At 46.6% G+C, this 53,704-nt stretch overlaps 2 protein-coding genes and 1 pseudogene across 9 annotated transcripts; 1 reads left to right on the top strand and 2 right to left on the bottom strand.

Annotated features, from left to right (window-relative positions):
- Positions 1-7,278: 7,278 nt before the first annotated feature.
- On the top strand, positions 7,279-8,149 carry LOC113878309 (annotated as a pseudogene).
- Positions 8,150-15,787: 7,638 nt separating this feature from the next.
- Positions 15,788-19,429, bottom strand: FBXO39 (F-box protein 39). Its single transcript, XM_027519383.1, has 3 exons — positions 18,329-19,429; positions 16,462-16,638; positions 15,788-16,127 (listed from the first exon to the last, which is right to left on the bottom strand). The coding sequence occupies exons 1-3, from the start codon at positions 19,352-19,354 to the stop codon at positions 15,999-16,001; spliced, it is 1,332 nt and encodes a 443-aa protein (XP_027375184.1). The 5' UTR covers positions 19,355-19,429; the 3' UTR covers positions 15,788-15,998.
- Positions 19,430-25,078: 5,649 nt separating this feature from the next.
- XAF1 (XIAP associated factor 1) lies at positions 25,079-38,573 on the bottom strand. Of its 8 annotated transcripts, none has more exons than XM_027518445.1 (9): positions 38,253-38,573; positions 37,899-38,012; positions 35,711-35,846; positions 34,908-34,964; positions 34,352-34,547; positions 32,104-32,189; positions 28,533-28,874; positions 25,390-25,457; positions 25,079-25,237 (listed from the first exon to the last, which is right to left on the bottom strand). In XM_027518445.1, exons 2-8 carry the CDS (start codon positions 37,928-37,930, stop codon positions 25,413-25,415), a joined length of 894 nt encoding a protein of 297 aa, XP_027374246.1. In that variant the 5' UTR covers positions 37,931-38,012; positions 38,253-38,573; the 3' UTR covers positions 25,079-25,237; positions 25,390-25,412. The 8 variants fall into 8 exon arrangements, with proteins under 8 accessions (XP_027374246.1, XP_027374244.1, XP_027374240.1 ...); XM_027518443.1 differs by lacking the exon at positions 25,390-25,457 and adding an exon at positions 36,447-36,592 and having other exon boundaries at positions 38,253-38,529; XM_027518439.1 differs by lacking the exon at positions 25,390-25,457.
- Between the last annotated feature and the right edge of the window lie 15,131 nt (positions 38,574-53,704).

Raw genomic sequence — 53,704 nt, forward strand, 5'->3', positions numbered from 1 at the left:
AAAGAACATTCCAGGCAGAAGGAGCAGCACGAGCAAAACAGCGTGAGCCTGGATCCAGCCTGGTGTGTTGAAGAGCTGAGAGGCCAGTGAGGCTGGAGAGAAGCACAGAGATGGGCTCAGGCTTGAGCAGTCAGACCAAGAGGGCGGCGAGGGGGCGGGGCCATATGAGGGGCGGGGCCAGGTGAAGCGTGGCTCCGAGTGCAGTGGTGCAGGTGTGAGAGCTCTGGGAGGTTTCAAGCAGGGGGAGGACCGGGTTTACTTTACTGCTACTTGGAAGGTGGATTTTAACAGGGCCAGCGTGGAGGTGGGGATTACAGTTAGGTGTGTACCTAATTCAGCCCTGAAGCAGGGAACGCCAAAACTGGAAGAACTACAAGGAGAAGTTAAGAAATCTATTAATCACGGCGGGCGGTTTTAAACTCGGAGTGAGGGAGCGTCTCTCAGCCCTGCCCGTGTTGCTCCGTGGCTCCCACTTTCTCCCCAGCCCTCCGCGGCCATCCCTCACACGCCTTACGCCACGTCTTCATGTTACCTCCCTTTTCTTCCCAATTCTCCAGCCCCTCTGTGTCCCCGAATGTCCTTGCTGGTTCTCTCAGGTCCTAACATCGGTCCAATGACTCCCGCTCCCCTCCAGCCTTCCTGGCCTCTCCAGGGCTCTCCTAATTCACCTCTTTCCTCCTACATTCCCCCACCCCCGTTTGGAATCTCAGCCCCTCCCATCCCCCTGGTTTCTTCCACTTTCTGTCTCTCTCTAGCAACTCAAATCCCCAAACCATCCCCAGTTCTGCTTCATAGCTCACCTAGTCCCTACCTCATCTCCCAGACTCTCAGTCGTTTTAGCCCCGGCCCAGAGCCCCACCAACTTCCTCCCATTTCCCAGAGTCCCTCTGGGTCTCCGCTTTGGTCCAGTCTGGTTGGAGACTCATTGTCTAGTTCCTTGTGTGGGGCTAGGTGCATCTTTTTTTATTTCCTGTTATTTCCCATTATTTCCCACTTCCTAGAGGGGCCCTCAAGGCCCCTGCTTATTTAACTTATTTGCAGAGTACATCATGAGAAACGCTGGGGTAGATGAAGCACAAGCTGGAATCAAGATTGCCAGGAGAAATGTCAGTAACCTCAGATACACGGTGACACCATCCTTATGGCAGAAAGCAAAGAAGAACTAAAGAGCCTCTTGATGAAAATGAAAGAGGAGAGTGAAAAAGTTGGTTTAAAACTCAACATTCAGAAAACTAAGATCATGGCATCTGGTCCCATCACTTCATGGCAAATAGATAGGGAAACAGTGACAGACTTTATTTTTGGGGGCTCCAAAATCACTGCAGATGGTGACTGCAGTCATGAAATTAAAAGACGCTTACTCCTTGGAAGTATGTTGTCTAGGTAGACAACATATTAAAAAGCAGAGACATTACTTTGCCAACAAAGGTCCGTCTAGTCAAAGCTATGGTTTTTCCAGTAGTCATGTTTGGATATGAGAGTTAGCTGAGCACCGAAGCATTGATGCTTTAGAACTGTGGTGTTGGAGAAGACTCTTGAGAGTCCCTTGGACTGCAAGGAGATCCAACCAGTTCATCCTAAAGGAAATTGATCCTGAATGAATGAATGAATATTGCAAGGACTGATGCTGAAGCAGAAACTCCAACACTTTGGCCACCTGATTTGAAGAACTGACTCATTTGAAAAGACCCTGGTGCTGGGAAAGATTGAAGGTAGGAGTAGGGGACAACAGAGGATGAGATGGCTGGATGGCATCACCGACTCAATGGACATGAGTTTGAGTAAACTCCGGGAGTTGGTGATGGACAGGGAGGCCTGACGTGCTGCAGTCCATGGGGTGGCAAAGAGTTGGACATAACTGAGTGACTGAACTGAACTGAGAGGGGCCCTTGGGGCTTCCTAGGTGGTTCAGTGGTAAAGAATCAGCCTGCAATGTAGGAGACTCAAGAGGTGCTGGTTTGATCCCTGGGTCGGGAAGATCCCCCCCTCGGAGGAGGAAATGGCAACCCACTCCAGTATTCTTGCCCTGGGAAATCCCATGGACAGAGGAACCTGGCACACTGCAGTCTATGGGGTTGCAAAGAGTCAGACACAACTGAGCGCACACATCACACACACACACACACACACACACACACATACAGAGGCCTTTTCATGGAGATTGTCAGTTGACCAGATATGAGTAAAACACACACATCGTTTCTTGCCACCTTCAGTGACCTCTGGACCCAGAGAGGAGGAAAGGCAAGATCCCCCAGGTTACCTTTCATTTCCCATCACGAGCAGGATGAGAGCCTGCTGACCATGGGGTTGGGGCAGGGCCCACCCTGGCAGTCAGGGAGCTCCCAGTCCAGCCAGGGGTGGGTCCCAGCAGCTGTCATGGCACAGACCCAGCCAGACCTTGGGGCCTGCCGCAGCAGGTGGTAATGGAGGGAGTCCAGCGGGATCTGGTGTTGGTAGGGCTGTGATGTGTGAAGATGACCAGCTCTGGCCATGCCCCTTTCCCATGTCTCTTATCTCTCACCTCCTGCAAACTCCTCCCAGCACCTCCATCTCTTCTCAGACCTCCAGGCTTTCTTAGCCCACCCATCCTCTCAGTTTACCTGCCTCCTGAGAAACCTGTATGCAGGTCAAGAAGCAACAGTTCGAACTGTGGAACAACAGACTTGCAAATCAGGAAAGGAGTACGTAAAAGCTGTATATTGTCACTCACCCTGCTTATTTAACTTATTTGCAGAGTACATCATACAAAATGCTGGGCTGGATGAAGCACAAACTGGAGTCAAGATTGCCAGGAGAAATATCAATAACCTCAGATACACAGATGACACCACCCTTATGGCAGAAAGCAAAAAAGAACTAAAGAGCCTCTTGATGAAAGTGAAAGAGGAGAGTGAACAAGTTGGTTTAAAACTCAACATTCAGAAAACTAAGATCATGGCATCCGGTCCCATCACTTCATGGCAAAGAGATGGGGAAACAGTGGAAACAGTGACAGACTTTATTTTTGGGGGGTCCAAAATCACTGCAGATGGTGACTGCAGCCATGAAATTAAAAGACACTTGCTTTTTGGAGGAAAAGCTATGAGCAACCTAGACAGCATATTAAAAAGTAGAGACATTACTTTGCCAACAAAGGTCCATCTAGTCAAAGCTATGGTTTTTCCAGTAGTCATGTTTGGATGTGAGAGTTGGACCATAAAGAAAACTGAGGACTGAAGAACTGATGCTTTTGAACTGTGGTGTTGGAGAAAACTCTTGAGAGTCCCTTGGACAGCAAGGAGATCCAACCAGTCAATCCTAAAGGAAATGAGTCCTGAATATTCATTGGAAGGACTGATGCTGAAGCTGAAACTCCAATACTTTGGCCACCTGATTTGAAGAACTGACTCATTTGAAAAGATCCTGGGAAAGATTGAAGGTGGGAGGAGAAGGGGACAACAGAGGATGAGATGGTTGGATGGCATCACCAGCTCGATGCACAAGAGTTTGAGTAAGCTCTGGGAGCTGGTGATGGACAGGGAGGCCTGGCCTGCTGCAGTCCGTGGGGTCGCAGAGAGTCGGACACGACTGAGAGACTGAACTGAACCGATCCTCCCAGTCCCTCCAATCTTCCACAGGGTTTCCTAGTCTCTGCTCCGCCCCCACTTCCCCTCCCATCCCTGCCATTTCCCCCAGTGCTCCACATTTGCCTTCTATAAGGCCAGGGGACTGGGATCCCAGAGGACTTTGTTAAGAACTGATGTGCTCATGTGTAACAAGAAACTACTCAAGGCGAGGGAAAGGACCACCATACAGGAGCATGCCAAATGTTTCTGAGGCTCACACAGGAGTAGGAATAGTCCCTGTTTCCACCTGTCAAAATGGATAGAACTCCTAATACACCAAGCATTGGGTAGAATCTTTAGATGGGTCATGCATGTATTGCAACAAAATGAAAGGCAACCCATAGAGTAGGAGAAAATATTTGCAAACCATGTATCTGATAAGGAGTTAATATCCAGAAAAAGATAAGGGATGTATACACCTCAGTAGCAAAAAACCCAAATAACCCAACTGTAAAATGGGCAAAGGACCTGAATAGAATTTTTTCCAAGGAAGACATACAAATGGGCAACATGAAAAGATGCTATGCTATGCTAAGTCAATTCAGTCGTTTCCGACTCTATGCGACCCCATAGACGGCAGCCCACCAGGCTCCCCGGTCCCTGGGATTCTCTAGGCAAGAACACTGGAGTGGGTTGCCATTTCCTTCTCCAATGCATGACAGTGAAAATTGAAAGGGAAGTTGCTCAGTCATGTCTGACTCTTCGCGACCGCATGAACTGCAGCCCCCCAGGCTCCCCTGTCCATGGGATTTTGGAGATCACTAATTATTAGAGAAATGCAGGTCAAAACCACAGTAAGATACCATCTCACACCTGTTAGGATGTCTGTTATCAAAATGACTTGAGACAACCAGTGCTGGTGAGGGTGCTGAAAAAAGTGAATCCTAGCACTCTGTTGGTGGGAATGTAAACTGGTACAGTCACTATGGAAAACAGTACGGAGGTTCCTTTAAAAAATTAAAAATAGAACTACACTATGACCCAGCAATCTCACTTCTGGGAGATTCATATGCAAAGAAATGAAAGCACTATCTTTAAGAAATAACTGTACTCCTATTCATTGCAGCATTATTCATGGTAGCCGAGATATATAGAAAGTAGGTCTCTGTTAACAGATGAATGGATAAAGAAAATTACACACAGGTACACACACACACACACCATGAAATATTATTCAGTCTTAACAAAGAAGGAAATCCTGCCATTTACAGATTCATGGATGAACCTGAAGGGCATTATGTTAAGTGGAATAAGCCAGACAGAGATAGACAAGTACTGTATGATACCACTTATGCGTTAAGAAAAAAAAAAAAAGAAGACTCAGAAAAGAATGGGCTTCCCTGGTGGCTCAGTTGACAAAGAATCCGCCTGCAATGCAGGAGACCTGGGTTTGATTCCTGGGTTGGGAGGATCCCTGGAGAAGGGCATGGCTACCCATTCCAGTATCCTGGCCTGGAGAATTCCATGGACAGAGGAACCTGGCAGGCTACAGTCCATGGGGTGGCAGAGAGTCGGACACACTGAGTGACTTTCACTTTCACAGAATAGAATGGTGGTTGCTAGTGGCTGGAGAGAGGGGGAAATGGGGACAGGCTGGTAAAAGGGTACAGACTTTCAGCTGTAAGATGGTTAAGTTTTGAGGATCCAATGTACAGCATGGTGACTATAGCAGATCACACAGTTTCTATATTTAGTCTCTTAGCAAATCTTAAGCTTTCTCACATACACACCTAAAAGATAATTATGTGAGGTGATGAAAGTGAAAGTAAAAGTCGCTCAGTCGTGTCCAACTCTTTGCGATCCCATGGATTATACAGTCCATGGAATTCTCCAGGCCAGAATACTGGAGTGGGTAGCCTTTCTCTTCTCCGGGGGGGTCTTCCAAACCCAGGGATTGAACCCAGGTCTCCTGCATTGCAGACAGATTCTTCACCAGATGAGCCAGAAGGGAAGCCTATTTGAGATGATGGTATGTTGATTAACTTGACTGGGAGAATCCTTTCACAATGTCCATGTATATCAAATAATGTACCCTTTAAACACATTAATATTTCAGTTTAATTTGTCAATTACACCTCAGTAAAGCTGGTGAGGAAGGGAATAAAGATCATGCATTAGAGGCAGAGCTAATTCGTTGTAAAGTCTGCCTGTCCTAACAAAGCATAAAAAAATCTCTCAAAAGATAAACAGAGTCACAAGTTAGTTAACTGCATGCCAGAACAAAATCCAACACTTTTTCAAGGAATACAATACAACACAGCACATAAAACTCAACAACGTAAAATTCACCATATTTAGCACCCATTGGAGAAGGCAATGACACCCCACTCCAGTACTCTTGCCTGGCAAATCCCATGGACAGAGGAGCCTGGTAGGCTGCAGTCCATGGGGTCTTGAAGAGTTGGACACAACTGAGCGATTTCACTTTAACTTTCATGCATTGGAGAAGGAAATGGCAACCCACTCCAGTGTTCTTGCCTGGAGCCTGGTGGGCTGCCTCTATGGGGTTGCACAGAGTCGGACACGTCTGAAGTGACTTAGCAGCAGCAGCAGCAGCCTTTAGAAAATCACAGGACATGTAACAAAACACAAAAATCGGACACATACTTAGGAGAACAACCAAAAAAGGAACAGACCCAGAAATGACAGAGATGATGGAATTAGTAGTTAAAGACTTTAAAACCATTATTTTAAGTATTAAGACTATAATCAAGGAAAATTTGGACAGATAAGGAGAAAAATAAGATATACAAAAGAGACCAAAATGGAACTTCTAAAGTTTAAATACACACAGTATCCAAAATGAAACATACACGATGGGCTTAAGAGCAGATGAGATACTACAGAAGAAAAGATCATTTGACCTTGATCATTTGAAGAAATTGCAATTATAAGCTACCCAAGATAAAACATTACAGGAAAAGACACTGAAAAAGAAGTGAGCAGAGTCATGGTGGGCTGTAGGACAATATCAAGCAATGTAATATATTCCAATTACAAATTGGAATCCCAGAAGAGGCGAAATTAAACAGAAAAAATATTTGAATAAATTGTGGTTTAAAGTTTTCCAAATTAGATGGAGACTGTAAAAGCTTAGACTATAAATGCATAGAATCTCAATAAAACCCAAGCAAAGAAACAAAACCACACCAAGGCTGATCACAATCAGATTTGTTAATATCAATAATAAAAAGAAAATCTTAAATGTTGCTGAAGAAATTCAACTTCTAACCAAGATAGAATAATAAGGATTGGATTTACCCTTACTGAAATAAGGGTGACTCCCTTGGCATGGACTATTTAGATAGGAAACAAAAGCAAAATGATAAATGGAATTTTGTGAAAAATAAAAAATTCTGATCTACAAAAGATGTCATTAAGAAAAATGAAAAGGCAAGTCATATTTGCAAAACACATTATCCAGTAAAGGACTTATGTGTAGAATGTACAAGGAATTCTTAAAGCTCAATAAAAACAGCTTACTTTTTTTTTCATGGACAAAAGGTTTGACCAGACACTAAAGCAATGAAGATATATGAATGGATAATAAGCAAATAAAATGACATGTCAGCAAAGAAGATACATGAGTGGATAATAAGCAAATAAAATGATGTTCAACAATATTAGACCTCAGGGAAATACAAATTAAAACCACACAGAATAGAAGTGAGTGGTGGGGCCAGCTGACAGTAAAGGCGCTGAGCGGCTGTGTGCAGAGCAAGCTGGACTTGGATCTCAGCTAAAGGACAATATTCCAGTTACTGAACTTTCAGTAAACGGACCTTCTTCAAAAAAAACATTTTTCCCTTGTGTGAAAAATGAACTTTTGCCTAGTCATTCTCTTGAATTACCAGGAACAAAATTTCCAGTTCAACCAAGATAAAATGAATTTTTCCACACCGAGAAACATCTGGGGTCTATTTGCTCCACTAAAACTGCATATGGAATTCAAAGCAATGCAGCAGGTTCTGCACCTTCCATTTCTTCCAAGCTCAAACCTTTCAGTGGATATTTGAGGAATAATGATGAGGCCATTGGATTTGAAGATATTTTTAATGACATGTCACAAAGGGAACTAATGGGAGAACTACACTTGATGATGGAATATAAACTTGATTTCCTGTGATACAGTGTATGCTGTTCATGAGAACAGAGGAGCTGCATCTTACTTACAGTAGTTGTCTATTTACTATAATTTGATGTGCGCAACATTAAAAGTACTGACACATGGGGGAAACCCCACATACACATACCCTAGAGTGGATAAAATTTTAATAACTGACAATACTAAGAGCTGTCAAAAAAGTAGAGCAACTGGAACTTTCATTCATTGCTGTCGGGAATGCAAAATGGTGCAGTCAGTCTGGAAAATAATTTGGTAGTATGTTTATATGTGTATATATGTATCAAGTTAACTGTATACTTATCATAAGACCCAGAAATCCCACCTTAGATATTAACAGGAACAAAAGCATGTATCCACACAAAGACTTGTACACAAATGTTTATAGCTGCTATATTCATAGTGATAAAAATTTGAAAACAAGCCAATTCCATCAATGAATAAATAAATTGTAGTATATGGATGCAATGGAAACTGCTCAACTATAAAAAAAAAACAACTAGCAATACAGGCAACAACATAAGTGCTTGTCCCAGGTTTTATGCTAAGTGAAAGAAACCAAGTATGAGTGATTACTTGTGTGATTCCGTTTATAATCTGTAAATCCTCAAAACATGATTCCTTTGGTGGAGGCAAACGTCCAGGGATAGAAATCAGACCGGTAGTTGCTAAGGGCCAGAAGTAAGGGCTGAGGCAAAGGGCACAACAAACCTTTTCAGTCGTCGGAAATGTTCTTTATCCTCTTCATGGTGTTGCTGCTGCTGCTGCTGCTGCTGCTAAGTCGCTTGAGTCGTGTCCGACTCTGTGCGACCCCATAGACGGCAGCCCACCAGGCTCCGCCATCCCTGGGATTGCTAGATGATGATATATAGTAAAACTGGTGAATTTTACTTTCTGTAAATTTTACCCCAATGAATCAGATTTTTTGAATAACATGCATGACAAACTTGTCTGCCACCACTGATTTTGATGGTGATTTTGATTTTGATGGAAGATTGCTGCACTAGAAACTGGCTCTCCTAAGATCTGCTGAGAGAAAAGGATGTGAGACTTTCCTGCGGATTAGACGTGAGCCATGGGAGAGGATTGATGCTTTTGAACTGTGGTGTTGGAGAAGACTCTTGAGAGTCCCTTGGACAGCAAGAAGATCAAACCAGTAAATCCTAAAGGAAATCAGTCCTGAATGTTCATTGGAAGGACTGTTGCTGAAGCTGAAGCTCCAATACTTTGACCACCTATTGCGAAGAACTAACTCATTGGGAAAGACCCTGATGCTGGGAAAGATTGAAGCCCGGAGGAGAAGGGGACGACAGAGGACGAGATCCAAATGGCATCACCGACTGGATGGATAGGAGTTTGAGCACGCTCCCGGAGTTGGTGATGGACAGGGAAACTTGGCGTGCTGCAGTCCATGGGGTCGCAAAGATTCCGACACGACTGAGCGACTGAACTGAATGGGGAGAGCAGCTGGAGGAAGGCACGGCGACCCATTCCAGTATTCTTGCCTGGAGAATCCCATGGACAGAGGAGACTGGTGGGCTGCAGTCCAGTGGGTCGTAAAGAGTCAGACACGACTGAAGCGACTTAGCACGCAATCGCAGAGGGCACCTCTATGCAGAGGGAAGACCTGCATAGGGCGATAATATTAATAAAAACCTGTCCAAGAGCGCCACCTGGAGGGGAGCTGAGACTTAGCAGCAAGAAGCTGAAGCCTAAGGCTACCTGTGAGCCTAGGGTAAGGGGCCCTGCCGGGGTCCAGCCCCCGCTGATTCAGGGTATTCGAAGGAGAGACGGCATAGGCGACCTATTTATTTAAATATTTATCAAAGATATAAAGAGTAATAGAATGAGGATAGCTCAGTGAGGAAATTCAGTGTAGAAAAGAGGCTGAGTAGCTTGGTTTACGCGGGAGACCAATAAAACTTCAAGACAAGAAGTTTGCACCACTTACGTAGGCCGCAGGCGTCCTTCCGTTCTCCCGAAGGAGAGGAAACACTGAGGCCTCCCCGGTCGGATCTTAGAAGCCCAGGCATAATTAGTAAGCATGGTGGGTTCCGCGCTCCAGGTGGAGACTCAACCAGAGTGAGAGAGAGAGCGATATGGGGAGACCAAGTTTCGGTGAACAAGGCCCGCACTTTATTTTCCAAAGCAGTTTTTATACCTTAAGTTGTGCATAGAGGAAAATGGGGGAAGGGGTAGAGTCATGCAAGAACAGCAGTTCCTGATCCTAAACAAAGCCAGACTTTCAAACTTATCATATGCAAAAGTTCAGGTGAATTACATCATCTTCTGGCCAGGAGGCCTGTTAACATTTTAAGAAACTTATTTTTCTCTAAAGGTGATTATTCCAAAGTCAGGAGCCACCCTCCAAAAGCATTAGATAAAGTTACATTCCTATAGGGCAAAGGTGTGGTGGGCTCAATCAAGAAAAGAATTAACTCAAGGGTCCAAGGTTACAAACATTAAAGCTACTACTTACACCAATTATATTAATCAATACACTGCCAGGGACACAGCAGGTAAGGGATATGGAGACTTAGCAGCAAACATTGGCCCAACAAGTGAAAAACCCTTCACCAATACAATTTCTAATCAATCTTTTAACTGCTCAAAGGACTCTGTATTTAGACAGTTTAGAACATCTCATGCCTCTCACAGTTGGGAGGCTCTGAGCAATCACATGTGGCCGGAAAAACCTATTCAGGCAGGCTAGAGGATTTCCAAAGGAGTTTGTAGGTTGAAACACTGTCACACCCAGGAATTATTAACTGGAGCTGTAAGCTAACTCTTTTTTCAGAGAGAGGTAGTGGGGGACAGCCCCCCGTAAAGTCAGAGGTGTAGGTGAAAGCACAAAGCAGAAAGTAGGCAGACTCTGGTTTTTGGGGGTAGATGCTCGAGAATTTCCAGGGGGACTCCTGAGGCTCGATCCCGCCATTGTGTATGCTGAGCCTCCTTCCTCATGACCTTTGCCATGGGTGGAGCTCGGTCCCAGCAGGGCCCCTCCAGACCAAGGGTGAAACTTGTAGGTGAGAGACCCTGGTAATGATGTGGGCTGCAGGTTAGGAAGAACTTTCAAGAGTTACTAGATGAAGAGTCAGCTTTCTACACATAGCAAGCCTGGGGAGATGTGTGGCAGGCCACCCAGTACTAGTTAGAATTTGATTTTAAAAAATTTTTATTAGTAGTCTTTTTGGCTGTACCACAGGGCATGTGGCATGACCAGGCATGGAGCCCGAGTCAGGGATGGAACCCCACCAGAGTTCCAGAGTTCCCTGACCAGGGATGGAAACTGAGCCCCCGGCCCTGGGAGTCTTAACCACTCGTCTGCCAGGGAGGTCCCAAGAGCTGATTTTTAGAGTAGAACGCTCCTCTCTCTCCCCTATTTCAACCCCGGAGGAAACAAAAACAGCCCAGTGAGTGAGTAAGGAAGAGGATCTCAGGATGTGTGAGCAGAGGGAGAGGGGAAGCAACATTCATCCCCCACACAGAGTCGCTCCCACGTACAGACCCACAGACTCACATGCAGTTTTTCCCCCGCTGTGTGCTATCTACCCATAATAGATCGGGAAGGTGCAGAAGAGATGCTTTTAAACTTAAATAAACTTTTTGTTTGTTTGTTTTTTGGTTTGTACTCTTTGTATATCTTTTTTTAAAATTTTATTTATTTTTTATTGAAGGATAATTGCTTTACAGAACTTTGTTGTTTTCTGTCAAATCTCATCATGAATCAGCCAAAGGTATACATATATCCCCTCCCTTTTGAACTTCCCTCCCATCTCCCTCCCCATCCTACCCCTCTATGTTGATACAGAGCCCCTGTTTGAGTTTCCTTAGCCATACAGCAAATTCCCATTGGGTATCTATTTTACATACGATAGTGTAAGTTTCCATGTTACTCTTTCCATACATCTCGCCCTCTCCTCCCCTTTGTGGTAAGATACACATAACATCCAATTTCTCATTTTAACCGTTTTAAAATGTAAGATTCAGCAGGACCAAATTGTTGCATACCCAATTGGGTATTGTTGTTTACCCATCTCCAGAACTTTCATCAAGCGCAACTGAAACCCCATGTCTGCTAAACAAGAACTCCCCATTACCCCCCCCCCACCCCTACCCCCTTGCCCCTGCCCCCAGGAAGCACATCCTACCCTCCATCTCTGTGCATCTGACCACTCTGTATGGCTCTCAAAACTGCAATTACTGAAATGAGACTTTTATAACTTGAAGTGACCCTGGAAATTTTCCCAGTGCAATGTCCAGAAAAGACATGGGCCTTCCCAGTATTCCATTCAAAGGGGTGATGATGAACCAGCCCCAGAGAACAAGTCCGAATGGGGATTGGCTGTTCTCTGATTTCCTTGACCACCAGGAAAGGAAACTGGTCTTCAGCATCTGGGACCCTGAAGGAAGCAGGCAGACACTGGCTCCTGCCTGCTGGGGTCGCTTATCTGGGTGGCTGGTCTTGATGGGGTTGGGGTCGGGATGGCGGCCAGGAAGCCACCAGGGGACGCAGCAGGGAGGTTGATGAGCCCCAGAATCAGAGGGGCCTCAGGGGCCCAAGTCAGAAGCCTGTCTGGAGAGTCAAGTCCTGCTCCTGCAGGAGAGCCCTGCAGCCTGCTTTTTTCACTTAGCACGTCTTGAAGGGTGTCCATGTCAAGACATGAAGACCCACCTGTCTTTAAAATGATGCAGAATTACCAGCACTTAGGTTTCCCAGGTGGCTTACACAGTAAAGAATCTGCTCGTAACGCAGGAGACCTGAGTTCAGCCCCTGGGTGAGGCAGATCCCCTGGAGAAGGGCATGGCTACCCACTCCAGAGAATCCCATGGACAGAGGAGCTTCGTGGGCTACAGTCCACCGGGTCACAAAGAGTCCGGCACGACTGAGCAAGCATCACTTTCACTTTCAGGTCACCGATTCCCAAGCTGGTGGACGCTATGGTTGATTATACTTTTCTGCTATTAGCTGTTACTTCAGTAAACATCTGTCTCTCTTCGTGATCCTGCGTTTCTCTAAAGTTGCTTAATTATTCAGTCACAGACAGGTCATACTATCCCTCATTACATCACTCATTACATGGGCGAGTGAGTGACAAGGTTAGATTGTGACTTAGAAGAGTTGAAAAAGTCATACGAGAGAAATATCTTTTGGAAATGACCTTTTGAAATGGAACAGTCAGACCACCTCTAGAGCTGTCATCAAGGGTGGCCCAGGTCACATTCGTTCAGGGGGTTGGACAACATGGAGTGGAAGATCTTGGGGAGGAAGAAAAGCAGCTTCTATGCTGGACGACATGGTCACCCTTAGATCATAATAACGTGCGTGTTGTTAATATAGCCATTGTTCTGTGTGTCTGTATTGTATTCCTCACTACTGTATAATTAGTTGACAATGCTATTTACTTAAAAAAAAATATCCAGGTGGTGCAGTGGTAAAGAATCCACCTTCCAGTGGAGGGGATGTGGGTTTGATCTCTGGTTGGGGAACTAAGATCACACAGGCCATGGAGCAACTAAGCCTGTGCGCCACAACCACTGAACCAGTGCCTCAGCTCGAGAGCCCGTTAGCTGCAGACTACAGAGCTCGTGTACCACAACTAGAGAGAAGTCTGCGTGCCATAACAAACGATCCCACATGCTGCAACCAAGACCCGATGCAGGCAAACATAGTTTTCTTTTAAAAATAATGAGGCTGATCAAAACACAGCAAGAGGAATCTCAAGATGATTATCTGAGTTGATTGTGCTGTTCTGCATGTGGCCCCTCACTGGCCTGTGCACCCCTAAAACTCCTCTTTAAAAGATCTTGCCCCCTGATCACCAATGGTGAGTTGGTTCTTCGGGACATGAGTCTACCTTCTTCCCAGGATTGCTGGCTTCCTCAAGAAAGCTATCTTTCCTTTTACCCAACACGTGTCTCTCAATATTGATTTCTTGAGAAACACACAGTTGAACCTGAGTTGGTAACCAGATAGGGACCCTGCACCCCTTGCCAGTGCTGATTTTTTCTGAATGTTCATGAAACAGGAACCACAGGCACCCAAGAGCATTGCAGGGACATTCAGATCAGACAGTGATTGTGGAAATGCTGTGAAAATTGAAAAGCACTAGATAAGAATGAGTTTTAATAAAGACCTGAAAAGCTAAGCATAAATATGGATACAACATACAAAAGATGAGATAAAATCTAAAGTGAGACACTTGTCAAAAGTATCCTGAGATTTTATTAATTTATGGCAGAAAGTGAAGAAGAACTAAAGAGCCTCTTGATGAAAGTGAAATAGGAGAGTGAAAAAGTTGGCTGAAAGCTCAACATTCAGAAAACTAAGATCATGGCATCCGGTCCCATCACTTCATGGGAAATAGATGGGGAAACAGTGGCTGACTTTATTTTTCTGGGCTCCAGAATCACTGCAGATGGTGATTACAGCAATGAAATTAAAAGACAATTATTTCTTGGAAGGAAAGTTATGACCAACCCAGACAGCATATTAAAAAGCAGAGACATTACTTTGCCAACAAAGGTCCATCTAGTCAAGGCTATGGTTTTTCAGGGGTCATGTAGGGATGTGAGAGGTGGACTATAAAGAAAGCTGAGCACTGAAGAATTGATGCTTTTGAACTGTGGTGTTGGAGAAGACTCTTGAGAGTCCCTTGGACTGCAAGGAGATCCAACCAGTCCATTCTAAAGGAGATCAGTCCTGGGTGTTCATTGGAAGGACTGATGTTGAAGCTGAAACTTCAATACTTTGGCCACCTGATGCGAAGAGCTGACTCATTTGAAAAGACCCTGATGCTGGGAAAGATTGAGGGCAGGAGGAGAAGGGGACGACAGAGAATGAGATGGTTAGATGGCATCACGGACTCAATGGACATGGGTTTGGGTGGACTCCAGGAGTTGGTGATGGACAGGGAGGCCTGGCGTGTTGCAGTTCATGGGGTCGCAAAGAGTGGGACATGACTGAGCGACTGAACTGAACTGATTGGGGAAAAAACCCTGGGTAGAACTATATGCACAAAACCTCAAAAGATCAGAAGCAATCCATGTCAACAGCATGGGCTCAGGAGTTTATCCATACTCCCCGTTTAAAACACATCATGTTTCCCTGTGACTATAAAAATAGCACATGGTCTTTGTAGAAAATCTGAGAAATAGGGGACAGCATAAAAAGGAAAATAAAAATCACCCATAATCCCACCACTCAGAGATCACTATTAACATTTTTGGTATATCTCTCCTATGTTTAAAAAAAAAAAAAACCTGTACTTGTATTTTATTGTGATTGATATCACACAAAACACAGTTTTGTGTCATGCCTTTTTCACTTAGCATTGTATCAGGGACATTTCTCCAGGACATTACAGATGCTTTGTGACTACGAAGGTCATGGTCACTTCTGGTTCAGCCCCACATGAGAACCCAGCTTTTGTAGCAGGCTGAGCACCATGTTGCCTGGATGGGGAAAATAAAGGAGAACCAGAAAAGCAGATGTGGGAGATCTGAGTCCATAACACCAACAGATTAGGAGCTGAGCTCCTGTGGGAAGGAGTTCTGGCTCTGAGCGGCTCTGTCTACACGTGGGAATCCCCCTGCTTCGCTGGAGGACCTGCTGGTGGATTTCATTCATCTGAGAGCAGACTTGGCCACCTTCAGTGGCACGAGGCTCTGACATGAAGGTCAGCCAAGATAGAAAGAGTTTCTGGCGGACCTCCCTGGCGGTCCAGTGGTTAAGACTCCGCCTTCTAATGCAAGGAATATGGGTTCGATGCCTGGTCAGAGAAATAAGATCTCATATGCTGCAGGGTGTTACCAAAGATTAAAAATAAATAAACAAATCTTGTTTAAAAAAAAAAAAGTCTTTCTGAGCTGACACTGATAGTCAATGGAAATCGTGGCTCCATTTGCTCCCTGGCACCTTTTCGGGAGCAAGGTTAGCAAGAATCAGGGTCCCTGAGTAAGAACCTGCTCTGAGAGGCTTTGGGCCTTCAGCTCCATGGCTGACTGAGACTCAAAAAGCAAAACCAAACCACAAAAAAGAGAAATCACCCCTGGATAGTTGGCAAAGATAGCACTTTAAAGTCACCTGGGGTCTTCGCATGACATCCTAGGCATTGCTGGGGTGCCACGTTGGTGTGAAACCAGCAAAAAAGGAGAGAGAGGAAGAAAAGGGGTGGAGTAGGGGATGCCCCAAGTGTCATTCTATGAGGACGGGATTGTCAGGTTCAAAGTGCTCGTGGTTTTCTTTCTCTGGAGAGCGCTGGTTGTTACATCATGGGGTAAGCGATGACAAAATAGTTAAGCTCTGAATCGATCAGCTTTCTGTACTTCCTGTAAATTTCCCGCAGTGTCCTGTCCTCTTCATTCGTCTCATATCTGTTTGTATAAATTCTCACCTGTGCCAACAGAGAAACACATCTGCACACACGCACCCTGTGACTACATCACCCAGGCCCCGAAGACAATCCAAATGAGGTACCCGTACAATTGTCGGCAGAATCAGGAAAAGCCTAAACCCAACTATTAATGCTGAGGATGATTACTACTAATTATTAATCCTAAACTCCAGATTCCCTTGGAAATTAGCAATTTCACAGAAGGGACAGACTTGTGAGATATCCAACCCCCATGCCCTGCCTCATCCCTGACCTTCATCCCAGGAGTGGACACCTGCCTCCGAGAAGCCCCTGTGCCCCTGCCCTCAGTGGAACCCCCCCAGGGTGCTCTTACCTTGAGTGTGCGCAGGGCACATTGCCCTTCCTCCCGGCTCTTTAGGATCCGCTCCACAAACTTAACATCCAGGAAAGCCCAGATTTTGAAATAAAACAACTTCCTGCAGGATAAGATGAGGAGGTGCAGCTCTTCATCCAGAGACTCATGGTTGTTGTTGAATTCAAAAGTTAGTTTCTGGAAAAGCACCAATGGGGCAGACGATGTGAACAGAGATGCTGGGACTTGGCTGGGTCATTTCATAGCACTTTCATGATCCAGCACTGGCCTGGTGGCCCTGGCGGTTTAAGTGTTTTATTTATTTATTGGACATGCCACGTGGCACACAGGAGCCTAGTTTCCCTGATCAGGACCAGGGCTGGAACCCATGCTTCCTGCAGTGGAAGCGGAGTCTCAACCACTGGCCCACTGGGCAAGTCCCCTCCAGTGCCTTAGATAAGGGACACTGGACACGCAGTTGTCAGAGGAAGGGATTTGGGAAATGCAAGTGATCTCATCCAAGTTTCCAAAACTTAGAGTTTTGAGGCTATGTACCTAGAGTCTGGAGACCAAGGTGGTGTTCCTGGCCCTGCAGTGGACTGGCCAGGTGACTATGGGCAATACCAAAAGGTAGTATGATGTCTGCCTGCCCACTTCAGGGCTGTGTGAGCGTAAATGACCTCTTCACACTTTGTCATCCCTCACTGTAAGTGTTGGTGTTTCTTAATTTATAAGTTTATTAATGAACTTATTAAGTTATCATTTATTTGTGATATAATTATACATTTATTAAGTGGTATAAATTAATTACTTTACTTGACTGCACTGGGTCTTACTTGTGGCATGCAAACCCTTAGTTGCGTCATATGGGATCTAGTTTCCTGACCATGGATTGAAGCTGGGTCCCCTGCATTGGGAGTGTGGAGGCTTAGCCACAGGACCGCCAGGAAAGTCCCAGTAGTGGTATATATACCCTTGTATATCCATGCTCACAGACTCGTGTGTGGTCCTTGTTACTCAGTCACTCAGTTGTGTCTGACTCTTTGTGATCCCCTGGACTGTAGCCCGGCAGGCTCCTCTGTGCATGGGATTCTCCAGACAAGAATACCAGAGTGGGTTGTCATGCCCTTCTGCAGGGGATCTTCCCAACCCAGGAATCGAAACTGCATCTCCTCCATTGGCAGTCATGGATTCTTTACCGCTGAGCCACTTGAGAAGACTGTGAGGTCCTCAGTAGGGGACAAAATGATGCTGATTTTGTAGATGGGGAGCTGCCAGATTAGAGTAGCCCACACCTCTGAGCTCTTCGGTAACTTGGGTCAAGTCTGGTTTTTTGTCTGGTTTGGAGCTGCTCTGTGTCCCGTGTACTGCTGTGTCAGGTGGGTGAGTGGAAGGGGCTGCCCATCTGCTGGTCACCGGTGGAGGCACCTGCATGCTCAGGCCTCAGAGTTCTGAGCCAGGGATATAGGCGCTTTCCTTGGTGGACAGTCACCCAAGAGTGGGTTTCATGTACAAGAAGCGAGCAGTAGCTTTTGTCCTCTGCTGTGGTCTTAGGGACCAGGAGAGGCGTAGTTTGGTGACCTTTCTCAGAATCTCAACTTAAGGCTTCCCTGGTGGCTCAGATGGTAAAGAAGCTGCTTGCAACAAAGGAGACCCGGGTTCGATCCCTGAGTCAGGAAGATCCCCGGGAGAAGGAAATGGCAACCCACTCTAGTATTCTTGCCTGGAGAATCCCATGGACAGAGGAGCCTGGGAGGCTACAGTCCATGGGGTCGCAAAAGAGTTGGGCATGGCTGAGCGTCTAACACTTTCACCTTTTGAGAGCAGGCAGGAGGAACCAGGGGGCAGCCACTCCTCCCAGGCCTCCCGGCCCTAGGGTCGTACCTACCTGCAGAGTGTGCCGAAAGGTGGGCAGGAGATCCGTCAGGGTGGGTCTCATGGACCAGTCAGGGTCGCTGAAATAGCAGCTTCTCAGACTGATGCTCCTGATGGGGATCTCCTGCAACAGGATCCGGGCCAAGCGCTCGTACTTCATGACCCGCTCAAAGAAGAAGTTGACCTTCAGGCTGGTGGCGTGCCTGGCCAGCTTGGCCCAAGACATACCCCAGATGACCTGCCCGTGGGGGTCATGAATGTGGCACTTGATGTTCATGGTCCGGAGGGTGCCGGTGTTGTTGTCGCACAGGTTCTCCAGCAGCTCGTCAGAGATGCAGTTGTAGTTGAGAGTCAGGGACACCAGGTTGCGGAACGTGGCCATGGTCTTGTTGAACTGGGGACTGCTGTAGACGGCAAGGTGGTGGCTGAAACAGTCCTCGATGTTGAGCTCCGTCACCGTGCTCTCGTTCCGTAAGTAGCTCAGGGCGTTGAGGATGTGGCAGCCTTGTTCCGTGGTGAGCCTGGCCCCCTTCAGGCTGAGATAGTTCAGGTGTTTGCCCATCTTCTTCAAGAAGAAGCTCAAGCTTTTCATGAATGAGCTCCTGATGCTGTTCCTCCAGACCAGGCGGTCCAACTCGAGATGCTGGATGGAGAGAGATTTCAGACGGTTGTTACTCTTGCCCAGACATGAGAGGAGGCCTCGCATGGTGACCTGGAACTTCTTGGTCAGGACAGCGTTGTAAGGATTCAGGAATTTGATCTCCAGGTGCTCCAGGTAACGACCAAATTTCTTAACATACCAAAGGGCTGACTCGAATTCGGACGCATGTACCCTGGAAGGTCTCCCACTGAACGTGATGGTCCTGTATCGCCAGAGGTCAGCTGAATACATCATCTGGTTCCACTTCCTGCAGACAAGGGCCGCTCTGGACCTGTCCCTGTCTCCCAGCCACCAGAAGACACGACGCAGGCACACATCGGGCAGGGTGGCCCAGCAGCTCTGGTCTTGAGGCTGGATCAGTTGGTCTTCTTCGTCCATCGGGGAACCAGGATGTCCACTGCAGCTGCGTGGTGGGCAGGGCTTCCAAAAATGAGGAAAGAAAAGCAATCACTTGTTTTCTGTGGGGAGTAAAAAGGAAGACCATTACCTGCCAAACACATATTAAACCTAATGCAATGAACTTGCTCTGCGGCCCCATGTGTCAGTACTGGGCTGGGGCATGGGGGACAAAGATAAATACACCATACAGTGTACACCCACAGGATTCACAGCCCAGCAGGGGTCTAGCAGGGACACAGACCAGGACTGTTACAACACTGTGGGAGGCGAGAAAAGGCTCAGGTATATTCGTGGTGCCTCTGCCTCTGCTCAGTCGCTTAGTCTTGTCCGACTCTTTGCGACCCCATGGACTGTAGCCCACCAGGCTCCTCTGTCCATGGGATTCTCCAGGCAAGAATACTGGGGTGGGTTGCCACTTCCTCCTCCAGGGGATCTTCCTGACCCAGGAATCGAATCTGCGCCTCTTGCATCTCCTGCATTGGCAGAAGGATTCTTCACCCACTGAGCCATCTGGGAAGCCCATGCATGGTGCAGGGTAGCACAAACAAAGCATGATTAATTCTTTCTGGGTAAGAAGTAGTAGAGAGGGCTGCTTGGAGGAGGTGGCATCTGAGCTGAGGTTTGCAGGGTGGATATGTGTGTGCAAAGAAGATAGGTTGGTGGTGGAGGATCTGGTATACTCCAGGAAGAGGGAACAAGACGGGTGAAGTCACAGGATGTGAGCATATGTGATGTGTTCATATTCAGGGAATTAATAGTTGTTTGAAGCTTAATTTGAAGCTTGTTAATTTGTGACAGGCAAGGAGTGATGAACCTGGATTTGGGGCAGTGGGAAGTTCTGGCTCAAGGGCATCATTCAAGATGCTCTGAATGATGTGATAAAGGCTGTGTCCTAGAGGAATTCTGACATCTTCTCTGGATGAATCACTGTGTTGAGCGACACTGCCGATGGCTGTGTCTCTATTTGGGGCTTCCCAGGTGATGCCAGTGGTAAAGAACTCGCCTGCCAATGCAGGAGACAGAAGAGACATGGGTTCGATCCCTGGGTCAGGAAGATCCCCTGGAGGAGGGCATGGCAGCCCACTCCAGTATCTTTGCCTGGAGAATCCCATGGACAGAGGAGCCTGGTGGGCTACAGTCCATGGGGTTGCAAAGAGTCAGACACGACTGAAGCAACTAGCCGTGTACACACGTGTCTCTATTCAAAAGGCACAGCTGCAGAACAAAGGTGGAGAACCTCGCTGACATCAGGGCAGGTCTAAGGATCACATGCCCAGAAGTGCTGTGGACAGTCTTGAGGTAAAGAAAGAATACTCTGGGGGAGTGGAGGAAGGATGGTCTAGAGCAGAGTCCAGGCTTGAAGCCTGGGACTAGGGCAGCATGATAGTGGGAATCGGGGTGAATTGTGAGTTTTTTAGTGGACATAATTTGGCAATTGGTGAACAGAGAAATGGAAGGACTGGAAAGTCTCTGACTTGATTGAATTGCAGGTGGTACCCCAGTCAAGCTAGGGAGTCCCAGGGAAGAACTGGGGTAAGGCCCTACCAGATACACTGAGCCCTCAGTCAGACTTTTCATAGTCATCTGCTGTAATCTTCATGGCTTTGCTTTCAAAGTTTCCCATGCTTGAAAACTACCCTCCTTTTCTCTACCTCTCCCCAGCCCTCCATTTTTAAGGTTTAAGTCCTGCTGCTGCTGCTGCTAAGTCGCTTCAGTTGTGTCCGACTCTGTGCGACCCCATAGATGGCAGCCCAGCAGGCTCTGCCATCCCTAGGATTCTCCAGGCAATAACACTGGAGTGGGTTGCCATTTCCTTCTCCAATGCATGAAAGTGAAAAGTGAAAGTGAAGTCGCTCAGTTGTGTCCGACTCTTAGTGACCCCGTGGACTGTAGCCCACCAGGCTCCTCCGTCCATGGGATTTTCCAGGCAAGAGTACTGGAGTGGGTTGCCATTGCCTTCTCAAGGTTTAAGCCCTATGGCTCCACAAAACTTTAATTGACTTTTTTATTCATTGTGGCTCAGAGATGGAAGAGACCTGAGAATTGAATTTTTTTTTTAACAGATGGAAACTAGACACAGAGAGGTGAAGGGGCTTGCCTGTGGTCACACAGTCGGTTAGTAATAGGACCCAGGCTAGACCTGGGCTTTCTTACTTTCTCTTGTACTTTTTTCCTGCCTCTACTTTTCAGGCCTTGGATGCAGAGGGACAAGTTAATCATAATTTTCCGTTCAGGACAGACATTTGTCTGTGCAAGAACTCTCTTTGATTTTATGACTCTGTGTGACCCCCATGGACTATAGCCCACCAAGCTCCTCTGTCCATGGGATTTTCCAGGCAAGAATAGTGGAGCCATTCCCTCTCTAGGGGATCTTCTTCACCTAGGGATTGAACCTGGGTCTCCTGCATTGCAGGCATATTCTTTACTGTCTGCACCACGAGGGAGCCCATGTATTCCCTTTAACTCGATGTCCCACTTCGCCGTTCCCCACAGAGGCAACTATTCCGGTGTGCTTGATGTGCTTCATTTTGTTTGTGCATGTGCTTGCCAAGTGTGTGTTCCACGTCTGTAAGCACCGCTCACGTTGCCCTGTGTACGTCTCACACTGCATCTGTCGTCTGAGTAGACCCTCTGGTGGACAGTCTCCTATTCATTCTCCCCAGGAGGGGCCCCCGGGGCTCTTCCAGCTCTCCCCAGCACCACAGTGGTGATGAGCATCCTCAAATGAGATCCTGTAGGTTTCCTCCATGCCTTTATCCTCACTACCCCATCATCACCTACTGAACAATTTGGTCCCTTCCTCCAGCTGGCCCTCCCATCTCCCACCCAGATAGGCCTCTGCATGGAAACTGGTAGCAGCCTATCCCCACCCAGGATACAAGGCTCTGGTGGGTTCAGCCTGCCCTCTTCTCTTTCCCCTTTCAGTGTCGAAGCCTTTCTCTTCTATGAAACCCACACACTCTTTGGGACGAGGAACAGCCTCATTCTTCTTTTGAGGAAGTATTTTAACTAATGAAGAAAAAAGAGTGTGTCTTTCTTCACATATAAACTGTCCAGGGCTAGGGGACCCCACAGCACTTAGCATAGAGCAAGGAACCTATAACCCAGGGATTGAACCTAGGTTTCCTGCATCTCAGGCAGATTCTTTACCATCTGAGCCATCGGGGAAGTCCAAGGATACTGGAGTGGGTAGCCTATCCCTTCTCCAGTGGATCTTCCCAACCCAGGAATTGAACTGGGGTCTCTTGTATTGGAGGTGAGTCTTTATCAGCTGAGCTACCAGGGAAGCCCTAAGAGGTGCACAAGAAAAGCTGCTGCTGCTACTGCTGCTAAGTCACTTCAGTCGTGTCCGACTCTGTGCGACCCCATAGACTGCAGCCCACCAGGCTCCCCGTCCCTGGGATTCTCCAGGCAAGAACAGTGGAGTGGGTTGCCATTTCCTTCTCCAATACATGAAAGTACTGGAGTGGGTTGCCATTGCCTTCTCAGGAAAAGCTAAAACCAGGGAATTCCATGGTGGTCCAGTGGTTGACTCCTGGTTTCCACTGCAGGGGGCGCAGTTTCCATCCCTGAACAGGGAACTAAGATCCCAGAAACCTCACAGTGCTACCAAGGAAAGAAAAGAAAGGAAAAAAGCTGCTGCTGCTGCTGCTAAGTCGCTTCAGTCGTGTCCGACTCTGTGCGACCCCATAGACGGCAGCCCACCAGGCTTCCCCGTCCCTGGGATTCCCCAGGCAAGAACACTGGAGTGGGTTGCCATTTCCCTCTCCAATGCATGAAAGTGAAAAGTGAAAGGGAACAGGGTCAGAATAGTTATCAGACACTTTAAACCATAGGGTGGGGCTGGAAGAACTTTGGAGGGTTGGGAATGGTGTTGCAAGCCTTCCAAAAGTCATGTAATTACCCGGAACCTATGCTACCCCTCAAGAGGCAGTGTAGATTAGTGGGTTAGATTCTGGTTCTGTCATCTGCACTATGTAACTTTGTGTGTGTGTTCTCTGTTGAGTCCAGACTCTCTGTGGCACCATGGACCGTAGCCCATCAGGCTTCTCTGTCCATGGGATATCCCAGGCAAGAATACTGGAGTGGGTTGCCATTTCCTACTCCAGGCGATCTTCCCCACCCAGGGATGGAACCTGCGTCTCTTGTGTCTCCTGTATGGGCAGGTGGATTCTTTAGTACTAGCACCACCTGGGAAGCCCCTCCACATCTGTTGATACGGTAACTGTTCCTTTCTTCTAGTGTTGGGGGATTAAATGGACTGACAGATGGAAAACACTAGAACAGTGCCTGGCATATAGTAAATGTTACACAAGTGTTTGCTGCCATCAGAAAGTTGGTGCCAACGTGCTTCTAAATAGCATCCCTATAAGGAAGGTATTTACAAATGGGGAAACAGGCGTTGGAAGGTTAGGAAAATGAGATGGGTAAGTGGGGACCAGGATTCGAACCCAGACGCGGGAATGTAGGCCGGGTTCACAACGTCACACAGCTGCCAAGCCTGGGAGGACACCTGGGTGTTCCATCACCCGGGTGCGGAGAGGGCCCAGGAGCCTCCCCGGGGCGGTGGGTGAGGAGGGGCGCCCACCCCGCCGCGCGCGTTACCCGTTCGCGGGGCCCCGCTTCTCCGGCTGCAGGGACCGCAAGCGCCAGGCCTGCTCCGCCCGCGCCGCCTCCGCTCCGACGCCAACTCCGCCGCCCGCGGCCCGGCCGAGGCTAGAGGCCCAGCGGCCCGCCGCCTCTGTGACGCGCCGCCCCCTGCGGGGGTCTGCTCATCCCCACGGCCGCGGGGCCCAAACCCGGGGTGATCGCGCAGGTCGAGGGGCCAGACTAGGTGCCCCCACCCCGCAGATGGCCGGGGAGGCGCCCCGGTCAGGGGCGGGAGGCAGGAGGCTGGACCCAACAGGCCCTGCCCCCTGCCCGGCCCCTCTGCACACGGGAAAGAGGTTCTGCCCAGGACTTGGGTTGTGCAGGCCCGATCGTTCGCCACCTTTCCTGTCCGGATCCAGCCCCAGTTCCTGTCCATTGTCGGGGACGCTCTCTGGGAAGCCAAAGCCACTGCCAACCCAGCCCTAGTGTTAGTCGCTCAGTCGCTTCTGAGTCTTTGTGACTGTGGACTGTAGCCCGCCAGGCTCCTCTGTCCATGGGATTCTCGAGGCAAGAATACTGGAGTGGGTTGCCATGGCCTCCTCCAGGGCATCTTCCCAACCCAAGGATGGAACCTCAGTCTCCTGCCCTGCAGGCGGATTCGTTACTGTCTGAGCCACCAGGACCCAAAGAAGGCCTTAAGCAAACCTGACTCAGCCAACCTAACAAAGCTTGAGAAAGGTCACACTTCTGCAGTTTTGGGTGGGTGGGGGCACACCCAAACACCCACTGTCCTGGGCTCTGTCCTCCCTAGTGGGAGCTGGTACCCTAACGGGTCTCCCCACAGGCCAGGCAGACAGTTAGGGCTGTGCTACTCGCAGGGAGGGGGCTGCTTCTCTGGGTGTCTCCCAGCTGCTCCCCCTGCCAGCGGCCTCCACTGGCACCTCTTCGTGCATTACCTGGCTGCCCCCACCACCCAACCTCATTTTTCTCTTCCTCGCTCTCTCATTTTCTGCCACTCCCCTTCCCATGCCGTCCTAGCTGCTGCTCCCCAACTCCACCCACCCCCAGCCCTAGAAAACCAGTCAAAAATCTAAAGAAAGGTGGAGGACAGGCTTTCAGGAAGATCTTTTTTATTCTTCAGAGATAAAGCTGGATTTCCCAAGGTGTCCAGGCTGGGTTGGGCCTAGATGCTTGATCAGAATTCTCAGGCAGAAGAGTTGGCGTTCTCTTTTCCTCCTGGTTTAGCTGTAGCTCTTGGGCAAACCAACATCTCTGTTCAAAAGGAGGAAAATAGTTAAAATCCAAACCTTTTCTTCGACAAGAAAGACACCCAGTGAGTAAAACGTCTTTCCTCAAATACAGACTAGCACAGAAAGCAAGCAGAAAAACCAGTGTAAAAACAAAATCTTCAAAATCTGTTGTACCTTTCCCAAAGCTAGCTGGAACTTCACACTTGTTTTCCTTTTGATGAAGCTAACCGCCGGCATTTCTCCTAAAGAAATGGATATTTAAAAAGTTGAAGGTGTATAAAGTGGAAAGTGTTAGTTCCTGGGATATCGCTGGTTAAACCTATCCCCAGTTTCTGGAGCAGGGACCTTGAGCTGTAGATGACAGAAAAGTCATAGATAGAGATGAACGTATTTGCAAAGCAAAAATAGAGACCCCGATGTAGAGAACAAATTTATGGATACCAAGTGGGGTTGGGTTGGGGGGAGAGGAGGGTAGGATAAATTAAGAGACTGGGAATGACATATATACACTACTATGGATAAAAGGGGGCTTCTCAGGTGGTTCAGTGGTAAAGAATCTGCCTGCAATGCACGAGACACAGGTTCGATCCTGATTGGAAAGATCCCCTGGAGAAGGAGATAGCAACCCACTCCAGTATTTTTGCCTGGAGAATCCCATGGACAGAGGAGCCTGGTGGGCTACAGTCCATGGGGTCTCTGAGTTGGACACAAATGAGTGACTAACACTTCCACATTTTTTTAGTGACTAAAAAACAACAACAATGTATAAAAGAGATGACTAATGATAACTTACTGTATAGCACAGAGAACTCTACTCAATAGTCTGTAATGACCTATATAGGAAAAGAACCTCAAAAAAAGTAAACATATGTATCTGCATAATTGATTCACTTTGCTGTACAGCAGAAATTAACACAATATTGTAAGGCAACTGTACTCCAATAAAAATTTAAAAAAGAGAAGAAAAGGGAGGCCAGTGAACTAGGAGGGGTCTATGGGAGGTTTGGGACAATGTTTAATAGAGGACTGTCATCATCAGGAGGGTGGACGAACAGATTAGAAGATACCCACGCTATGGCTTCCCTGGGGGCTCAGATGGTAAAGAATCCGCCTCTAATGCGGGAGACCTGGGTTCAGTTCCTAGATTCGGAAGATCCCCTGGAGAAGAGAATGGCAACCCATTCCAGTATTTTGCCTGGAGAATCTCCGTGGACAGAGGAACCTGGCGGGCTACGACCCATGGGGTTGCAGAGTCGGACACAACGGAGCAACTAAGCACAACACAGCACCCCATGGACTCTTGTGTGTGTGAGTGATAGTTGCTCAGTCGTGTCCAACCCTTTGCAGCCCCATGGACGGCAGCCCGCCAGGCTCCTCTGTCCATGGGATTTTCCAGGCAAGAATACTGGAGTGGGTTGCCATTCCATTCTCCAGGGGATCTTCCCAACCCAGGGATTGAAACCGGCTCTCCCACATTGCAGGCAGACTCTACCATCTGAGCCACTAGGGAGTCCTCATGGACTCTTACAACATTAAAAAAGAAAAGGAAGGGGCAACATCATTTGACTTGGAGGGATGCCCTTCTTATTATTGGTTATTGATGAATCCTATACAAGTAGTGTGTACAATTGGACTCCAAATGTGTGTGTGTGTGTGTGCGGTTATATATTAGAGTTGCCAGATAAAATACAGGCTGTCCAGTTAGATTTTAATTTCAGAGAGACAAAGGATTTTTCTTAGTATGAGTATGTCCCATGAAATTATTTTGTAGTTATTTTTGTCCCAAGTAATGAATTTTTCTTTGCTAAATTCAGCAAGCCCATCATTAAGGATGGAGAGAAGTATGAAAGGAAATTTCAGTTGTAGGAGGCAAGGGAATATGGCACTAATAACACCCTCAGCAAGTATGAAATTCACTCAGCTTGGTAAAATTGTGTGCTTGTGTGCGTACAGAGATGCTTAAAGAAGTTAGAACAAGATTTAGGTCTACTACTTTGTAAGGGGTGTGCGTCATATATTCAGGAAAAAAGGCAAGTGGTGGAGTCATGAGTCTAGGAAGACGATATATGGGGGAAGAAAACCAGTTCAATCCCCATGGAGGCTTGTCAGGTTTTTGTGAACAGAGGTGACGTTTTGGAAGGACGCCCACCTGGAGGCTGACACTGGCACTTCATGGCATGGCACTTGGGAGGTGGGAGGGGTGTGGGGGGATTAGCTGTATCTTTATGTTTGTTTGTATGGTATCATGGCAAATGGTCACAACCAAATCTAGTATTTAGTACTGGCAAACTCCGGGAGATAGTGAAGGACAGGGGAGCCTGGTGTGCTGCCTTTCAAGGGGTTGCAACGAGCTGGACACGATTTAGCTACTGAACAACAACAATAACTTTTGTATTTTGAAAAACATCAAATAATGAAAGTATTTTAAAGTGAGACATCCTTTATAGGGCTTGAGAGCATAAGCTCTGGAACTATATCCACATGTATACCTGGCTGGATTCTGCCACTCTCTAATTGTGAAATCCTGGGGAAGCCATTCGACCTTTCTGTTTAGTTTCCTTATCTATAAGATAGGGGTAAAATACCTTCCTGATGTTTATAATGATTAACCATTTGTAAAGAGCTTTGCCACCCCATGGACTGTAGCCCCTCAGGCTCCCCGGTCCATGGAATTTTCCAGGCAAGAATACTGGAGCAGGTGACCATTTCCTTCTCCAGGGGATCTTCCCGACTGAGGGATCAAACCCATGGCTCTTGCATCTCCTGCATTGGCAGGCAGGTTCTTTACCAGCTGAACCACTGGGGAAGCCCCGCTTTGCATTGTAACTGGTGCATAATGGTTAACTACCTCTAATGCTAATTCTTCTTTATTGGAAAGTAATCTAGGATGTGAAAAATCAGGTTATTGAGGCTGCAAATCCTGAGCTACTGGAGGTAAACCTTAATCTGCTGGAGGCAAGATACCAACTGACTTAGGATCTTGACCAAGGCTCTGATCTCTGGACTGCAGTTGCCTTATCTACGCCATAAGAGAGCTAGACTGGATGCCTTCTATTCATTTGTTTGCTCCAAGGTTTGGGGGCATTTGCTGTGGTCAGTAACTAGGCTGGGAACTGGAGATAGAGATGAGAGACTGGCTCTGCCGTTAGAAATGGGAGGTGATGAACATATATACACAGGAGATAAGTGAGAGTAGATCCGGACACACAGAGAAAGGGGAGATAGTGTTGTCTGAGGACATCTCGCAGGACTTGCATTTCTTTAAACACTGTCCTGATGGCTCATAGCTGGATATGGAAGGAACAGAGGCTGGGTACCTGGTGGTGGTTTAGGGTTGGCAGGGGAAGTAGGATATCACACTGAGAACATCTCCTCAGAATGTCATAGGCTGTCTCATCTTCTACAGGAGAGGAGGCTCTGAGCTTGCCATTGGACTTCAAAGACAGATTCGTGGTTTTGTTTGTTCCTCGTGGCGCTTGCCTTGTTGACTTTTCAGAAAGAAAGGGAGCTCTGTGTCTATTTTTCAGCTTTGGACGGACATCTTTCTCTGTCTTGGAAGTCTGGTCTTCAGCAGCCCAACTCAAAGGGGATGAAGGAGGAATTTCTGGTTTCCCCACTGGAGAAGGTGTCACAGCACCTGAGACTCGACGGCATCTATCCTGCAAGGGTGAGTCAAGCATCAAATTTAAAAATGACCTCAGCTTTAATGGTGGACAATACAATAGGCGAGCTAACCTGAAAATTTTCCACTCCAAACTCTTTAGAAATGCTGGATATAATATGACAAACGTTCACTGAGCTGACTTTGCAAGGAAGCAAGCAAACTCATGTTCCGGGAAAGAAGACGTACCTGTTAAGCACATGAGGTAACCCTTTAGGAGGAGATTGTGGGGTCAGTCTCATGACTAAGAGCTTGGATGAGAGAAAAGTCCCATCCACATGATGTGTGAAATTGGAAGAGTCCCCTTTCCCTGCACGAAGCTGGGAAACTTGAAGTCTGAACTACGGTGGCTGAGAGACAAAAATTGACTAACTGGAAAAGGGAAATGACAACAAAGCTTGTCTACCTTGGACTAGAAATTGAGCATGAGGTGATAAATTCTGAAGAAGAGAGAGAGAGGGGAAAAAAGCAAACACATATGAGCCTATTGCCCTAAGGGGCTTCTCTGGTAGCTCAGCTGGTGAAGAATCCGCCTGCAATGCAGGAGACCCATGTTCCATTGCTGGGTTGGGAAGATCCACTGGAGAAGGGATAGGCTACCCACTCCAATATTCTTGGGCTTCCCTTGTGTCTCAGCTAGTAAAGAATTGGCCTGCAATGTGGGAGATCTGAGTTCGATCCCTGGGTCGGGAAGATCCCCTGGAGAAGGGAATGGCTACCCACTCCAGTATTCTGGCCTGGAAGATTCCATGGACTGTATAGTCCATGGGGTCACGAAAAAATGACAAAGCTTGTCTACCTTGGACTAGAAATTGATCATGAGGTGATAAATTCTGAAGAAGAGAGAGAGGAAACAAACAAACAAACACATCTGAGCCAATTGTCCTAAGCAGGATGAATAAAAATAAATCTTCTCTTGGATACATTGCAGTGAAACCACAGAAGATCCAAAGCAAAGAGGATCTTGAAATCCAACAAAGAAAATGGTTATTGGCAAAGAACAAGCAGCTACACTGAGAGCAGATTTATCAACAGCAATCGAAGAGGTGGGAAGATGGTGAAAATGCTTCAAAATGCTAAAAGAAAATAAAGGTTAATGTAGAATTTGAAATCCAATTAACATTCAAGGATGCAGAATAAAGGAAGTAACTGTGCAGATAACTAAAGATACCTAGACATGTATTTCAGGATGACAGAAATCTTGCCCAGAAGGAAAGCTTGGGATTCGTTACTTCCCTGGTGGTACAGTGTAAGAATCTGCCTTGCAATGCAGGGGACTCGAGTTTGATCCCTGATCAGGGAGCTAAGATCCCACATGCCACAGTGCACTTCAACTACTGAGCTCATACGCTCTGGAGAGAAGCCCACAACTAGAGAGAAGCCCTCACACTGCAGTAAAGATTCCACACGCCGCAACTAAGACCCAATGCAGCCAAAATAAATCCGTAAAATATTTTAAAAAGAAAGAACATCAGCAAAGAGAAAGGTAAACGTATGAGTATATCCAAGCAGGCATGAATTGAATAAAGTGACAGTAATAATAATGACTAAAGAGGAATAGTAGAAAACCAGGTGAAACTAAGTTCCACAGCATTCATTAATACCTAAAAGGTGGAAATAGAGAATCAATCAACATGTTTTCAAATCCATATATTGTTTTTGTGGAGGGTAGGGAATGTAATTTAGATTTTAAGTCAAGTATTCATATTAAAATGCTCTAAATGTCACTAATAGTAAATTTTATATGTATGGTCCCTGATAAACAAAAAGACCTAGATCATCTCTAGGATTTCTTTAGTTCTGATATTCATTGTTCTCTGGATTGAAGGGTAAAGAAAGGACAAACAGTTTGCCATCCAGGAAGAAGGAAGTGAGTTCTTTGGAGAGATCCTTTGGGGAGATTCCCCCAAAGAAAATGCTCCATCCTGTAGAAGAGGGGAACAGCTTGGCCTGTTCCCAAGGTGCTTAGAGTGATGGAGGGAGAAGTCTGTAAATTTTCCCAGGCAAAAGCAGTCAATCAATCCATCACATCATTACATCCTTTCAGAGTCCTCCTTTTGGTACACAGCCCTGATATCAGCTTCATTGTGGGAAGATGGAGAAAGTTATTAACTTTTTGGAGGAAGCTCACAGCCTAATAGAGAAGACTTCCATACGGGATGTGCTGTGCTCTGCTTAGTTGCTCATTCGTGTCTGACTCTGCAACTCTATACAACCAGGCTCCTCTGTCCATGGGGATTCTCCAGGCAAAAATACTGGAGTGGGTTGCCATGCCCTCCTCCAGGGGATCTTCCCAACTCAGGGATCAAATCCAGGTCTCCCGCATTGCAGGTGGATTCTTTGCCATCTGAGCCACCAGGGACATGGGATAGAAAATAATAAAGCAGAGCCTATTTAGGCCTAAATTGTAATTTTCAGGTCCTCAGAGGTGATCAGTGATAGCTGGATTGGTCAGGGAGGCTCCTTGAAGGGCTGGCATAATTGGAATCCAATTACGTGTGCTAAATAAGCCTAAAGCAGTTCACGATGTCCTTTTTTGAACAAAGCAAAACGAAATATGGGAACCTCTTAATATTCATGCTGTGTAAAACTGGACCCAGAATCTACCATTCAAGACTTCCCAGGTGGTCCAGTGCTTAAGAATCCACCTGCCAATGCAGAGGACACAGGTTCAATCCCTGGTCCAGGAAGACCCCACATGCCATGGAGCAACTAAGCCTGGGTGCCACAGCTACTGAAGCCCATGCATCTAGAGCCCGTGTAAGGCAACAAGAGATGTCACAGCAATTAGAAGCCTGGGACAAAGGCTACGATGAAGATCCAGTGCGCCCAATAAGTAAATAAATAAAATGAATGAATTACAGAAAGAATCTACTGTTCATATCATATTTTTTTGCAATATGAACTGGCTATTGGCATCATTGCTGCTGCTAAGTCAGGTCAGTCGTGTCCGACTCTGTGCAACCCCGTAGATGGCAGCCCACAGGCTCCCCTGTCCCTGGGATTCTCCAGGCAAGAACACTGGAGTGGGTTGCCATTTGCTTCTCCAATGCATGAAAGTGAAAAGTGAAAGTGAAGTCGCTCAGTCGTGTCTGACTCCTAGCGATCCCATGGACTGCAGCGCACCAGGATCCTCCGTCCATGGGATTTTCCAGGCAAGAGTACTGGGGTGGGGTGCCATTGCCTTCTCCATTGGCATCATTAGACAATGACAAATTTCTACTCACCAGATGGTGGAAATACTTATTTCCTGGAATCATTTGGTTGCAATAATGACAGCAGATGTTGCTTTCAGGAACTGGAATGCTCTTCCCTGAAAAAGCACAGAAGCAACAGCACAAATGATTGCCTTTGACAATGGCCAGCCCGGCTGCCCCGCTACGTGGCCTGCAGTCCTGAGGATGCCTTGACCCGAGGCTGCCATGAGTGTCCTGCACTGCCAGGGTCCTTGGCCACATGGACCACCCACATTATTTCCATTAAATTGTAAAAGTGCCCTTGGGGCAGCACACAGCCCTGATGAAAAGACGTTTTCCTGGAGCAGGACTGGTTTCCAAGGAGATGGAAGGAGTTGTTACCACAGATGCCAGTCCTGTTCAACCCGACTGCTCTTTCAGTTTAGCCATTTCCGAGCTCTGTGATCAGATGAGGAGTTAACTGCACACATCTTTGTTGATTGTGTTGAAGCTGTGTTGTGCTGTCTTGTTGAAGTTGTGTTGTGTTGATGAAGTTGCATTGTCTTGTTGAAGTTGTGCTGTTGTTGAAGCTGTGCAGTCTTGTTGAAGTTGTGTTGTCGAAGTTGTGTTGATGAAGTTGTATTGTCTTGTTGCAGTAGTGCTGTCTTGTTGAAGTTGTGTTGATGAAGTTGTGTTGTGTTGTTGAAGCTGTGCAGTCTTGTTGAAGTTGTGCTATCTTGTTCAAGTTGTGTTGTGTTGACAAAGTTGTGCTGAAGAGTTGTTTGTTGGCTATGTTGAAACCCAGGCCTGCTGGGAATGTACTTGAATCTTAAGCACCCCAGTTTTTCATTTGCCGATTTTGATAAAATCTTTTACCCAGAGAGACTTACCGCCCAGGGGATTTTCGGCTCTGTCCCCATGCTACTGTTGTTACTAAAACAACCAGTGAGAGGATGTGTTTGGCTCGTGTTCTCTGTAAACACACTTCCTGAAGAGGTAACTGGGTAAAGAGAGGATGCTGTGGCACCAGGTGGCCAACACGTAGGCCCAAAGGTCAGGGGCTACATCTGGATCCTTTGGGAAAGTTCCTGATTCTGTGTCAGGGAACTTGGGGATCCTGTCTGGTTTCTGCCTCTAGCAAGCCCCTGTTTCACTCTGCATAGCTTTCTCATCTCTACAAGGATTCAGGTAGGTCTCTGCCAGTCTGGAGTCATGCTGGAGGAGTTCAAAGGAAGCCTCCCATCTGGTAGGGCCCCATTGCCTCTGCACTCATCTGTGTAGCTCCCAGGTCCCCAACCCCTGGCTTCTTGGCTCCCTGGATCAGTCATTTATTTTTATAAATTAAAAAAAATTCTTTTTATCGGAAGAAAATTGCTTTACAATATTGTGTTGGCCTCTGCCGCACAACAACTCAAATCAGCCATAATTATATGTTCATCCCCTCCTTCTTGAACCTCCCTCCACACCCCATTCCAACCCTCTAGGTTGTCACAGAGCACCAGGCTGGGCAGCTTCCTTATAGTTATCTATTTTACACTTGGTCGTGTATATATGAGGGTGTTAAGGTGGCTCAGATGGTAAAAGCGTCTGCCTGCAATGTGGGAGACCCAGGTTAGATCCCTGGGTCAGGAAGATCCCCTGGAGAAGGAAATGACAACCCACTCCAGTACTCTTGCCTGGAAAATTCCATGAACGGAGGAGCCTGGTGTGCTACAGCCCATGGGGTCGAAAAGAGTCGGGCACGACTGAGCGACTTTCCTTAGTGTATATATGGGGCTTTCCAGGTGGTCCTTGTGGTAAAGAACCTGCCTGCCAAGTCAGGAGACGTAAGAGACGTGGGTTCGATCCCTGGGTCGGGAAGATCCCCTGGAGCAGAGGGCATGGCAACCTACTCCAGTATTCTTGCTTGGAGAATCCTATGGACAGAGGAGCCTGGTGGGCTACAGTCCATGGGGTCGCAAAGAGTCGGACACGACCGAAGCGACTTAGCACACACGAACACAGTGTCTATATGTTGATGCTACTTTCTCAGTTTGTCCTACGCTCTCCTTCCCCTGCTGCGTCCACCAGTCTGACTCTATACCGGAGTCTCCCTTCTCTGTAAATAGGTTCATTAGTACTATTTTTTAGATTCCATATTTATGCATTATGATATTTGCTTTTCTCTGGACCAGTCATTTCAAGACACAGCGGGTGCACAAGAAGGCCACTCTGGAACTAGACTAGCCAGGTGACTTAGAGACACATGCATCTGTCAGCACCCTTGTCACCCGTCCTGCTGAGAGCTCACGATGCTCACCTTTCTGGAGCCGGAGCTGCTCACGCTGACACTCTTCTCTGTGCCGGGCCAGCACGCGGAGCATGACGTGCTGGCCGCAGTCTGGGCAGAGCTCCGTCTGCTGGCCGCAGTGGTGTTCATGGAGGTCCACCTTGTTCAGGCGCACGGCCAGCTGGCAGAACTGGCACTCAACCGGGCGCTCCTGGCATTCCTGGGCCTGCGGGGAGGCCGGCAGGACGGGCATAGTCACTGGCCTGCAGTGACTGCAGTTGCCTTGGGGCTAGGAGCTTATTTCCCTGAGGGGGACTGAAGCCAGTAAGAGAAAGCAGGTGGGAAAGACTGGGGGGTGGGGGTGGGAGGAGGTTGTGGGAGGGGGGCCTCTCCTTGTGAAGGGAACATGAGCTCTCTTGGACCTTGGCAAGAGGGGCAGGGGCAGGGGGCCCTGTGTCACTGGGATAAGCTAGTTCCAGGCCTGCTTGGGAGAGAAGAGAGAGCTGGGGGCGGGAGGGGAGAGCTTTATGACCCGCCCCCTCCCCTCCTCCTGGGCTTGGCAGAAGAAATCACACCTGCCCCTCACCTCGTGACTCTCCAGCAAGTGCTTCGGCACGCTCTGCTGACACATGGCGCATCCCACCTAAATGCGGAGGGAGGTGCTCAAGTCCCACCCTGGCTCTGTGTGTCAGGGATGGGTCTGTGAGCACCTGGGGGCAGGAATCAGGCACCCTCATCTGCCTGCAGCACCAACTCTGAGCTCAGGGACGCATTCATGGGACCCTCTGAGCTGAGATGGATGCCTGAGCTTGAGGAGCTCCAGAAACAGCTGGAGAGAAAGGTTGGCCTTTGACCAACCTTGGCCGTGACTGCCTTCCAAGCACCCCTTTCCTGTTTCTCCTCTTGACACATCTCAAACGAACATTTTACTTTTCCCAAAACAGGGACCCCTAGTCTTGGCCAACCTCATATGCCTGTAGGGAAAGGATTGGGAATGGGAAACCGGGGTCTACTCAATGCAGTACAGGAAAGAAGTGTAGTAGCTCAGTCGTGTCTGACTCTTTGCGACCCCATGGACTGTAATACACCAGGCTCCTCTGTCCATGGGAATTTCCAGGCCAGAATACTGGAGTGAGTTGCCATTCCCTTGAATCTTCCCGACCCAGGGATGGAACCCAGGTCTCCTGCTTTGCAGGCAGATTCTTTACTGTCTGAGCCACCAGGGAAGTCCAAGTGGCCGTACAGGGAGGGCAGGATTATCTACCCTTTCCACTTTGCGTAGGGGGCTAGGCGCGGGGGCTGAGCAACTTGCCCATGGCAGGCAGCCATGAGATGGGCTGCAGAGAGGACCCTGCCCCTCCACCTCCGTCCCCCAATCTGCCTCCCCACCTGCTGGTGCCCGCCCTGGCAGTGTTCTTCCATCTCATGCTGCAGGACGGGTTCCTTGCATTCTGGGCAGAGGACCAGGTACATCAAGCAGTGGGCCTCATGGAGGCCCAGGTGGTTGGAGGCCACCCTTCTTTTGCTGCAGGATCAAAAGGGAGGAAAACCAGGTTTATTTCATGGTATAAAGCATGGAGCCATATTTTATACATGAGGCTCCTGGATGAAGATCTTTCAAGGCCTCAAGCACTGAAAATATGATGATGAGACCACCTGACTCGCCTTCCCCATGTTGATCTCAAATCAGAACAATGCTGAATCATGACGTAATGGTAAGGATGCTCTGTAAAGCTCTTATGTTGCCCAGGGTGAGCACGGTGGGTAAGAAGGAGCAGGAGTGAGTGATTACAAAGGAACAAGAGAAACCTTTGGGAGGTAATGAATAGTTTCATTGTCTTGATTGTGACTGATGAAATAAAATTTATATTTTAAGGCAGGACAAGAACAAATTAAAGATAAAACTCTGTGTGTGTGTTGGGGGCTCCTCCCTCCCTCATGTGCATTGTGCATCTGTACTACACATTAACCAGAGCCCCTCATAGATGGAAGAGCCTGCTCAACTGTTTCTTTTTTTCTTTCTTCTGATGCCAGGAATATAAATGAAAAGAATAGTGTTCTTTCTCAGCTCTGTGCTCAGTCACAGTGACTCACTGCTCACTCAGTACTCTCTGTGCGTGCTCACCTGGACTAGGCAGGTATCCTTGGTGAACTTTTTGTAAAATGTCAGCATGTCATTCTGATTTATGATCCTTTGTCTCAAAGGCGTATGACTGTGTCTTTGACTTCTAACCCAGGCTTCCCTGGTGGCTCAGATGGTACAGAATCTGCCTGCAATGTGGAAGACTGAGGTTTAGTTGCTCAGTTGTGTCTGACTCTTTGGGACCCCATGGACAGTAGCCCCCCAGGTTCCTCTGCCCATGGGATCTGTCAGGCAAGAATATTGGAGTGGGTTGCCATTCCCTTCTCAGGGGATCTTCTCAACTCAGGGATCGAACCCGTGTCTTCTGCATTGCCAGGCAGATTCTTTACTGTCTGAGACACCAGGGAAACCCTATATATATCTTATTTTTCAGATTATTTTCCATTATAGGTTATTACAAGATATTGGCTATAGTTCCCTGTGCTGTACAGTAAACCTTTGTTGCTTATCTATTTTTAAAAATTAGAAATAGCATTCTATTTATACAAAGTCAAGCAAGTGGAATCAAAATGTCATATTTTAGTTGGGCAAAAACTTGTAAGTTTTCTAATACATATATACCCTATATACTATATATACTATATTATAGTAATACATATATTATACATATCTAATACATATAAATTATACTTAATATTATATATAATAAATAGAAATACAATTATATATTTATTTAAAAATATATAACAAATATAATTATATAAATGATATATAATATATATTATATTACTTATATATATGTATACAAAACTTTTCTACTTGGGGAAGCATGGACTCTTAATCACTAGGCCACCAGGAAAGTCTCCCTTCCGCTATTCTTACCCCTCTGCCTGGCCTGGCACCTCAGCTTTTTTTCCTGAGCTCGTGCAAACGCCAGAGAGCCAGGAGGGTCTGGCTGGAGAAAGACCTTGGGGAGCGATCCCCCTGGTTCCTGTCACAGGTAGGGAGCTTCGAGAGTAAGGTGCCTCAAGGGGCTGGGTCCCCATGATTTAGAGGTGTGGTCTGGGAGCTTTGCTGTATCCCCTCACCCTGCTCCACGGGTCCCTCTAAAGGTGGGGGTGGGCATGGTCTCAGACAATATGCGGGAGCCTCTTTCTTTCAAAGACTAGTATGAAGAGCATACAAATTAGGACCCGAGGTCTGAAAAATAGGAGTAGCCCAGCAGGGATGGTTAGCCTGGCTGTCTGGCTGTAGAACTGTCCCAGAAAGTCTTCAGTACCTGGAGGCGGGGGTGGGGCGGGGTTCAGGGATATCTGCCAACCCTGAGCCTCTCTCACTGATATCTCCTGAGTTTACACCTTCCTATCTCAGGGGCCCACCCTGGCCTTCCTGGGCACACAGACCCTTTCCTCTTCACTTTAGAAACAGACTTATCCTGTCTGCCCCTCTCACCAGCCAGCCTCAGGTCGGCCACCAGGGAAAGCGACTTCTTACCAGTTCCTGCACACCTGCAAGGCTCCCTCCATGTTCTGATCTCCGGAATCTTTCTGTTTCAAGTTTCAGTTCTTGCAGGCAGAGAAACGAAACTGAAAGTGAAGGGCCCACAGCCTAGGAAGGGAGGGGTTTTCAGATTCCTCAGCCCAGGGCTGCTGCACAGTACCTGTGACTGGACATCCAGGAAGCCCGGTCCCTGCCTCCTCCGTCAGCCTGTGCTGCTGCCGCCGGCTGTTGCTGCGACCCCTTGGGTGGGAGCCAGAGGCCAGGCCGCCCTGGGCAGCAGCCCCTCCCCTCCCCCAGGCTGGCCTCACTGCATCCGGGTCACTCCATCCTCTTCCACAAAACACTGACCTCCTCGTCCCTCCTGGTCCTCTCACTGATCCTTCCTCTGTAGGAGAGAGCTGGTTGGCCATGTTGAACTCGAACTTGAAGGCCGCTCCTCCTTGAGAACGGCTCCTGACTTCCTGTATGCTACTCTGGTCCGGGTCAGGGGCAGGAGGAACTGGGGGTGCAGGGTGGGGACTGCAGGCTTTGGAGCCACATCCTGTAGCAGCCTGGTGACCTAGGGCACTCACCTATTCCCCCTGTTCAACTCTGTCCTCACTTGTAAATAACAACATTAAACTGTAACTGTAATTAAGCTGTAATGCTAACAAGGGGGCAGGCGAATGGGGAAGTCTTCAGACACAGAAACTGCTGCGCTGAGGGCTGATGTAACTTGCACACATTGCCAGCCAACAGGAAGCAGAATCAGGCTTTGAACCCCGGGCCAAAAGGCCCAGCGCTTGTCTCTCCTAGAATGGCCAGAGGGTCAGGAGCCGGGAATTCGAATCTTGGTAGTGGCCCTAACTGACAACAAGAGTCACTTTAGCCTCTGGGCTTGTTTCCTCATTTCCACCCCGCTCCTCCCGCCGCCTACTCTGGACTCTACAGGGGACCTAGGGAACTTAGGAAGTCCGGGTGCTCCCAGAAACTGTGAAAAATTGCTTTCATTTGAGTACATGGACTTGAAAGGAGTCTGGCACCCAGACTGTTATAAATGACTGGACGAATTGACCCCAAAATTTGAGATACAAAGATATCAAGTTCTGCTAAAGGCAACACGTGTCCAAAATTATATATGCATAATTGGATCAAATGAATGTAGAACAGTTGTTTGTGTTCTTTTCACAGACAGCAGGATGTAATTAATTAGATAAAAATGACAGAACAGTGTATCTAATTGCTCAGTAGAAACTGAAAAATTTGCAGATAATTGCAATTCCATCAGAAACGTTTGGATATTATATACTTTATGTTGACATTTTTAAGGGGATTTAATGTGTATTTCTATTTCCCAGAATCTTATTTGTAAAAAAATACCATGCCTGTCTTTAATTAGCTTCAATATTTACCTTTATTATTCATAAACACGACTAAGACATTGATGTGTTATTGGAATGATTGTGGCTTTGCACATTTGTCTAAGCATCTTAATTTATTTAAACTTTAGTGAGCACACCATCTACATAACCTTACTATACTTGATCAATATGTGACAGTTTTTCACTGTTACATGAGTAAGTCCCTCCTGATGGTCAAGTCAGAAATTGAAAAGGGACCACTGAGGCATGGTGGGTACTCCACACTCAGGCCCTTAGCCTGACGTGTGGCCATTTATTGGGATTCTTGGGGCAGCAAGGATGGTGGATTCCAAACTTGCCCACACTTGCGAACCGCTTGGGAAACTAACCAAAAGCCACGGATGCCTGCCCAACCCCAGAAAATGTGATTTCCCTGGTCCGGCAAGTGGCTGTGACTTTGGAGTTTTTGAAACTCCAAAGGTGATTCTAATGTGGAAACAATTTGGTGTTGGAGGAAAGGGCTGGTTCTGAATGCCAGGAACTTTCCCACCTGAACAATAAGAGAATGGGGCAGATGAGCATCACTCAAGATTCCACAGGTGTGGGGACCAACTCTTGGTGCTCATGGAAGAAAGACAAGAGTGGGTTACTGCAGGAGGAGAGCTGGGATTTGTGGGTGGAAGTCCTGGGAGGGCCCAAGCTTCCTCCCGGTCACCACCCTCTCCCTGAATAAACCTGTCAGGGATGGAGGGGACCTGGCCCCAGGAGTGGGGCAGGGAAGGTCTGGGATGCAGTGAGCATGCTACTCTCATGTCCCACGTGGGTGAACTCGTGAGAAAGCCCACCTAAGCCAAGGTGCAGACAGGCTCTTTGTCTGGAGCTCTTTGTGCTGCACACAGGAAGAGAAGGGGGAACAGGGTATGGAAGCTGCTTACACAACCCCTGCCTCCGCCTTCTTGATAGATCCTCTCTAATGTGTATCTGCACACCCCCACCCCTACAACTGAGGGTCCTCAGAGCTTTCCCAGACCCCAGTCACAGCTGAGCTAACAGAAGGATTCCAAGCATTGAGCGGTGGCACAAGGTTGCCGAGAGAATTCTTGTGATGCCTGCAAATGGAGTGAGAGCAGCTTTTCTAAGGAGGAGAATAGGATTAAGGAAAAGGTTCAGACGTGGTCTCTAGCCAACTGGCTGCTGCTGCTTAGTCGCTTCAGTCGTGTCCGACTCTGTGCGACCCCATAGACGGCAGCCCACCAGGCTCCTCTGTCCCTGCGATTCTCCAGGCAAGAACACTGGAGTGGGTTGCCGTTTCCTTCTCCAATTCATGAAAGTGAAAAGCCAAAGTGAAGTCGCTCAGTCATGTCCGACTCTTAGCGACCCCATGGACTGCAGCCTACCAGGCTTCTCCATCTATGGGATTTTCCAGGCAAAAAAAGTACTGGAGTGGGGTGCCATTGCCTTCTCCACCAGCCAACTGGCAGACTCTAAAATCCAGATACTGAATGAGAGATGTGCCTGCATGCTCAGTCAATAAGTCTTGTCTGACTCTTTGCAACCCCATGGACTGTAGCCCTCCATCCATGGGATTCTCCAGGCAAGAATACTGGAGTGGGTCACCAGTCCCTTCTCCAAGGGTCTTTCTGACGCAGGGCTCAAACCCAGGTCTCCTGCATTGCAGGTGGATTCTTTACCAGCTGAGCTACCAGGGAAACTCACGAGAGCGGATGGTAACAGTAATGATCAGTGATAGGAGTGATCAGTAATGATCAGTAACAGCAAAAATTACTGCTTATACATTTCCTCTGCTGCAGGCATTATATGAAGCATTCTACAGGCAAGATCTTTTTTAATCTGCCCAACAGCTCTGATGTATGTATTTTAGCCCCGTTTACATCTGTGGAAATGGGGGCCCAGAGAGGTTAGGTACTTTGCTCACAGTCACACAGTGGGAAAAAAAAACAAAAGAAGGTCACACAGTGAATATCAGAACTGGGATTTGAACCAGGCTGATCTCACTCAGGGGTGTATGAACATAAGTCAGACACCAGCCACCTTATTTGACAGCTGGAGGGGATTGGGGAGACCCAGGTTAATGTCCCAATTCCCTTCCTCCCCACCTGGGAAAATTGTTTAATTCCTCTGACCTTTGCTTCCCACTGCTGTCCATCTCCAGGCAGTTTTACACATAGCAAAAATAATGGGGGAAAACCCATGAGATTTCACACACGTTGTCTCCTGCTGAGATCCCCCAGAACAGAGGGGGTGGTGAGATGTCAAAGAGAGTGCAAAGATGAGACTCCTGGGGGACAGGGATTGGTGATGGTGGAAATGGAAATGACCTTGAGCTTTTTAATATCTACATCCTAATTGTCTTCCAAGATGTTTCCTCTTTCCAGACCAGCACACCCCTGCACCACCCCTTCCTTACCTTATCAAAATTCCACCAGTTCTTCAAAGCTAACTCTGATATCATCACAGATATAGGATCTACTTGCTCTGTCTCTGGGTCTGGTTGGCTGCTTATCTGTCTGTAGCCCCAGCTTGTGCTCATCCAACCACAGATGTAGGCTATTTGAGGTTCATCACCACCTCTTTTTTTTTTTTTTTAATTTCGGTTACACTGGATCTTTGTTGCTACACTGCCTTTCTCTAGGTGCAGGGGCTACTCTCTAGTTGCTTCTCACTGTGGTAGTTTCTCTTGTTGCAGATCATAGGCTCTAGGCGCAGGGGCTCAGTTGTTGTGGCACATGGGCTTAGTTGCCCTTTGGCAAGTAGAATTTTCCCAGACCAGGGATCGAACCGGTGTCCCCTGCATTGGCATGTGGATTCTTAACCCCCTGGACCATGCAGGAGGTCCTCATCACCTCTTTCATCAAGCTGTTTCTAATTCATCAGTTTCTGCCAGAGGACCCGCTGAGCTTGTGCCCAGTAGCCTGTGAAGTCTTTGGCTGTGTGTAGTGGGCAGGCAAAGGCTGGCTGAGCTGAATGGGTGTGAACAATGCAGGTCTGAGATAATTAGAAGTTAGAAATCTCCCTTCACTCCCATCTCCACCCCACCCCACCCCAGAACCTGAGGTTCTCAAAGCAACAGTGGATGCCATTAACTTCTGAATTTTTTTAGTTGGAAGATAATTGCTTTGCTATGTTGTGTTGGTTTCTGCCGTACGTCAACATGAATCAGCCACGAGCATACATATGTCCCCTTCCTCCTGAATCTCCCTCCCCATCTTCCCCCCCGGGCCCCAGGTTGTCACAGAGCACTGGGCTGAGATCCTTGTGTCATATAGTAAATTCCCACTGGCTCTCTATTCTACATATGGTAATATATATGTTTCTGTGTTATTCTCTGAATTCATCCCACCCACTCCCTCCCTTCTGAATTTTAAAGAGAACCTATAATTCTATAACTAATCCATAAATAAGTTTTCTTTCATTTTTTTTAAGTTGCAGAAAAATTGCTTTACAATATTGTGTTAGTTTCTGCTGTACACCACCATGAATCAGCTATATGTATACATATATCCCTTCCCACCCCCATCTCGAGCCTCCCTCCCACCTAGAAATAAGTTCTCTTTGAAAACAATTGGAATAGTATAGACGAAGGAAAATTTCTTTCTGACCACCATGCCCGCTCTGGAGCCATCGCTATTTTTAACCGGCGTGTGTAACCAGGCACATTCTGGCTGGCACGAAGCCTGTCTCCATTCCCACCATGACATGAATCAGTGTTGTGGGCTTTCATGATGGCATCATTCTGCCACTCGTCTTTGGCCAGCCACCAACCCCTCCCCAATCCCAAACCCATAAAAAAACTAGAGAGAAATGCTCCGTTGTGAGCTTAGAATTCCTCTCCAGGACGCTCTGGCTACCGGCTTGGCAGCAGTCAGGAGTTTCCGGTAGCCTCCTTTGTGTCAGGCCAGGGGGGGTCAGGGTTGTCACAGGGAACCAGTCCCTCGGCCGTGACTTGGCTGGGCTGCCCAGTGTTACCCTTCACTGGGTGGGGCGGGGGGGAGGGAGCGGGCACTCTAGGCTGGCCCAGGAAGCAGGAATAATAGTACATACCTCAGTGTGTTGTCTTGAGGATAAGCTGAGAAATTGTGTGTGAAAGCTGCACAAGCTCATGGAACACAGGAGAGAATATTAAAAGGTTATTTCCATGGTTGACTTCAAGAAGGGATCTTGGTCAGGCTTTCTTCTTTTAAGGGATCGCTACCCTAAGGAAGGGCTTTCCCTGTGGCTCAGCAGTACAGACTCTGCCTGCCAATGCAGGAGATGCAATAGACTTGGATTCGATCCCTGGGTCGGGAAGATCCCCTGGAGTAGGAAATGGCAACCCACTCCAGTATTCTTGCCTGGAAAATTCCATGAACAGAGAACGGGCTACAGTCCATGCAGTCGCAAAAAGTCAAACACAACTGAGTGACTGAACACAGTGCAGGCTAAGGAAAATGATGTAACGACAGAAGTATGTTACTTGCCAGACAAAAATTACATGGTGGGATTGTGAGCACTTCTGTCAGTCATGCCTTTAGAAAGATCCTGTGGTCAGAGTGGGCCCGAGTCCTGGGAGACATGATGGTCGAGATTGCAGTCTCCCTAAGTACAATGTGTTTGGGTGGGAGTTTGTTTTTCAGACCACAGGCAATTGCATCAAATGACTAGTCTCTCTGGATGGAATTCAAGCCTGGGAATATCTGTGATTGTGTTTGGGGCAGACTCCAAGTCAGCCTGGGCAGCAAAGTCGGGGGATGCCCTGCCAGCTCCTGCTTAGTTGGCATCCAGAGGGGAGGAACCTTGTCATTAAACGGATGGGCAAGAAACAGCAGCTCCACGACTTCTGTCTGCAATTGTGGTCTCGAGTACTCTTCCCTTCCCTTCCTTTGGAGGTCAGTTTCCACACGTTCTCAGCTCTGTTCCTGATCAAGGCACCCCCTCCCCCTCTCCCCCTACTTTTCTCCATCCAACCAGCAATCCCAACTCCCCTCTTTGTCCCCCATTGATCACTGCTCCACTTCCCCAGAGGGACGTCTCCGGGTCAGTGTTCTGGGGACTTTTACCTCTCTCTGGTGATTTTCTAGGTCTCAGTCATGGAATGGGCCACCTTAGCTGCTGCCAAATCTCATGTGACCCAGGACAAATGGCCATGAACATTAAATCTTTCATTATCACTTTTTTTGGAGGGGGGAGGGGAGCAGGGAGAAAAAATTTAGACCCTGAGCATCTTTCTACTATCAGAAAAAGCTTGCTGTGTATATGTCATGCTGATACACAGCCACTCATTGTAGAGAATAATTAGTGTTTTTTTCATTTTTAAAAATGGACCCCACTCTATGACTTCACTTTTTTTTTTTTTTTTTTGGCCAAGCTGCATGGCTTACTGGATCTTTGTTCCCCAACCAAGGATGGAATCTGCGCCCCTTGCAGTAGAAGCATGGAGTCTTAACCACTAGACCACCAGGCAAGTCCCTGCATATTGTTAAACCTTGTATAAATGGGGTTAAAGTATATAATAGAGACTTCCCTGGGGGTCCAGTGGGTAAGACACTGAGCTCCCAATCCAGGGGACCCAGGCTCGATCTCTGGTCAGGGAACTAGATCCCACATGCTGCAAAGAAGACCCGGTGCAGTCAAATGAATAAAAAGAAAAATGTATATAATAATGCAAATAAACAAATTAAGAATTCCTTTGATCCTCTGGCCTTTTTCAGTATACCTCTTTTTTTTTTCTCTCACAGTTGAACTGCTGTAAAGAGAAGTCTCATCTTGCTTGTTTCCACGAGTCAGCTCTCATTCTCTCTTCCCTACTTCAGCCTCCACTGAACCCCACCCCATCTACAAGGACCATGTTGTCCAGTCTTCAGCCACCAGGCAATTTGCACTGTGGGGATTCTGAACAACTTTATTTTAAAAAATTATATAACTTGGCAGATCTCGCTTTTCCTCACCTGGGTTCAGATTGCGAGTCCGCACTGTAGCGGACCCTGCGGTCCGGAACCATGGCGGTTGTTGTCTGAGTGGTTTATTGTGGCGCTTGAGGCTACAAGCCCAAGTATCTTCAGCTCAGGAAGAAGTTAGAAGAGTTCTCTGACCGCCTGGACATCTGCAGCGAGGGGACTCCCCAGGTCACTGATTTCTTTGAAGTGTTCGTAGCGGGAAAGCTGATTGACTCCAAGAAGGGAGGCGATGGCTACGTGGACACAGAGGGCAAGTTTCTAAAGCCGCTTTGGCTTGATGTGCCCTAAAGACAGAGACCAGTGACCTTGGCCCAGCCCCTCTTAGCAGAGGCTTCATGACAGGAAGGACTGAAATGTCTCTTGGACGCCTGGTACTTCCCTGATGTTCCCATGGCCGCCGGTTGGAGCAGGATGGACACCCTGGTCTTTGCCTGTGTGTGTGTGTCCCCAGAAGCCTAATGTTGCTCACTGGTCCTGCTGCCCTCCCCCATCCCTCACCTCCCTGCATCTCCCTGCCCCCATGTCTTCCTTCTACCCTCTGTTGTTTGGGGTGGTCCTGCTCCAGGCTTCCTTTTCAAGGGGAAGCCGAGAGCAGGATCAGGATGAGTGAGTGTCAGATTTCACCAGCAACAGCAACAGTTCACAACTCAATAAATGGTGATGAGGTTAACAACAACAACAACAAATTATATAACTTAATTCAGATAGCTTCCTTTGTGGCTCAGCTGGTAAAGACTCCGCCTGCGACGTGAGATACCTGGGTTTGATCTCTGGGTTGAGAAGATCCCCTGCAGAAGGGAAAGGCTAACCACTCCAGTATTCTGGCCTGAAGAATTCCATGGTCTGTACAGTCCATGGGGTCGCGAAGAGTCAGACACGACTGAGCGGCTTTCACTTTCTTCATTTTAATTCAGAGGGATAGAACTCTGTCTGGCGTCTTTAACAACAAAACGCACCGTGCCATAAAATGTACACATTTTGGGCTTCCCTGGTGGTCCAGTGGTTAAGAATCCCCCTGACAATGCAGGGGATATGAGTTTGATCTCTGGTCTGGGAGGATCCACCTGCCTTGGAGCAACCAAGCCCGAGAGTCACAGCAACTGAGCCCACAAGCCCTAGAGCCCGTGCTCCGCAGCAAGAGAAACCACCACAATGAGAAGCCCGAGTACAGCGCGAGGGAGTAGTTCCCGCCCGCCGCAACTTGAGAAAGCCCGAGGGCAGCAATGAAAACCCATTAGAGCCAAAAGTAAATAAATAAACCTTAAAAAAAAAAAAAAGTACACGTTTTACTAAAGGGAAGGCCCTCCCCCAGCAAATATTCTTGTCTTTTCTATTGATAGACGTATCTGAAAGACAGTCTGTGCTTTCGTGTTTATCAGTCAAGGCCGCAATTACTATTTCAGGGCATGAAACTTTAGACCCAGCATCAATTTGGGGATGAGGGAGCAAAGTTCACATTTTCATTCAGATGTCATTTGAGAAGGGAGCAAAGTTCACATTTTCATTCAGATGTCATTTATAAACATAGTGATAAAAAGATCCTTAAGAACCCCATCTTTTTTCATCCCTGTGCTCCTCTCTCTAACTATAACCCCCCATCCCCCACCAAAGATGACCTTTGGAAACTAAATTTTCAGTAAGTGGGACGTTAGCTGTTCTTATTTTGTCTGAAATATTTTTTTCCCCCTTTATCTTATACCTGGAACCTCCTGAATGTTTTTCTAGTGTCAAATATATGCACAGGCCCCTTTAAAAATGTTATAAGCCTTTATTTTACAATATTTAAAATATGTTTTTAATATATTTTGTTTTATAAAGGAAAAAATGATAAACATATCTGTATTCATACCCAGTTCAAATGATAAAACATTTCAGGTATGGTTAGAGCTCTCCTACCTAATCACAGGCCTCCTCCCCATCAGCTTAAAACCAGACAGAATAGGGTGTTTATTTATGCCTCTATTCTTTATACTTTTGCTATTTGTTTGTATCCTTAAGCAAAATACAGTCTTATATTGCATATTTAACATTTTATAAGCATTATTATCCTATAAGTGTTCTGTAACTTAATTCTTTCACCAAATATTATAAAGCTTTCCCACAATACTTGTAAGCTTCATTCATATTTATGTGCATATCTCTAATTCCTTCATTTTTCCTGCTATATAAAAATCTAGCATGAAAATACCCCAATTTATTTATTCATTCTCTCGCTGTTGGATTTTTCAGATTTTTTCCTTCTTGCAAACACTACTACCTCAACTTTGTTTTGTGTGTCTCCTGTACACATATGCAGGGGTTTTTTTCCCCTAGGACGATGGTCTTTGAACTTGGCTCATGTTCTCCCCAAGATAATTTTGAAATTATGTATCTCTGTCCAAATTTTAAGTTGTCATCTAAATTTTTAAATCATAAGTTTATATTTATTTACAAATTGATATTGGAGTATAGTTAATTAGCAATGTTGCATTTATTTCAGGTGTACAGCAAAGTGATTCCGTTACATATATGCATGTATCTATCCTTTTTCAAGTTTTTTTCCCATTTAAGCTATTATATCATAAGTTTAAAGATTAGTGTGAGCCATGTGAATCTGCTATATTTGTTGGTTGAAAGTGATTGAATATTAATTTCCTTTAGTTCAGACTGATAGCTGCAAAGAATGTCATGTCTTATAAATATCATTTAAAACTAAAATTGTTACTCTACTTTTCAACATGTATGCAGTGGAATCTAAATATCACAGTCTAAATATCACTTGATACTTGCTATTATTCACTTTAAAAATACTCAAACTCCTCCTTGACAGTCCAAAATTTTATGTAGCTATTTTTCTCATTTATCTTATATTTCCATTCCATTTAGTTAATAAAATTTCTCTTAACATATATTTGAAGCTTTCTAATGCTGATGGACAGGGAGGCCTGGCGTGCTGCGATTCATGGGGTCGCAAAGAGTCTGACACGACTGAGCGACTGAATTGAACTGAGTGTTAAGGCAATGGCACCCCACTCCAGTACTCTTGCCTGGAAAATCCCATGGATGGAAGAGCCTGGTGGGCTGCAGTCCATGGGGTCGCTAAGAGTCGGACACGACTGAGCAACTTCACTTTCACTTTTCACTTTATGCATTGGAGAAGGAAATGGCAACTCACTCCAGTGTTCTTGCCCGGAGAATCCCAGGACGGGGGAGCCTGGTGGGCTGCCGTCTATGGGGTCGCACAGAGTCGGACATGACTGAAGCGACTTAGCAGCAGCAGCAGCAGCAGCAGCAACAATGCTCTCCCAATTATATTTTTCCACAATAAAAATATGTAAATAGATCGAAATACTCATGCTTTAAAATTTTTTATGAAATTAAGGCTCTAAGAGTTAAAATTTTTTTCTGCTTTGAGTTACAACAACAATTATTAGTATACACTTAAGCAAAGCAACATAATTATAACAGAGATTTTTTAAATAAATTATTAAATTTAAAAAGTGAAATTTGGTTGTAAAGGCAGCCCCATAAGGTTGATGGGGCTTAATTTGTTATCAGTTTGCCATGGATGAATGTTAAATATTACTTGGCAGAGGCAAGATTCAGCATCAATTCTGTCCTTATTTTCTGTTACTGAGCAACTTTGCTCCTGTAAATAGACAGGAATAAGGGATTTTTAAGAGCAGAGTTTCTTAATTCTGTGAACTCCCCAAGTTTCACCAAATTCACCAAAAATTGCGCAAAGATCCATCACAGGAAACTGTTTTGAATGCTGTGTCAATTGGCAGCCAGATTTGATTCTCACTCAATTTTGTTGATGGTAAAAGAACTGGAAGTCGCCTGGCTCAGAAACCCATTTGTTGCTCAAGCCTGTAGTGTCGTTTTCTTGTCCACCTTTCAAGAATTACACCAAAAAGTCTGTATTAGAAATTTCAAATGAAAACTAAATATCTTTCATGTAGAAGCATCTTTTAAGACTCATATACTCAGAAAGACTTGAGAAAATTAAAATATTGTTTGACTTCAGTACATCTGACAATTTATTTTTTCCAATTTCTTATGTTTCTATTTTATTTTATGTTTATGTTGCTTTACTATATAAATCATAAAATGTTTATGTTGCTTTACTATATAAACACACCTTTTAGAAAGGAAAGTTATTTTCTGTTATATGATTTAACTATAGGTGTGTCAAAATATTGACACTACAAATTTAGCTCAGTTGGCTTATGGGAGACATCTCTGTATAACCTCATTGGCAAAATCAGTATTTATTGTCAAAGTAATCATCCAAATTAGGCTTCCCTGGTGTTCCGCCTGCCAATGCAGGAGACTTGGGTTCGATCCCTGGGTTGGGAAGATCCCCTGGAGGAGGGCATGGCAACCCACTTCAATATTCTTGCTCAGAAAAATCCCATAGACAGAGGGGTCTCGCACACTACAGTCCTTGGGGTCGCCAAGAGTTGGACGTGACTGAGCGACTAAGCACACACAATCATACAAATTAGACTTACTTTCTGTGGGAAAAAAAGCAGGATTTCACTTTCCAACTTGAATAGCTATATTAATTTATATCCCGGTAACAACCATCTCATTTCTGAATTCTTGTAACTCAAGGGCCTTGCTAAGTCACTTCTGTTGTGTCCAAGTCTTTGAGATCCTAGGGACTGTAGCCCATCAGACTCCTTGGTCCATGGGGTTCTCCAGGCAAGAATGCTGGAGTGGGTTGCCACGCCCTTCTCCAGGGAATCTTCCTGACTCAGGGATCAAACCCAGGTCTCTTACATCTCCTGCATTGGCAGGGGGGGTCTTTACCACCAGCACCACCTGGGAAGCCCCAGTACCCAAGCTCATTCATATAAGTTGATTCTGTTTCCACATACATCACTTATGAAAAATGTAAGTGTAATGCCCTTAACTTCATAACATGTATCCTGTGTGGTAGGTCACAGGATTTGTGCACAGTTATTCATTCCCTTCCCATCTTTGTAATCCTGCCCTGCAGACAGTACAATTCCCCACCTCACTGACTTTGGACTTGGCCGTGGGACTTGCTTGGCTGGTGGAAGGGGAGAGGTGAAGTCTGCCATATCTGAGCAGAGACTCTAGAGGTGCCGCAAGGTTCCCCACCAGCCCTCTTGCTCCTGCTCTCCACCTGGAGAACAGTGCTGTCCTGAGAGTGCCCGCTGCCTTGGTCTAGGTCTCGGAATGAGCACGCAAGTCAAGCAGACCCACAGTTCAGAATGAGGAGAGCATAGAGCTGCCCACAGCCTACCCACAGAGGGGAGCAGAGTTGGAAAACCGCAGACTCCCAGCCGACTTGCAGCTCTGGAGTAAATATTTGTTGTTGCAAGTCGAACCTAGCGAAAGCTGACCAATGCTTTCTTTTAATGGCAGCAACCTATATTCTGAGCAAATAAACCTCTGAATTTTTAGCAACCAAAACTTGTTTACAAATAAAACACTGCTCCCAAGTTAAAGCCTGGAAATAAACCATGGCTGCTTTTAGTATCAGTGACCGGTTCTTGCAGCAACCCTAATCCATAGAAATGCTTACACACCCTGCCCAAATACATGCAAATAGACTCAAATAAAAGTATCTAAAGTTTAAGTAAAACTATTCACCAGCTGCATTCCTAGGTGTGCCTTATGCCTGTCATCATCTCATCAGTAATACCATTTTCTTAGCTACAATATCAGCCATATAAATATAAAAGAGGTGATTGGATTCATTAGTCAATGTACTGCAATTTAAAAAGAGTTTTTAAACTTCAACATAATTTGACTTATGAGCTGCAAAAATAGTAGAGATCGTTCCTATATACCATTCTCCAGATTGCCCCAATACAGCATTCCACATGGCCATGCTAGTAAAAGCAGAAAATTGACATTCGTACTGAGACATCAATTTGCTGACAAAGATCCATATATTCAAAGATACGGTTTTTCCAGTAGTCATGTACAAATTGAGAATTGGACCATAAGGAAAGCTGAGCACTGAAGAATAGATGCTTTTGAACTGGGGCTGGAGAAGACTCTTGAGAGTCCCTTGGACAGCAAGGAGATCAAACCAGTCAATCCTAAAGGAAATCAATGCTGAATATTTATTGGAAGGACTGTTGCTGAAGCTCCAATACTTTGGCCACCCGATGGGAAGAGCTGACTCTTTGGAAAAGACACTGATGCTGCAAAAGATTGAAGAGTAAAGGAGTAAGGGGCAGCAGAGGCTAAGGTGGTTAGATATCATCACTGACTCAACGGACACAAATCTGATCAAACTCTGGGAGATAGTAGAGGACAGAGGAGCCTGACATGCTACAGTCCAAGGCGTCACAGAGTCAGACACGACTTAGTGACTGAACAACAACAGGCCCAATGTGTGTCTCTCCGTGTGTGTGTGTGTGTGGTTCTACATTGGTACATCTATCACTACTATAGTGATACAGTGTTACAGTCGCATTCTCCCCCAACCCTAACCACTGGCAACTCCTGGTCTTTTCCACTCCCCTCTAATTTTTCACTTGCAGAATGTTATATAAATGGAATCATACCACCTGTAACCTTTCGCGATTGGCTTTTTACACTCAGCATAATACCCTTAAGATCCATCCAAGTATGTTCTTTCTGTTTTTTTAACCACTGAGTGGTATTTTACTGGGCTTCCCAGGAAAGTGGTCAAAGAATCTGCCTGCCAATGTGGAAGACCCAAGTTCGATCCCTGGGTTGGGAAGATCCCCTGGAGAAGGAAATGGAAACCCACTCCAGTATGCTTGCCTGGAAAATGCCACGGATAGAGGAGCCTGACAGACTACAGCCTATGGGGTCACAAAAGAGTCAGACATGACTTAGTGACCAAACAACAACAGAATTTTACTGCTTGGGTAGAGCAGCACAGCCTCTTGACCACGAATGAACTTGTTGGCCAGCCCAAATATCTTCATGTCAGTAGCTAATGATTACATCAATCACTATCACTTCATGAGTCTTGAATTCTGATAAGCAATTTCCCTCCTCTTCTCCAGAACTGTTTTAACTATTCTTGGCTTCTTGTGTCAATCACAAATTGGCATTGGCCATGGGGTCTCGCCATCTAGCTCTGCAAGGATTAAATCATGTGCTGATGCAGTTGCTGATTTTCAACATGCCCTGAAAGGAGTTCAGGGTGGAGGGCAGACATGAGGCCCTCTGTGCTCAGGAAAAAACTGGTAAGACAGGTTTTCAGATAGTTAGATATTTTCAGAAGCTTATTTTATGAGCCCAATTCTTGTATCTCCTCAAATCTAGAAAAGCACTAAAATCCTTCATGGTGTCGACTGTTTCTCATGACTTCATGAGACTAGCAGAGGTTTTCTGGAAAACATATGTGCTTGATTGTATGTACTTCCCCTTCACCAAAATCACATGTATATTGATCTCCCCCCCTACCCTTTGGAACAGTTTCTCAGAGCTATCTGAGGTGCTGTCTCCTGGTCTGCAGTTCTCATTTTGCCCCCAATAAAACTTAACTTGCAACTTTCATGCTGTGCAATTTTTTTTAATTGACTCTTGCAAAAATTAGAACTTTAGATGTGACTTGTCAAATAAAAATTCAGTTGGGATTTTGATTGGGATTGAAATGAATTTATAGATGAATTTGAGAGGCATGACTATCTTTACAATGTTTAGTCTTCCTGTCCATGAACTTGGTATAATCTTTCCATTTATTAGCTTTGTTGTTGTTGTTGTAGTTGTACTTTGTTGCTGTTTAGTTGCTAAGTCACGTCTGGCTCTTGGGGCTCCATGGACTGTAGCCTGCCAGGGTCCTCTGTCCATGGGATTTTCCAGGCAAGAATTCTGGAGGGGTTGCCATTTTCTTCTCCAGGGGATCTTCCCTACCGAGGGATGGAACCCAAGTCTCCAGCATTGCAGGCAGATTCTTTACCACTGAGCCTCAGCCACATATACCCTCTTTAAAGTAAAATCTAATCTCCCTAAAACTGAGTTCCCTTGCTGAGTTTATGATTAACCTCTCTGTCGTTAACTTTATTCTCTTTCTTGTCCTGCCCCTATCCCCCTTCGTTGTTTAGTCGCCAATAATGTCCAACTCTTTGTGACCCTATGGACTGCAGCATGCTAAGCTTCCCTGTGCTTAACCATCTCCCAGAGTTTGCTCAGACTCATTTCCATTGAATCAATGAGGCCGTACAACCATCTCATCCTCTGTCATCTCCTTTTCCTCTTGCCTTCAATTTTTCCCAGCATCAAAGTCTTTTCCAGTGAGTCGGCTGTTCACCTCAGGTGGCCAAAATATTGGAGCTTCAGCTTCAGCATCCGTCCTTCCAATGAATATTCAGGGTTGATTTCCTTTAGGATTGACTGGTTTGATCTCCTTGCTGTCCAAGGGACTCTCAAGAGTCTTCTTCAGCACCACAGTTTGAAAGCATCAATTCTTTGGTGCTCAGCCTGCGTTATGGTCCAACTCTCACATCCTACACGAAAAAAAAACCACAGCTTTGAATATACGGACCTTTGTCAGCAAAGTGATGTC

This window comes from Bos indicus x Bos taurus, chromosome 19, assembly GCF_003369695.1.
Source record: "Bos indicus x Bos taurus breed Angus x Brahman F1 hybrid chromosome 19, Bos_hybrid_MaternalHap_v2.0, whole genome shotgun sequence".
NCBI lineage: Eukaryota > Metazoa > Chordata > Mammalia > Artiodactyla > Bovidae > Bos > Bos indicus x Bos taurus.

What these genes read in the sequence shown, in the direction of transcription:
- FBXO39 (XM_027519383.1), bottom strand. Translation starts at nt 19,354, where the DNA reads ATGGACGAAGAAGACCAACTGATCCAGCCTCAAGACCAGAGCTGCTGG. An exon ending in CCTTTCGGCACACTCTGCAG is followed by an intron (nt 16,639 to 18,328) that starts GTAGGTACGACC and finishes GTGCTTTTCCAG; the next exon opens with AAACTAACTTTTGAATTCAA. An exon ending in GTGCCCTGCGCACACTCAAG is followed by an intron (nt 16,128 to 16,461) that starts GTAAGAGCACCC and finishes CTGTTGGCACAG; the next exon opens with GTGAGAATTTATACAAACAG.
- XAF1 (XM_027518439.1), bottom strand. Translation starts at nt 37,930, where the DNA reads ATGGAGGGAGCCTTGCAGGTGTGCAGGAACTG. An exon ending in ACTTGCTGGAGAGTCACGAG is followed by an intron (nt 34,548 to 34,907) that starts GTGAGGGGCAGG and finishes GCCTCCCCGCAG; the next exon opens with GCCCAGGAATGCCAGGAGCG. An exon ending in CAACCCTAAACCACCACCAG is followed by an intron (nt 25,238 to 28,532) that starts GTACCCAGCCTC and finishes CCTTTTGAACAG; the next exon opens with AGATGTTGGTTTGCCCAAGA.